This window comes from Pongo pygmaeus, chromosome 17 (genome assembly GCF_028885625.2).
Source record: "Pongo pygmaeus isolate AG05252 chromosome 17, NHGRI_mPonPyg2-v2.0_pri, whole genome shotgun sequence".
In the NCBI taxonomy this organism is placed as follows: domain Eukaryota; kingdom Metazoa; phylum Chordata; class Mammalia; order Primates; family Hominidae; genus Pongo; species Pongo pygmaeus.
In genome coordinates this window covers 78,453,423-78,504,116 of record NC_072390.2, presented here as the reverse complement: position 1 = coordinate 78,504,116, position 50,694 = coordinate 78,453,423, and the positions used below count along the sequence as shown (strand labels likewise).

The 50,694-nt window shown below is 38.2% G+C and overlaps 1 protein-coding gene across 1 annotated transcript; it reads right to left on the bottom strand.

Moving 5' to 3' along the window:
• Nucleotides 1-4,029: 4,029 nt before the first annotated feature.
• SERPINB12 (serpin family B member 12) lies at nt 4,030-40,529 on the bottom strand. Its single transcript, XM_054461074.1, has 8 exons — nt 40,488-40,529; nt 16,947-17,132; nt 14,657-14,791; nt 13,438-13,578; nt 11,941-12,058; nt 9,092-9,234; nt 7,595-7,762; nt 4,030-6,600 (listed from the first exon to the last, which is right to left on the bottom strand). Exons 2-8 carry the CDS (start codon nt 17,112-17,114, stop codon nt 6,196-6,198), a joined length of 1,278 nt encoding a protein of 425 aa, XP_054317049.1. The 5' UTR covers nt 17,115-17,132; nt 40,488-40,529; the 3' UTR covers nt 4,030-6,195.
• Nucleotides 40,530-50,694: the final 10,165 nt, after the last annotated feature.

The following is a 50,694-nucleotide window of genomic DNA, read 5'->3' as shown; positions in this document are numbered from 1 at the left end:
TAGGGCCTGGATGTGCTTTGGGGCAAGTGTATTAGTGGCTTATAAACCTTGTTGGGAACTTCTACTTCTTGATACTTTCATTGAGTGGTGGCGATATATCTTCTGTATAACATCCAGCCAGACAGCCTGGTTAAAAATCCTAGTTCAATCATTTGCTATCTAAGGGATGTTAGGCAAATTACTTAATCTCCTTGTGCCTCTGTTTCCTCATTTGTTAAGGGTGAATAAGAATAATAACCCACCTCTTAGGATGAGTAAGAGTGTTAAATGGGCACATAAAGGTCTTCGACCAAAGCTGGCACACAATAAGCACAAGAAGTATTAGTGTTATTACTGTCCCAGTTCAGATATTTCATGGTTGCAGTCTTATTCTGGATATTGAAACTCATTCCATGCCTGAACCCAACATTGTAAAAAAAAAAAAAAAAAACCAGTGCTAAGGGGAAAAGTCACAGCTGCTAACAATTATTGGGCGTAGTGAGAATTCTAAATGAGGAATTTCTCCTCTTCCATTGATTATCAATTGAGGTCATAGTTTTACTGAAGGAATTTTTTTACTTGCTGATATGATTTGGCTCTGTATCCCCACCCAAATTTCACCTTGAATTATAATAATCCCCAGGTGTCATGGGAGGGACGTGGTGGGAAGTAATTGAACCATGGGAGCAGATCTTTCCTGTGCTGTTCTCGTGATAGTGAACAAGTCTCATAAGATCTGATGGTTTTATAAAGGGGAGTTCCCCTGCACATGCCCTCTTGCCCACCAACATGTAAGACATGAGTTTGCTCCTCCTTTGCCTTCCTTCCTACCTCCTTCACCATGATTGTGAGGCCTCCCCAGCCATGCGGAATTGTGAGTTCTTTAAACCTCTTTTTCTTTATAAATCACCCAGTCTTAGGTATGTATTTATTAGTAGTATGAAATGGATTAATACACTAGCTTTTTGAGTCTTTGACTGCATTGGATGCCACTCAAAACAATATGCATTTAATTTTAATTCCTGTGATGTTTACAGCATGGTGTCAGGAGCTAAAGATAAAATATATCTGCACTCGCATACACCTAAATAGATCTGAGAATGGTTTTCTGTTCCATGTGTACACAAAAGCCAACCAGCCTAGATATGAAATTCTTTAATCATATTTTTCCCTCAGACCTGCACACTAAGTTTCGCTGTCTTCAGAAATTTTGTACAAAACAAAATTTGATGCTCATCTGATTTTTTTATCCTTTATACATTATAACTATTTCTTTTTTTGCCCAAATGCTGATAGGATTACTTTCTCAATCTTTTAAAGTTTTTTAGCATGGCTATTTTTGCTCTGCAGGGGGAGGGGGAATCATTCAGTATGATCCTGCGACTATCCAAGTTAAAAAGGTTTTCTTCCATCGTGTCTTGGATTGTTGACTTTATGCCAATTAGTCTTCTTTTTTCCTGAGAAACACCATAGTTGTTGGGTTTACTTTCTATTCTCTCTTTATATCTACCAACTTCTCTCTTATTATTTCCTATAAATTCTAAGAGACACACTCAAATACACCCTATTCATCACTAACTAAAGTTTCCAGCGTGTCAATTTTGCTTCTTTACTGCCTTTAAAGTCTATTTAAATCCTTCTATGGCATCTATTGCATTTTTTTGTTCCCTAGTGGTCTGTTTTCATCTCATTTAGCTTTTTCACATCTTATCAGAGTTTATCTTTGTGTCATTGCACTCCAATTCCATAGATTTTGTGTCTTCTTAAATCCTATTAATTATGCCCAAAAGTTTTCTAAAAGCTTCTTCCAGTTCTTGCTGTAAATCATTTTATGAAGTCAGTCTCTCTCTCTCTCTCTCTCTCTCTCTCTCATTTATAACATGATATATCTCTTCTTATTTGGCACTTATTTTTTTCATACCTTATACTTTTGTTTCTACTTATTTAATCTTGAACATGGAATGATATGTTCAGGACCTATGTGTATCAACAAGAGGTGTGCGAGTTTCTCAGCCCCACTGTTGCGCACTGGATTGCTTTTTAAATCCTTTTCACCTATCTGTAGCTAAAACTTTGTTGAGGCACATGAAGGAAAACAGTATTTAAATGGGAAATTTATTGCATTAGAATATGAGCATTTATAAATTAAATATTAAGTATACATTACACTTAATATAAATACTATGAATATATTATTATTTAATATGCTTAATAAGTATATTGATATGCTTAACATACTTAAGTATGCACATTTGGGGATATTTTCTGTTTTTATTGGGTAAAGAAAGGATTTGGATTATTTTAATTGAGTAAGAAGAAAATAAAATGGATTTGGGAAACTAAGAATGCAAGATGAGTGGTATGGATAAAGAACACATCTGTAATTGGCATTCAACTGTGAAGCAAAGAAATCCATTGAGACAACTGCACAAGCTTCCTCACCCTGTTGCTCCAATTGGACCTCCGCCTCAGGTTAATGACAGTGTAATTTTTAAAAATACCAGCATGCAAAAGCTGTAAACAGCAATTAGGAATGAAGCAACACGTGTTCTGGCTTGTCCCAGCTCAAGGAAAAAAACTACAGAAGAGTTTGAGGAGTATGCACTAGACAATGTATGAAGTCATAAGGAGGACTTGAATTGAAATGCAATTGAACATACAGATTCTGTATGTATTAGGGAGCCATGTTTCTCTTACCAGAATATTTACAGTCAGCATAAGTGAAACAATTGTTTTTGAATCTACATTATCTCATCTGTTCTACCTGTCAACGTTGCTGTATGGAGGAAACCTTAAACTGAGGAAGTGGGGAGCTCATTCTCTCCTTGATTTAAAATCATGCTCTGGTTGGCTTTCCAGCAATTGTATCAGCCTACGGACTTGTATGTTCTTTCTACCCCTGGGCACCATATTGCTGGGTCAATCTTGCTGGTGCAAGAAAAATGAAGAGTCAAGATCTCCCTGTTTGGAGCATAATTTCCAGTGTCTGAAAGGCTTCCATCTAGTGTAGTTCTGCTGGGCTCAGGTAAATATTCTCCTCTTCGTATGGCCTGGGTCTGGGACACTTTAAACAGACAGTGCAGATAAAATATCCAAGAACACTGCCACCAAGGCTCTTCCTGTCCTTGGCTTCACCAAAAGTATTTTATTTCTGATGACTAAACTGCCTAGGATGGAAGGAACAAATGCCTGTCCTCACTTTCTCCCAAGTCATAATTGGGAAGTCATTCAGTCTTCAAATGGCTGCAGAAAAAAAGAAACTAATAAGAAAGACAGAGGGTGAAGGACAGCAGCAAGTACAAAGTAAAGAGATAGACATCCAAAATTCAAGTTGAGAGACAGCGTGTGTTTCTGAACTCAGAGGAAGGCAGCAATGGGAGGAAACAGGCAGACTGACTCACTGGCAATGAGATGCAGGTGACCTCTCAACGATGCCTCACTGCCCAGCCTCGTTAACTTATAGTCAGCAGGGACCAGGCATGGTGGCTCAAGCCTGTAATCCCAGCACTTTGGGAGGCCAAGGCAGGTGGATCACTTGAAGTCAGGAGTTCGGGACCAGCCTAGCCAACATGGTGAAACCCCCTCTCTACTAAAAATACAAAAATTAGCTGGGTGTGGTGGCGGGCGCCTGTAATCCCAGCTACTCAGCAGGCTGAAGCTTAAGAATCGCTTGAACCCAGGAGGCAGAGGTTGCAGTAAGCCAAGATTGCACCACTGCACTCCAGCCTGGGCAACAGTGCAAGACTCCACCTCAAACAAAAAAAAAAGAAAAACTTGTAGTCAGCAGAAATTTCTTCTATATTCTGATGATCAGCTGGCTATCACTCTGGTTTTAGCATTGTCAGTTTTCATCCTTTTTATATGCCTTCATATGTAATTATGATGGAAAGCTGGGAGAAACTATTACTGGGGCAAGATGTATTTTTCCTGTGTAACTGAGATGAATTGTTAGTTTCATAGATTATGTATTTTTATATTTTTGGATGAAACAGTTTGAAGTTAAATTTATATCTCTAAAAAAATCAGTTGGCAACACATCGTACATATTTTAACTAATAACAAAAGTGCTTTATTCATTCAGAAGAAACATTAATAAATCAAAGGTTAGTAAAGAATGTTTACTGATTTACATAAAGATTTAAGATTCTTAATTTTCCTCATTATTGTAAATAGATACATTCTCCCTCTCATGCTTCAAAATCTGAGAAATCCCGATGTAAATGAAAAAAAAAATGTGTTTACCAAGTAAAAGAATAAGAACAAAAGAAATGCCGGGCAATGCAGGCCTATATATAGGTCATGATTTCCAGCTAGGTGTCTGGCAGTGGCGCCATGTCAGACATGGAAACAGCCCCCAAAACGTCAACCCCAAAAGGAACCACAGGGGACATGAAGTTTTTGGTTATCTGAAATTAATTTGACCCATGGGACATGCATTCTGGAAAAGGCACTGCCTCAAACTGCCTCACGTTACCAACGTCAAATTGTTTTAGGTCGTAAGTGAGCTTCAACAATGAGAAGGTTGTATGGAGAACGTGGAACTTGTCTCTCAGAGTACAGAGAAATCACTAGGGTAGGTGAGAAAAGGAAGAGGAGGCTAGCATGGGAGCAGGTGTGGTTCACCTGCCTTCCGCAAAATAACTGCTGTGGCCACACTGAACGACTGGTGGCAGCTGAAAGGACAGCCACAAGGCGGGCCAAGGAAACTGAGCCACAAGCAAGACCTGAAAGCCACCTTGAGAGACTGACTCCAAAGAGATGTGAGTCAGACGTGTCAGTGGTCACGGCAGAACATTCAGCTAAGACAGAAATTAGGAACTCAGATGACCACACCAGAGAACAGAGGCCCTGAGTCCACGAGTAGGAACACTCAGAGGTCAGGCCTTCAGTAGACTAGAGATTGAGATGAGCCCAATGGCCTTCTTGACAAGGGTTTCAGGTTTTGTTTTGGCTTTTTGGGTTTTTTTGTTTGTTTGTTTTTTGAGGCAGTGTTTCGCTCTGTCACCCAGGTTAGAGTGCAGTGGCACCATCTCAGCTTACTGCAGCCTCCATCCCCTGGGTTCAAGTGATCTTCCCACCTCAGCCTCCCGCGTAGCTGGGACTACAGGTGCACACCACCACGCCCGGCTAATTTCTGTATTTTTTGTAGAGTCAGGGTCTCAATACGTTGCCCAGGCTGGTCTCGAACTCCTGGACTCAAGTGATCCACCTGACTCGGCCTCCCAAGAAGTGCTGGGATTACAGGCATGAGCCATCATGCCCAGCCAACAAGCATTTCTATGGACACCATGCCCAGGCTCAAGCCTGTTCTCACCATGTGCGCTGGCATGAGACCTCTCAGAAGACACAAAAGTCCACGTGGCCAGAAGGCAGAGAGAGGGGCACATGGAGGCCAGCCGTCCACAATGCCAGCAGCACTTCTCTCAACACCTGCCTGTGCTGGGTGCATAAAAGGAACTAGCCACAGGTGGGAATTCTTGGAGCTAGGGGGAAGAGAGACAGAGGGAAGTGTTTGATGATAATGTTGGGGGACTCAATAAGGAAAACTGAGATAAACCTCCTCTAAATCCACTAGCCACTTTCCTGGGTCAGTGTCAAAATCACAAGACAAATATCTTTCCCCCGCTCTGTGCAAAATGAGTGCTGGTTGGGGCAGTCACACATCTTTGAGCTATCACTTAAATACACCCAAGCCCTGCCTTCTCCTGGGTGAAAAGACCTCACAGGACATCTTCCATGCCGTAGCTGTCAAAGGAAGAAACAGGGCATCTCGCCCAGTGATGACCACTATCATAACTACCCCAGAAACAGAGCTGAGTTTCCAAACACGTTCTGGTCAAACATGTTCTCTTGCCACCCATGTTAAAGTGGCTTCTGAGTTTGCCATCTCTTAGAAATGGTCTAATGACCTGAACTTTTAGGGTTCCTTCAAAAGGAGGTAGGTACTGTTCTGAATTGTGTTGACCTTCAGGTCACAAAGGGTGAATGTATATGCTTGAAAGTTTAGGGTAGAGAACAACAGCCCTTCAATACTAACAAACTCAGATGAAAATAAGCTACAGGGTGACAGAAAGATCAAGATAAGCACAAGCTGATGGCTGGAGGATGAAGGGGATGCTTTAGATATTACCAAAAACTCAAATGCCCATCTTATGCCAGGGGAAGATTGTATTGACATTTTCCTCCAGCTCCAAAGTACTAGACACTGCTCCCCTTTTAAGGAGAGCAGACCCTGCCATAAAATAGAATGGTTTGGGTTTTGTTGTGTCTAGTGAAAAAGAGAAAAGGGTGGTTGGCATTAAACTCCACCCAAGATCGTAGTGACCTTTCCGAGACAACAGCCCCAGTGGCTGCAGCTGCCTGGGTGCCGTTTTCATCCACCTCCACAAAGGTTTTGTGGATAATTTTTGACAAGTACAAATTGGGACTTGGAGAGATTCCAGTAAGGTCAGCCCTCGTTTCATCAAAGATATCCGTAATGCCCATGTCTTGTAAAATGGAATTGAGATCATAGCTGTCTTCCAGGGTGAACCGGGGGAAGGACAGGACCACTGATTCTTCTGACAAGTTTTCTGAGCTGCTCCAGGCCACCATTTTTTCATAGGTGATTTTCCTTTCAAGCTACAAGAGGAAGGAAATAATATTTGCCATCAGATTATGGGACCGCAAAGAGTGCCCCAATTACTTCAAGGTGCCTGAGTCCATTTCAGTGGGCAGTGATGACCTTCAAGGCCTTTCCCTAAGCTGGAGAATAGTCTGATTTCATTTAAAACTTCAAGCAAATATCTTTCCTCTTTAGAAGAAGTTAGGAGACAACTCAGGTTCCAGTGTGCTCTGGTGTTTGACAGACAAGTGTTCAAAGCACAGCAAAGCTCAGTCGATTAGTTGGGTGCTGTGGCCAAGCCCTAATTTTCTGAAGTTAAATTTCCTCTTCCATAAAACAGAGATAATACAATTAAGTTCTTGCAAGCATTAACAAAATCATATATATAAAGTACCTAACACAGTGATAGCACATAGCAAATTCTGAATAATGGTTGTTATTGATGTTGTAACTACTATACCTGCTATATTGGTATTTCTCTCTCACTTTCTCTCTCCTTCTATCTTTATCTCTTTACCCCCTTGGACAATCTGTAGCTGAGCTTCTCCAGCCTTTATGAATTCCTACCTCACAAGCAGTCAATTCTGTTGTCACTCTCTACACTTCTGTCAAGGTACATATTCCCCAAAACAGGATTCAGTTAATTCTTTAATTAACTGAGCTATAGAAAAATGGTATGAGTAAGAGGCCAGAAGTCAGGATATTCAGAGAAAAGGAAAAACTTAAAAACTTCTCAAGTTACTCAGAACCCAGATTCCTTGATTTGCTAAAACAGTGGCAGAGAGCTATGAGATTAAAGAAGAAACTCCAATCCCAATATTTTTGGCATTTGTTGTTACATTCTAAACAAATGAGGAATAAATATATAATCTAATTCAGATTCTTATACATTCCTTGATGTCTCTGACAGCTGAGATACTGTATTTCCTCGAGATGGTAGATAGTAGACAGTGTTGTTCTCTAAAGATCTATCATTCAATATTTTGTAGAGACGTGGAAATGAATACTTACCTCTTCCAGACCCTTCAGGTTATCTTTAGAGTGAGATGGCAGCAGAACGAACATGCTGAGCTTCCCCTTGGTGTACCTCATTTCCAGGATCTGTGCCTTAACCTCCTCTATGAAGCCGGTTCTGTAGAGGCCTTTTTGCATCATCATCTTCACACTCTTGTTTTCATTCTGTAGTAGTCAAGGTAGGAGGTCACAGGACAGCTATGGGAAGCTCCCAAATTCATATGGCCCCAGCTTCACTGAGGACAGGGGTTCCTAAAGATGAGAAGGTTCTGCAGGAGAAGTCCTGAGCCACACCAGGGATCCAGCCTGCAAGAGTCTGCCCACTCATCAGTGGCCCTTACTTTGCCAACACTTTATCTTTCTGTGTCTTTTTTTGTTGTGGCGTGATGGGGGTCGGGGCCAAGTGTTTGCTTGTTTGTTTCTGAGACAGGGTCTTGCTCTGTCACCTAGGCTGGAGTGCAATGGTGCCATCACAGCTCACTGCAGCCTCACCATCCCGGGCTCAGGCAGTCCTCCCACCTCAGCTTCCTGAGTAGCTGGGGCCACAGGCATGGACCACCACACCTGGCTAATTTTTTTATTTTTTGTAGAGACAGGGTCTCCCTGTGTTGCCCAGGCCAGTCTCAAACTCCTAGTCTCAAGTGATCCTCCCTTCTCAGCCTCCAAAAATGCTGGGTAAGCCACTTCACCTGGCCCTTTCCATGTTTTTTAATCAGTTCTTCAGCTCCCAAGGTGACTATTGGTAAACTTACTACAAAAGCATCTCCACTGTTAAGTCAGCAGAAACACACCCTGCCAGCTGTCCCACTGTAGGGCCTACCCCAGCCCAGCCTCTTGGCCTTATACCACCCCATGCCGGCTGGCCTAGATGACCTCACCACAGAACCAAGGGCAGCCATCGTTAAGTGAGAATCATCTCCATATTAAATAACAACACCTGCTCCTTCAGAGGGAAGGCACAACCCCAGGCACCTTAAATCTCATAATAACCTCAAGGTGGTGGGTGAGGGGTCATTAACCTGCAGATGGGGATATTCAGTGCTTGAGAGAAAAATGCATCTCCAGTAATAAGCTAGCTGGCCAACAAGTGGGTGGCTGGGACCCAACCCTTTCTGTTTCCTCCCATTCCAAATCTACTAGCTTAGAACACAAGTTTCTGGGGCAAACGCTCACAGATTGAATCCTAATGCATGAATCCAGCTAACTAACTTAGCCTTTCCGTTTTTTTGTCTCAAATCCTAAGTGGAAATCATAATAACACCCATCTCATAATGCTCTTTGGGGGAACAAATGAAATAACAAATGGAAAAATACTCAGTGCAGGAAGCACTTGGCACAAAAATACTCAATGAAATGCAGGTACTGGTTCTTATCAACGAAAAATGTTCTTATTGTAAATGTAAGCTGTAACTTTTTGAGTATACATATTGCAAATCATTCCTAGTGGAAATTATCAGTTGGCTAGCTAGAAAACCATGAGTTCTGATACACTACCGCATTTAGATAGAAAGGTGCATCCACTGTGTTTTCATGGTCAAAATATGTTTCCCATTTGGCCTTGAAGTAAACAGCATTCACCAGTACCAGCACAGTCTCAGCATTAATAGCGTCCTTGCTGAAGAGTTCCTTGATTTTACCTAAAAAAAGATCCCAGAGAATATCCTGAGTATGAACTGTATCAAAAGCATTTGTGTAGATAATTTTTTTTTTTTTGAGACAGAGTTTCGCTCTTGTCTCCCAGGCTGGAGTGCAATGGCGTGATCCCTGCTCACTGCAACCTCTGCCTTCTGGGTTCAAGTGATTCTCCTGCCTCAGCCTCCAGAGTAGCTGGGATTACAGGTGCCTGCCACCATCCCTGGCTAATTTTTTATTTTTAGTAGAGACAGGGTTTCGCCATGTTGCCAGGCTAGTCTTGAACTCCTGACCTCAGGTGATCTGCCTGCCTCGGCCTCCAAAAGTGCTGGGATTACAGGCGTGAGCCACCACGCCTGGCCAATAATTTTTTTTAATGCAGCTTATCACCCCCAAGACTAGGGAGTGTCTCATTCAAGAACTAACCCAGGAAGATTAATTCACAGTCCTGGCTGGAGGTAAGAGAGGGGGTGATGGGGCAGGGGAGAAACCCTCTCACTCCACCTCGCAGGGGGTCCAATCACAGCACTGTAACAGAAGGAATCTCCTTTGATTCCCTGTATTGCTTGTGTTTGGAACTTGTCAGTAGACATCTTATACTATGGTTTATCTTTCAAATTATATAGTTAGTCATCTGAAAATATGATAAGCTCCCTTGAGAACAAAGAACTACAATATAAACTTCCTGTCTCAAGCACTCAACATAGCATTAGATATATGCTTACATATAAACAAAAATATACATAAATGTGCTAGACCATGATATAAAACCTGTTTTATAGATACTTTTATATGCTCTTTCTCATTCCATCCCACCTTAATCAATTAATTGATCCATCCCACGATGAGATATCGCTATCCCTTCTTCATAGAAGAATCAATTGCATCCAGGGAGAGCTGAACTCACACAGCCAAGAAGCAGTAAGACCGGCGGGAATGGGTCCTCAGGCCTTCCACCCTTGGGCTCAGCTCTGGGGCTCCTTCCACAATAACACAGCCCTAAGCCCCACTTGAAAAGCCCCAGGCTAGCAGGCAATATCCCATCTTTAGGGTACACCCTTTCCTACCTCAAACTAACAAATCACCAGTTACTTTAATGTTTTCAGATGTCTTAAGAAGAAAAGATCTTCTATCTCAAGAAGAGCTCTACTTAAATCCCATAATAATAGATTAGGTTGACATCATCTACATGTAAAATACTCTGGAGGAGTTAACTCACTAAGGGGAAAGTACATATCCAGGCCTTAATATGAATTTCGTTAATGAATTGCTTTCCTTTTGACAGATGAGTAGAGCCTTGAAAGAATGGTCATTTTTGTGGCCTATGAAAGAAGGAAGAAGCAATAATTTTGGAATTTAGAGACTTCTCCCAAGGAAAGGCAGGCAGGGGTATCCCATCCCTAAGTCAGTGTGAGAAAAAGAGGAGACAGGGAGAGAAAGCCACCAAATGGAAGGGAGGAACCGAAAGTGTCACTCTGGTACCAAGGACAGCATAAAATAAGTCAACTCTCTTTTCCCAGCCTCTAGCCACTCAAAATGTATGCAAATGCCTGGGGTCGTGATCTCACTCTGAAGGCAGGAGACGTAATGCACTACCTGTGCTCTCTCATGCACTCCGAACTTTTCACTGTACACGAACATCTTTGCCAGCCCCACACGATGATCAAAAAGGGGCCTAGTCTGTGTCCAGCAGCCTGACCTGACCCTTCAGGCACTGGCAGAAGGGAGCATTCTCTAAGCCCCACGAAGAAGATCAGCACTAACGAGGCTGGTGTCCTCCTTTCCCACCCAGAGCCAGCAAGACCAGAGACCAAAACTGCAATAATAAATAACGGCAATATCTAAGCAGTTTAACTGTTTGATGCTGTTCAGACCATGCTTTTTTGTTTTGTTTTTTTTTTTAATTTCAACTTTTATTTTAGATACAGGGGCTACATGTGCAGGTTTGTTACGTGGCATGTTGCTCACAGACAGTAGGCATAGTACCCAATAGGTAGTTTTTCTACCCATTCCTCTCTCCCTCCCTGCCCCCAGTTAGTATCTGGAGGGTCCATTGTTCCTTGCCATATTTATGCCCATGTGTCCTCAATGTTTAGCTCCCACTTATAAGTGAGAACAATGTTTGCCTTTCTGTTCCTGTGTTAATTCATAGGATTATGGCCTCCATCATGTTACTGCAAAGGACATGATTTCATTCTTTTTGATGGCTGTGTAGTATTCCATGGTGTATATCTACCACATTTTCTTTATCCAACCCACTATTGACGGACACTTAGGTTAATTCCATGTCTTTGCTATTGTGAATAGTGTGGTGATGAACATATGAGTGCATATGTCTCTTTGGTAGAATGATCTCTATTTCTTTGGATATATACCCAGTAATGGGATTGCTGGGTCAAATGATAGCTCTGTTTTAACTTTGAGAAATTTCCAAACTGCTTTCCACAATGGCTAATTTACATTCCCACCAATAGTGTATAAGTGTTCCCCTTTATCTGAAGCCTTGACAGAATCTGTCATTTTTTAACTTTGTAATAATAGTCATTCTGACTGGTGTGAGATGGTATCTCATTCTCCAAACCATGCTTTGAACACAGTCCACATATGTGAACCTCTGGCCCCCAGTAGACCAGCAATCTGCAAAGCTAGGCAGACCAATTTTCCTTTAAATGGAAACTGATACCAGCTCCCATGCTTTTGGGCTTTCTTACCTTGGGATTGACATTCAACCCAGAAGTTAATCTCTTGTCTGGATTTTTCAGGGTTTTTTTGGAAATCAACACTTTCAATCGTCGTGTGGTAAAATTGAATCACACCATCTAAGTATTCCTGTTCCATTGGAATAAAAGGGAAATAATGCAATAAAGTCAGGCAGTGATGCTCGTAGTTAGGAGTGAGGCTCTCCTGAGAAGTCTCCCAAGAAAGATGAGCCTGGTCATTTCACATTGCAGGGACAGGCCTGACAGTTTCTAGCCATCCCCAGTCTTAAACTAGCTGGAGACATTTCGGTTTTTGTAGTGACAAATGAGGATATCGAACATTATTCATAGACAGTCTATAGTTACAACGGGACAAGTCTTTCCTACTGGATATCCTTTTATTTCAACAACCCATCTGTGGAGCCATCACAAGGTAAATATCAAGTAACCTGAGAGACTTGGCTGGAAAATGCTTCAGTTTTTAAGAATTAAACTCCCGCTTAATGGTTGCAGAGTTTCTGTTTAGAGTGATGAAAAAAAAGTTTTAGAAATAGATAAGGTGATGGTTACACAACATTGTGAATGTAAGTAATGCTACTGAAATGTACACATAAACATGGTTAAAATGGTAAATTTTATATGTATTTTACTATAATTTAAAAAAAAAATCAGTAATGTAATATACCAAACCCATTGGTTTGTGTACTTTTAACAGGTGAATTGTTTAATGTATGAATTTATAGCTCATAAAAAGGCTAGTTTTAAAAAATCCAGCATGAAAAATCTTACTTTCATTGCAAGAGAACACACTTATTTTGGCCAAAGGAGGCCACCCGACTCCTGGCTAGTCCCGCGCTAACCAGCCATGTCACGTCTTTGCCATTGGTCATATCCCCCACATTTATTGTTCAGCACGTGGCTCCTTCTAGTGATCCGAAAGGAAACTGAAGCCCAGATGGAGACACAGCTTGCTCTAAGTACAAAGCTGTTTAGTCACAGAGACAAGTCCTGTGCCTTTCAGCTCCAAATGCCAAAATGCACTCTCCTCCTGCTACACCACTCTCAAAAGAGCATAGTGAACACAATTGCATTGCGGGGGTAGCCTGATCCTGGCACAAAAGGAGATTCCACAGAAATGTCTTGGGGGCGCCTAACAGATAAGGGAGAGAGAAGTGCAGTAACCAGGCACCTTGACTGGGGAAGACAATCAGGAGAGGATGCCATTACCAAGCCCACACGTGCTCCAAAGGCTCCATTACTCACACAACCCTTTTCCACCCACTCTGCTCCACTCACAATGGGCCCCATAAACTGCTCACGTTGAACACTAGAAAGAGAAGAAAAGTGTGGGACTGAAAGAGGGAGGTCCTGGACACCTCACCAGTCCACAGCACATCATCCTGTCAAAGAGGTTTGTGTTCTAGATGGCAGGTGAGTAACCCAGCTACTCCCTGATTTTTAAATAGTATGCTATATGGTAGCTTTAGTCACCATTCGTGTGCAACTCACCTGACAGATTGGGAATTCCTGCTCTCCATAAAGCCTGTTGGCAATACTCAGTGTGTAATCAGTCTTGATCCTGTCTAATTTGGAGAGAAGCTGCCCAAAGTAGCAGCTGACCAGTCTGCTCTCATTGTTTAAGGACCCAGCCTAAGGAAAGAAGAAACAAAATGTGACCTTCACGGTGTCTATCGGAAGAGCTAAACACCACTAAAAGATGCATGTTTTGTACAGAAGCAAGATAGAGCTTCTTAGTAAGATGTCAGTTGTCTCTGTTACCATGCAGGGGGAAGTGAACTGGGAAGAACAGAGGAATGGAGGGTGCGAAGTGGTCCCAGTGGAAGATTATGGCTCCGGCATCTATATCAAGATCATATAGGAAAAATACATCTGGGGAACTCAGCAACGCTCACTATATTTCAGACTGACACACCCTGATTTTCTTTATATTTAAAAGAGGCCCGGCACGGTGGCTCGTGCCTGTAATCCCAGCTACTCTGGAGGCTGAGGCAGGAGAATCGCTTGAACCCGGGAGGCGGAGGTTGCAGTGAGCCGAGATCGCGCCACTGCACTCCAGCCTGGCGACACAGCGAAACTCCATCTCAGAAAAAAGAAAGAAAGAAAGAGAGAGAGAAAGAAAGAAAGAAAAGAAAGAAAGAAAGAAAGAGAGAGAGAGAGGGAGGGAGGGAGGGAGGGAGGAAGGAAGGAAGAAAGAAAGAAAGAAAGACAATCGTCTATCCACCCACCTCTTAAACTTTCTAATGTAGCGGGACGCATACCCTGGAGAATATCTTTCCTCCTCCTGGCATGAGGCAACCAATCAAAGTTTTGTCTGTCAGTGCAGATTTTAGCACGAAATGGAACAAGCAGAGATGGAGGGAGACAGTAAGAATTCCACAGCTGACCCTACCACTTACCACCTTTATCTTTGACCATACTCTATGTTGGGGCCCTGTGGCCTGTAGAAGCAGATGAGTGACAGAGTGATGATCTAGGTTTCTTTATCATAAGCAGAAGATACCAGATTCTACTCTTTAGGAAACTAGCTGATAGCCAAGGACATCTGAGATCCATACTCAGAAAGGAATCACAGATCACATGAGGTTATTGCTGTTGATGGTATCCAGAGTCTAATATTTGGGGATAAGCAACTATCACCAATATCCTACAGCCAGAATAAGCAGTTTGTAAAAAAGAAGGGCAAGAGTTTTCTACGGTGGCGGCTCACCTGCTGATCCAGAGGCTCTGTCGTTTTTTTCTGCCCCTCCAGAGAGCTGTCAGCCAGCACTTTTTGTTTGTTGCTTTTCAGACAAGGGTCAGGTTCTTTGCTTTCATTCTGGGAAAATTCGTTGAAGTGTACTACCTGCGTGATAACGGGATGGGGTTTTTCAGATAATATGAACAGAGGGAAGCCTGAATAACTTCAGAAATATCTCATAATGAGACAATGACAATGATTACATAGTGAAACAAAACAATCAACGACAGTTTAAAGGAAAGTGGATGCTTCTATCCTTGGGTCGGGAGGTGGAATGGAGGAGAAGAACCAACTGCTGCACTGGGAGAGCATTTATGAATAAATATAACCAAACTAAAAGAATATAGAGGTATCCACAAGCTAAATGTAGCTATGGAGCATTTCATAGATACACAATCTGAATTGACTGTAAGTGCAAAATACACACCAGATCTTGAATATAGTATAAAAAAAATAGCTCATTAAAATTTTTATATTGATGATACATGGATATGATATTTTGCATATACTAGGTTAAAAAATTATTATTAAAATTAGTCCCACCTGTTTCTTTTTACTTTTGTAATACAGTTACTAAAAATTTTTAAATTACTATGTGGTTCTCATTATGTTTGTGTCAGACAGTGCCAATCTAGAGTTTCACATGAATCAAGGGAGTGAGGACAGCAAAAGACAAGTTATCCAGAGCCTGGTAGAAAGGTAGGAGACAGGTGTCATATCCTGCACTACTCAGACCCATTTGGTCAGCAGGTGCCCTCAACTGCCTAAGAAAGAACATCTGAATTCTGCCCTGCAAGATGCAAACCATACTCTAAAGCTAAGTTTTGCTAATGGAATAAGAAAATAATACACCAAATCTTAGTAGATGAATAAAGAAGAATGACCCCAGAAACACATTCTGTCTTAATCCATAAATTCTACTGCTCCATATTCAGAGGAAACAGCCTGATTTGAGCATAACCCCTGCACTATGTGCTACATCCAAGGAAGTATAAGGCCAACCACGGGAACTTGTAGTTTATTTGGGGATTTGTTCTTATTACCTTCATTTATTTATTCTAGAAATGTTTATTAGGTGCCTACTGTAAGCCAAGCACTGTTCTAGGACAAAAATCCCTGCCCTCCAGGAGATTATATTCTAGTGGAGTAGGCATACAAAAATCAAGACACATAGTAATTAATTACTGTATGCAGTATGCTAGACAGTGGAAAATGCCACATGAAAAAAAAGTATCCCTTATGGGTTGGAGGTCAGGATGCAGCACTAGATTAGGAGGTCAAAGTAGGCACTGTATAGGAGACAAACACTGATCAAAGTCTTGAAGAAGAAAGTGAGCTGAGGTCAGCTACCAGGGGAAAGATCCATCAGGCAAAGGGACCCAGAGCAAAAGCCCCAAGATAGGATGGGCATGGCTTACCCAAGGAAGTCAGGAGGCCAGTGTGACAGGTACGGTGAGGAGGGATGAAAGTGAGAGATGGAGTCACAGGGCTTATCTGGGATTCAGTTCTCCAGATCCTTGTGGGCCATTGTAAGGACTTGAACTGCTATCACGAGTGAAATGAGAAATGCAGGTTTTTGAATAGATGAGAAATAGAATCTGGCTCAGGTTTTAAAACGGTCTCTTGGGCTGCTGTGCAAAGGATAGATTTCCAGTGAGAGCAGGAGAGCCCATCAGGAAGTTGCTGCAGTATCCAGGTGAGAAAAGATGGTAGTGGTTCAGACCTCAAGGAGACTGGGAGAAGTGCCTGGATTATGGATATCTTTCAAAAGAAAAGCCAACAGAATTTTCTAACAAATGTGGTGTAAAGTGAGAGAGAAAGAGTCCAAGAGGACACCAAACTCTCTAGCCACTGGAACCATATATGGTACTTAATGAATATTTATTTAATGAAATGAGTGAGAGAGAAGACATATACACATGCTAAAAATCGCTAGCAATATTGGTACTAGTAATCATAGAGTAAAAGAGTGACAGACATGCATACAGAGATAAAGATAGAGATGAATGAGAAAAGCTGCCAGACATGAAGTCGGGGAGCACCCTAAAGAACGTAGAAGTTTAAGTGAGACTTTAAGAATGGTAGGATCGAAGAGGAAGTAAGGTGGAGAAAATACAAATAAAGACTCAGAGACAGGGATGGGTTCTGACCAAGCCCAGGGTGCAATAAGCCCTTTGGCTTGCCTGAGTGGGATTAGCATCTGACTTTGAGTGTGGACCCAGAGTTTAGGACCCTGTGTAGCACCCTGGTGGACACGTACCTCATCAATCTGATGTGCACTGTCATTTCTAGCCCCCAAGCGGACCATACCAAGGGCAGCTGAGAGGCTCAGGGGAGAGAAAAATATGTTTTTATGACGATCATCTTTGCTTATCTCTTGAAAAAGATCAAAGCAAAATTTGGTGTTTGCTGCAACAAGAGAGTCCATTGTAAAACTTATAACGATCTAAAACCAAAAAAAGGAGAAGGAGAAAACGGTGATTGGAAGAAAATAAGTGAACAATTTTATTTTACATACCTGAAATACGATCATGCACAATTATTCAGTATGCTGTTAAGAACTGGAAAACTAAGGTCATTATCATCCCTGTATATAAATATTGGTGTTGATATTGGTATTGATAGACAGAGATCTATTTTCATTTAGTAGTGTGAATTCGTTTCCTGGGGCTGCCATAAGAAATTACCACAGACTGAGTGGTTTAAATAGCAGGAGTTTATTCTCCCATGGTTCTGGGGGGACAGATGTCCAAAATCAAGATGTCGGCAGATTTGGTTCATTTCAAGACTCTCAGGGAAAATCTGTTTCATGCCTCTCTCTCAGCTTCTGGTGGTTGCCAGCAAACTTTGACATTCCTTGACTTATAGACAAATCACTCAAGTCCCTGCCTCCATCTTCACATTCTTCTCTTTATTGTCCATGTATGTATCCAAATTTCCCTCTTCTTTTAAAGACAGCAGTCATTGAATTAGAGCCCATCCTAAGCCAGTACAACCTCGTCTTAATTTGACCACATCTGCAAAGACCCTATTTCCAAACAAGGTCACATTCACAGGTAGAAGGATTAGGACTTAAACTATATTTTTAGGGGACATAATCCTACCCACTTTGTGGTGGAACTCCCTTTATTCATGTAAAATGAAGCCAAAGGCTAACATTCTTTATTATCAAGTTAGCAGCCAAGCAAACATCATCCCATCTCATTCTTCTCCACAGGTTGTGGCTGGTTCTGCTTACACCTTTTGCCTGTACTCTCCCCTCATTGCTCTATGACTGAGGATATGCCCAGCAAATTCCCATGGGTCATGTCCCTTGTTAACATTCTCACCCCCTTTTGACTCATCCCACATGCAAGCTACAGAACTTGAGGCATTTTAGTCAGTCATTCATATTGTTCGAGAGACAATAAACCTTGAATGATGCTGGGGGTTTTGATGTCATCAGGTGTACTAGTCCATTTTCACACTGCTACAAAGAAACACCAGAGACTGTGCCATTTATAAAGGAAAGAGTTTTAATTGACTCACAGTTCCGTATGGCTGGGGAAGCCTCAGGAAACTTACAATCATGGCAGAAGGAGAAGGAGAAGCAAGTACCTTCTTCATTAGGCGGCAGAAGAGAGAGAGAGAAAAGGAGGAACTGCCAAACACTTATAAAACCATCAGATCTCGTGAGAATTCACTCACTATCACAAGAACAGCATGGGGGAAACTTCCCCCATGATCCAATCACCTCCCACCAGGTCCCTCCCTCAACACGTGGAGATTATGGGGATCACAATGTGAGATGAGATTTGAGTAGGGACACAGAGCCAGACCATATCAACAGGTTCAATGTCCTCTTTGACAGTGTAGAACCACAGATAATATAGAACCAAAGTAAGATGGTGACTTCCTAAGAACAGGTATCTTGCCTTCCCCACCCAATCTATTCCAGAGTATCATGAGAATATGTAGATCTCACCACTGACCTATGCCTCTCAAATGAAATGCCTTTTCTTTTGTCTCTTTGCGTATGGATATTGTGTATTTCCAAGATAGAAATGTAAATCCTCTTATTTGTGCTTTTATCATCAGATACAGCACACCATAAGCATGAAGAAATATTGCTGCATTGAATGGAATGGTGTAATTTGTTTTAACACTTTCCCAGTTAATATAGATTTTCTTAGCCTATAAAATCTAATTCAAAAAGATAACATTATGTAACTTTTTAAAAAATGTGTCTAACATGTGCCAAATATCTTACATGTGTTAGCTTTAATCCTACAGCTCTGCAAGGTAGACATGATCATTCCCTCTTTTTGAGAAAAGAAAACTGCAGAATCAAATAGCACATACATTTGGCCCCAAACTAAGTAATCTTTCTACTGTATCTATCATTTCTAAGTTGCCCCTCAACTGATGATAGGTGATCAAACACGTGCCTGCTATATGTGGGTACTTTCTCCCCTTATTCAGCTTATAGTCCATTTTATTCTTACATTTTCTTTCTGCCAAGTTTGTACCTAACTCACAGTTCTCATCTTGCATCTGGGAACTGGGTTTGAGACATACTTTGTATTTTCAAATGAATTTCAGGGTAATCACAGATCACCAGAGTGTTTTCAGGAGCATTATGCCTTAATTGGTGGGTGTTTTTTGAGTAATAGATGTCCTGGATGTATCTGGAAATTCAATAATGCCTCACATCTCAGAAAGCTACCCTTGCATATGTTGGTAAACATCTTGATGTCCAACAGGTTTTCTCTACACATAGCTCACATTACCCATCTAGTAACAAGTCTACTAACAAAAAAAAAAGAAAACCAACAAATTAAAGATGGTCTGAGTTGGGGGGATTTCACAGGCTTTCTATTAACGATAAAATTTTGTGTGAAATGTAGTCTAATCTTTTTTAAAACCTTTGTTGTATAACTTAGGTTAATGTTTGATCAAAATCTTCAGCATCGAAGGAGAAGAAGGTAAAGGGCATCCTGGCAATTTGGCCATCACTATTAAAAGAAGATGAGAGCCTGACTATATTGAAGGAAAAGAAGGGGTTGGATAGAAAGACTGAATGATCCCAACCTGGCTCTTCAAATGTTCCAGTTAATCACTTGGCTTCACCTCTTCTGCCTTCTAGCATGAGCACTCCCAGAACTGAATGATCAGAGTCTTGCCTGCTTTAGAAAGGACATGACTACTCATGCAGGCCAACTCCCTACTTCTCAAGATAAAAAAAACTGAGGCCAAATGAAGTGAAGTGACTTGCAACAATTATGCAGCTGTCCAGAAGCAAAGCAAGGCTAAGACCTCCTCATGCCTAGGGCTGCTTCCTCCTAGATCACACAGTTTTTCACATTCCATTCCATTCTAATTCTGGCACTACACTTACTCACTCTGTGGGCTACAGAACACTCCAAAACTCTCTCTGCCTGTTTCTACATCAAGCTTCTATAAACTTTGTGAACTACTTTCCAGGAGTACTGTGATGCTCTCACCCCAGCAACAATTCCCTTTTCTGAGTGTTACCTGGTTCTAAGCTTTCATTACAGTTGCGTGCAGTTTTAATGCTGCCTCACCTTCCAAGGGAGTTGAGAGAACAATAGTAACAGAAAACAAACAAAAAAAAAACAGTTGGACAGTTGCTGTTAAAGTTTTGTGACTATATGTAAGCGCTTATAATAGGAAGATCTTTCCTGGCTTTACATACAAGTCTAAAACATAGCAAATAATGAACATTTAGCGACTTGATTAAAATGTCATCTGCTAACCACCTTCTGAAGGGTTGCTTGGTTATTTTGGGGGGTGGAGGTGAGTCAGATTTTTTTAATTAGAAACTGCCTAAATCTGACACCAACCTAATTATGAAGTTCTCCCACTGGGTTAGTCACTATATATAAAAGATGAACTGAACAAGACACAATCTCTGCCTTTGAGAAATCTATGACCTAACAGAGCAGATAATGCATTCGCAGATTCAGGAGTAGAGTTTAAGAAGCATAGAAGAGTAAGATATTAATTTACAAAATGAAATAGAAAAGGGAAAAGAGTATTTTGTAGGAAGCACTCATTAAGATTTGATTATTCTAATAACACAGATTCAAATAGGAAATTTTAAAATATAACACTTTAAAAATACTTTAAAGCTTTTTAACATTGCTTTTATTTATTAAAAATAAGCTTAGACTGTTAGTAAAAATCATGTTATGTTATGTTGTTGCCAATAAAAAGAAAAGAAAAAGAAATTTAAGGTTAGTTGTCTTGTCCTCATCAAAAACCCCTTTGAAACCAGCCTAATTGTTCCATAGAAGTGAGTTTATGGTCTTTATGAATAAACATAGAAATTGACCCTCCTGGTCTTAAAGCTTGAAACTTAACATTTGTCTTATCTGAATTCCTTCCTAAGGAAACCCATTCGCAGGCCTCCCAGAGAGTATCAAGCAACCGAAATTCACATCATGGCATGCAGACAAAGAGATGGCAGAACCCTCACTCATCTTGATTATTTTCTTTCCCCTCCCTAATTCTTATTTTCCCATATGTAGCTACATTTCTTCCCCACTATATAAACTCCAATTTTAGTAAGTTGAGGGAGAATGATTTGAGATTTATCCCCCATCCCTTTGGCTGACATCATCTGATTAAAGCCTTCTTCCCTGGAAACACTTGTCTTGGTGATTGCCTCTCTGTGTGGTGAGCAATAGGACATAGACCAAATCCCTGGCATTTCAATAATGCCTTTTACATGGACACTAATTTGAAAACAGTAATGACTAAATCACAAATTCCAAATCAATTGGATTCAAAATAGGACCAATTTAGCAAGAAATAGAAGAAGCAGAAATCTAAATATTATAATACCAAAATGTAATTGTAAGAGAGATTTCTCAAAGGTATGTAGCAAAATCATCTTAAGAATTTTTTTAAAATATGTACAAATATATTCATAGCAACACTTTCATAACAGCCAAAACTTAGGAACAACACAAATGTCTATCATCAGCAGAATAAACACATAGTATGAATCTCACATCACATCAAAACATAATGTTGAGTAAAAGAAAACGTACATGCAGCCCGGCCAACATGGTGAAACCCTGTTTCTACTAAAACTACAAAATTAGCCAGGCATGGTGGCATGCACCTATAATCCCAGCCACTTGGGATGCTGAGGCAGAAGAATCGCTTGAACCTGGGAGGCAGAGGTTGCAGTGAGCTGAAATCGTGCCATTGCGCTCCAGCCTGGGCAACAAGAGCGAAATTCCATCTCAAAAAAAAAAAAAAAGAAATCATACATGAAAACTTTATCTTTTGTTTGTTTGTTTGTTTGTTTGTTTGTTTGAGATGGAGTCTCGCTCTGTCACCCAGGCTGGAGTGCAGTGGCCTGATCTCGGCTCACTGCAAGCTCTGCCTCCCAGGTTCAAGCCATTCTCCTGTCTCAGCCTCCTGAGTAGCTGGGACTACAGGCACCCGCCACCACGCCCGGCTAATTTTTTGTATTTTTAGTAGAGACAGGGTTTCACCGTGTTAGGCAGGATGTTCTCGATCTCCTGACCTCGTGATCTGCCTGCCTCGGCCTCCCAAAGTGCTGGGATTACAGGTGTGAACCACCATGCCCGGCTGAAAACTTTCATGCTGTATGATTCCATTTACATAAAGTTCCAAAACTGGCAAAACTAACCTGCAGTTTTAGAGGTCAAGAGAGTGGCTACCCTTAGGAATGGGTGGGGAGAACTGTGGTTAGCCACAGGTAGGGACAGTGGCAGACTGTCTCCCAAAACACAGAAGTCAACAAAAATCCATGATTCACAATGTTTGCTGATTTCTATGGTGTAAATACTCCCATTAAGGTTAATTTCAAACGGCCAACAAGACACCATTGTACCCAGAGTTGGGAAAAGATGCACAGAATCAGCTCTTGTGAGCTAGTATGAGCCGGCCTGGACACCATGTAAACTAGGCATGAAGGACACTTCTAGGAAGCTGGTACTGGTTCCTTTTTTGATTGGAGTGTTGGTTACACATTAAGCTTACACTTATTTCTTATGCACTTATGTATTAATGTGTGTGGGGGTGTTCATGCAGGTATATATGTATAAAGTTTAATTTTAAAATGTATTGTAGATGTATTACTAAACATGGCATTTAATTTTAAGACATTGCAAGTTAGTGCCTAACACAATAGCTAAGAATACTGTGTATGGAAAATTGAAGAGAAATTTTTCAGAATGAAATTTTGGCTCCAGATGCATTTAGGGAATGCTCCCCAAGCATTCACAGGCCGTACTTGGTGTTTACTCTGGAAAATATCCACCACACAAAGAAGTTATTGTTTGATTGAGTCTAAAGGCAATTGCTCACACAGGCTGCCTCTTAGTGAGATACAACTTGAAAAACTTGTATGCAATTTACTTCAGTCATCATTATTTTCAAACAGACTTGAAATAATCTTTTAAAATAGTAAGGTCCCCCAAAAGTCATTCAGCTTAAGTAATTGGTGCTACCTCTATCCACAATGACATTGTACTACTAATAGCTACTGTTCAATTTGAGCTTGTGGTATGTCTGGCATTTCACAAATATTGTCTCTATTTTTCAAAAAATCCTGTAAGTTAGAAATAATTTTCATTGTACTTCCAACCACTACGTGGCATAAGTGGTGTGCAAATCAGTTCTTTCAGTCTGATTTCAAAGCTACCTCTTTCCTCCTACACCAGGCCACCCTCTGGAGCAGACAACACTTGTGCTCACAAAGGCCATGTCCTGAGTGACCACCATGTGGCTCTATGGGATGCAGATGCCACCAGCAGGTCCATGTCTTGTTTGTGTCTCTTACCAAGATCACTGGTTGTAGAAAGGACCTCCTAGCACTGAGAGTCCATCTCAGGACGGCCATGAACTCTCTCTCTGGAAGGCACATCTCAAGCTCCAGTTTGTCCTCCAAAGATTCCAACAGTCTCTATGGGGGTTGCTTCTCTAGACTGAAAATTTACTCAGAAAATCCTTCTCAAATTGCATTGAAATCTGTGCAAATGTATCATAAATATAGATTGAGATTTCAAGATTGCAAACAACCTTAGCCTAATTGGGAGTGACTTACATGATATCTCCCATGTACTATCCGCAATGTCACCTCCTACTGACCATAGCTATATAGGAAAGAGACGATAAGCAATTCTTAGAAGTAAAAGAAAAAAATTCATTTTATATCAATACAAATACTATCATATTTTTGCCTATAATATTTTCCAAGTAAGTGATTCACGATTTAACCTCTAATGAAGTAGAAGAAGGAATTTCATTCTCAAGGTCTAATTTGTTATACAGATGGCAGAATAATAGTAATGAGGAATTTTGCCCTCACAATACTGAAAAATAAATTGCCTTTATTTTTCCGTGTGCTTTCCAATCTCTCAATCACTGCACTCCTGTGTGTACGTGTCTGTTTATATGAACATTTTATGTTCATTTGTTTTCACTTCAAATTGCATCTTAAGTGTTTATCCTCACTAACACTGTCTTCATACATGTTCTTTTAATGGCCTTATAATATCTCATTATATTGACATATCTAAATGTTTAAACTAACATCATATTGCTAGATATTTAAATTAGCTTCCCAGTTTTTATTAATATGAATAATTCTACAATAAACATTGTCATAAATATAGCTTTTATCTCCCTTCATATTATTTCTTCAGAGTATCTTCTTCAACATGGGATTTCTAGGTCAAATATTATAAAGATTTTTAACTTTCATACTGTCAACCAAAAGTTACAGATGAAACAGCTATGTCATAATCACCTTTTTCAGATATTATTGCCATTCTTAATAACTTAAAAAAATAAAGAAAATTGTATTATTTTTAAATTTACATGGCATTGATACTTGCTAACATTTGAATGTTTCTCCAGGTGTTCTTTTCTCTTTATAAATTCTCACATATTAACTGTCTCTTGTTCATTTGTCAATTATCTATTGGAGTCTTGATCATTTATTTATTGATCATTATGAACTCTTCATGTTATATAAACATTTTATGTTTTTCAAACTTGTTCTTTAAAAAAATTTCCCCTAGCTGTTTTACCTTCCTTTGTTTATTTTCTTTATTGTTATTATAGAATTGTTTTTACTCTTATTTACTGAAAATTGTCAATATTTTCTGGCACTCTCTTCTATCACTTCAAAACCTTGAAAGTAATGTATTTTCAACTTAATTTTAAAACTTCATCTACTTTCAATTTTTTACAAGAAAGAAAATATTTCCTGTAAGATTTTAACTTATGTTGTTAGCTTTGAAGATACATTTTTAAATATTGATTATCTGAAATGTGTAACATTTTTAATTTTTTAAAGGTTTTTTTTTTCCATTTTTATGGTGTTTGAGGTATCAACAAATGATCTATTTTGCTTGTTTTCTTTCCTTCTGGCTTTATTACACACGTAAAACCTTCTTTCACTTTCCTCCAACCTCTCCCTCTAAAGAGTTAATTAGTCACCACTGTATACAATAACCATACAGCATTTGTTTCCCTTAACTCCTCTATCATACCGTAAGGTAATTATTTTTTATACTGATGTCTTTACTTCCAAATCATAATTGTCTGGAAGGTAGTTTCAGTGTTTTTAATTCATCCTTGTACCCATCCGTGAAGAACACAATGGCAGCACATGAGAGCCCTTCATAATATTTATGGATTGATTTGTTGTCATCTGCCCATTTTTCATTGTAGATAATCCTAATGTTTGAAATGTTAGAAGATTATTTAGCATTTCATATTAACTTTATATATTCTGCAGGCAGCTGTAATTAACAGAGATTCTGCATAAGAGAATCAGCTTTTTATTAATTTTTTACTATATAAGAAAAAGTTCACTTACTACAATATAAAAAAATTCATTTACTATATAAGAAACAGTTCGTTTATTACAATTTTCCCTTATAGTAGAAATGTAAAGGTTTAGACAAGATGGACATTCTAGCAACCCAAAATATTCTGAGTAAAACTGTTTTTTCCTGTATATAGTAGGAAGAAAAATATTTATACTCCAAAAATATTTCATGTCTTACAATTTCTGTAATTCCCACAAAGCTACTAACAACTCAAGAATGAAATTCAAACTTTACACAAATAGATGCTATTCTGCTGGAACAAATATTCAAACCAGGTTATAGCAAACTAAATAATAACCAATATCTAAAAACAAAGAAATACTTGTGAACGATACCATCGAAAGTGTTTTCCAACTTATGGTGCAAAAAAAAAAAATCTAACGCACATTGTTTAAAATATAGATATTCCAAATATTATACCATCTTATGTTTCAGAAATAATTCATTAAAAGATAAAATACAATATGTCAAGTATGTGAAAGTTTAAAAAGTTATTCAAACATCTACATTTTTAAAAAATCAATCATATACATCAGGCATCTGACCAGGTGGTTGGGGCTGAGCGAGGTGACAAGCATTTTTAATATCTCCCAGTGATGACTGCCATATCTGCAGAAAATCCAAAACATCATAAAACTCTCTTTTTTTAAGTATTTGACTTAATAAAAACAAGTATATCCTTCTATTTCAATCACATCTCCTTTGGGTTTCTATCCTTTAAAATGGTTTTCCAATTCAGTGTTCATTGTTAAAAATTATATCAGGCAATTCGAGCATTTACCTTCTTGCCTTCAGAGTTGCTGCTAACAGCTGGTCAGGTAAGCTTCCATCCACACCCTGTCAGGAATGGAAATATATCAACTTTGCCCCTCCCTCTGTGGAACTTTTCCAATGCCATTTTGGAATCCAGAGTAAAATCATCATTGATAGATTAAAGGGAAAAGAAAAGAGTGGCATATACTTTTTAAAACAAATGCTATGCTTTTAACTACATTGACTATTTAACTTAATATGCTTATATTTTCTTTGCTCTTTCCAATTTTATAGAGCCCTCAAAACAATACTTGGCTCATATTTTTCAATTCATATTTCTATACTAGAAGACCATGAAGCAGAAATGTATTTTACTTCATATACACATTGTCTTGGATGATCTCTTATATTTGAATTCTTGCATTATTCTAAAATCTTTCTAAGTTATTACATAGGATTTGCAAAATGTGCTCTAAGCTACTTCAAAGTTTTTGCTTTCCTGCAGTAGTGTGTGGTAGAGATGAGAATTATTATTTGATTATTGACACACATATTTTACAACTGAAAACACAAAACTTTTTAAACTTAGCCAAAGCATGTTCTGATGTTACTTTTGGTTCTAGCACTCTACAATCCTGTTATGTTACTGACTGTAAACATGAGAGTCAGTGGATAGGGCAAAAAGTGTGGAGCAACTAGGAGAAAGCTAGGAAGAGTCAAACTCCAGGAACTGACATGTCTTAAGGACAAACGAGGACTCCTCTCTGACCTGGTTCTCCTACTGAGCCCTTTATCTTCCTTTTCTAACTTGTTGTCAGACAACAATATTATCTGAACCATGACCCTACAAATATACTAGGCGTAGAGAAATTCAAAAGAAAACTTTTTAAAATAGAGAGATGGCCTTTACGGAAAATATAAACTACTTATGTAGCTAGTGTATAAATAAAACAAGTTTTATAAGATATTGACCAGTGGAAATTAATGGCTAAGCATCCAGAGTTTTTCTGAATTCTCAATAGTAAGCATAGAAAAGAAACATGCTGTTAGTTTTCTTTACTCCATGATCATTTGAAAATAATTTTTTTTTCTAAATTCTTCCACAAAATTCTAAAAACCAGTCTAGTCATTGGTTATGATTTACAAGAGTTTGGAAAATTTTAACACGTGAATTATTTAATATTTTATGTCATTGATTACTACTTCATGTTGCCCGCCATAGCCTTTCCAAAAGGGTACACCATTCACATTCAGAACAGGACGAGTTCTTGCCTGGCTTCCTGGAAGAAGGTGTCACATCTGTTACTGTTGGGGGATAATATTCAAATTTCACTGGGCTTCTGGGTACCTGAGAAGAGTATAAACTTGTTTGAATGTCTTTAATCTAGGTTTGCATCTGTTTATCCTCTTAAATAATTCAACAAACATCTAACTACAGATGACTGTGCCCTACAAGCCTAAAAATTTGGTGTGGTGCGATTGCTCAATGAGCGATGATGAAATCTGACACTAAATGTAGCTAAACATTAAGGTGGCTTGATAAATCACTAACAAGGGGTTGAGAATTTCTTGAGCATTTACTAAATGCCAAGCTGCATTTGGTACTTTACACATGTAATATATCATTGAATGACTGAAGAAAGTGAGCCTCTCTAGTATCCGTGACTTCAAGTGCCAGAGAATTACACTAGGGTTTGAAAGAATTTTGGAGGTCAACTAGCCTGACAGTGCTATTCAAGGCAAGCTAAAAAAAAAAAAAAAAAATAGTTCTATGTCAACAGGCCGTAAAAATAATGTTTACTTCATCAAGTATAGAGCTGGATGATTCCTCCTAGGTATGTTACAACTCAGCATGAATTATGAGCCAATCAATAAATCTTTCAGCAATTAGCCTCTTTCTGCCTAGAATTAAAAATTTAAGGAGGCCAGAATGATTCAACAATCAAAGTCTTTGCCAGTTTATGATGCAAAATGATATGATTAATATTCCCCTACCGATAAAGGCAGTATTTTTGAAATATTACAAAGGAGCTCTTTGTCATTTAATTTTACAACCCAATATTAAGAAAAGAAAACATGTTTATAGGAAAAATATCAGCATAGACACTTTCAACCTAATGAAAAAAAATGCATCTTTTATCTAAAGCAGACAGTTTTCCTGATGTTTATCTTGTATCCTCCAAATTTAAGAGTCTTATAACACATAAAAAGATGAAAAAATCTATTAAAACAACAATAAAGACTAAAACACAAACTCATTTCAAAATTTGCAATCACTCTTAAGATATCAAAAGCCCTTAGTTCTTTCAGCTTCAAAACTGACATCTCCAGGATTGAAAAAATGTCAACTGTCCACCCCAATATGATAGAGACACAGAGATCAAAGACAGGCAAAGCTATGAGACAGCAAAGAACACATAGAAAAAGCAGTAAACTGGCAGTGAGAAGAAGCAGGCCCTAGGCTGAATCTTACTAGCCTGAGACCTCAGGCAACTACATCATGAAAACTTCAATTTTCTCACCCATAAAAAAATAAGAATAATAATATGGTTTTCCAAGCTCTTATGTGTTTACAACTATTCATGTTTTTAATATAATTACATAGAATTAGTATTGCACAAAGCTGTATTTCTTAGCCAAATCTTTATAACATTATCTATTTCTTCCAAAACTGTAAATGAGGACTTCATCCTTCAAATCATGGCTTACAAACTACAGCCTGCGGGCCAAATCCAGCCCTCTGCCTGTTTTTGTAAATAAAGTTTTATTGGAACGAAACACACCCATTCATTTATTACTGTCTGTGGCTGCTTTTGCTCTACAATGACAGAGTTGAACAGCGGTAGTGGAGAAGAAATCACATGGCCTGCAAAGCTGCAAATATTTACTATCTATTCCCTTACTGAAAAGTTTGCTGATCCCTGCTTTAAATGACGAAATACCATGGTTTTTAAAACCTTTGAAGTTTTTATATCCTTAGATATATAACCTCTATTTACATAGAATAAATATTGTAATATGCTAACAAGAAACATATTTTCTTAAATCTAAAATGTACATTTTGCCTGGGCACAGTGGCTCACACCTGTAAACCCAGCACATTAGGAGGCTGACACCAGCAGATCACTTGAGGTCAGGAGTTCAAACCAGCCTGGCCAACATGGCAAAACCTCATCTCTATTAAAAATACAAAAATTAGCCTGGTGTCATGGCGCATGCCTGTAATCCCAGCTACAGGAGGCTATAATCCCTGCCTCAGGAGCCTGAGGCAGGAGAATCACTTGACGGAGGTGTTGCAGTAAGCCAAGATCACGCCACTGCACTCCAGCCTGGGCAACAGAGTGAGACTCTGTCTCAATAAAAAAAAAAATGAATAAAAATAAAAATAAATAAATAAAATGTATGTTTTGATTAGATCTTAACCCCAAGCAAAACCCTAATGCCCCCCAGTATTATAGTAAAATAACAGCCTAGACATTCATTTGTTGAACAATTATTTATCAAGTGCCTACAATGTGTCAGGCACTGAGTATACATCAACTCAATGAACTTTAAATTAAAGTGATTATCTCTACATTATCACTCCTTCAGAATGAAGCATTCCACCATGAGGGTCTCTCCTTTCAAAGGGATCAGTGGGAAAGGCACAGGTTAGGGTTAGAGCCTTTAGTAAAGGGGACTGCCATTGTCCCTGCACTTATGATGCCTCATGCAATAGGAGCTTACAGTCCAACTAGATGACCTGCATTTAGATACAATAAACATTTTTCAAGGACCTAATATGTAACAGACTCTTACATACCCATTATCTCATTCATTCCTAATAAGTCAGGAAGAGAGACATTATTATCCCAATATGACGAATAAGAAAACAAGGACTCGGAGAAGGCCTTAAGTTCCTCATAATCATAATGCTAGAAAACAGCAGCATGATCTAAATAAAGAAAATGTGGTACATACACAGCATGGGATACTATGCAGCCATTAAAAAGAACAAGATCATGTCCTTTGCAGCAACATGGATGGAGCTGGAGGCTATTATCCTAAGGGAACTAACACAGGAACAGAAAAACAAATACCACATATTCTAACTTATAAGTGGGATAAGTGGGGTAAACATTGAGACCATATGGACACAAAAAAGGAATAACAGATACTAGGACCTACTTGAGGGTAAAGGATGAGAGAAGGGTAATAATCAAAAAACTACCTATTGGGTACTGTGCTTATTACCTGGGTGACAAAATAATCTGTACACCAAACCCCACTGGCATGCAATTTACCTATATAACAAACCTGCACACATACACCCGGACCTAAAATAAAAGTTTTAAAAAAAGAAAGTAGCAGAATAACTTTAGCACCTCCCTAACTCTCTGATCCCAAGAATGAAGACCTGCAACACATATAGCTTCACTACCAGGACAACTAGCCCCCAGAGGCATCTCTACCAACAATAGCTTGTCCACTTCCCAGCACACACCTGGAAGCCAGTGAGGGCCGTCCCCAGCTAAGGTCTGTGCTCTGATAAAGTCAATTCAAAAATCAATCGAGCAGAGGAGGAACCAGGCAAGTCCTACAGCCTGTGAAAACTTATAAGGAGAGGCATTGAGCAAGCTATTCTGTCACTTTAAATACAGGTTTGTGAATCAGGACAATTAACATATGAGGGGGAAAACAAGACATGCATTTATGGCCATCAATTCAATGAATTTTAAGTTAAAGTGATTATCTCTACATTATCACTCCTTTAGAACAAACCGTTCCACCATGAGGGCCTCTCCTTTAGAGGGGAACAGTGGGAAAAACACAGGTTAGGGGTTAGAGCCTTAGTAAAGAGGAAGTGTCATATCTCTGTCCCTTATTCTCCCTAAACAACTTATAGAGCCCTCCAGTCACTGTGTAACACATGAGTTCATAATTTATAACAGAATACACAAAATCCAAGCGGAATATTTTTTATCACCCATCCCAATGCACACCATCGAATGAACTGAGTATTGACAGAACTGTGAGGTTCTCAGTCAAGTGTGAAGCTAGACTTTTCAGGTATTATCAACTATTATTAGCTACTCTATCATGACTGCAACTCCACAGCTGTCTAGGATAATTTCCTGAGCATCTTCACCAGTTATTATTTTTTCTTCTGGCATCTCAGACTGTACCTAGCAAATGAACAAAAGATGTCTCTCCCCTCTTCCCTTCTGTCTCTGTTCCTTCTCCATCTCTGTCTTCCTCATCTCCTCCATCCCCATCCACCTCTGTCCCACCCCATCCCATTTCCTTGTCTCTTTCTCCCTCTCCTTCTCTCAGTACAAATACCTCAGAAGACTTCATTCACCTGCAAAACTCACTAGATATTACCTATCATCATAGAACAACATCAGCTCTTTTTCAAAACGTGGTTCATATTCGGTTAAGAAACATAATGCATCCTTGGAGGTTTTCTGAGATATTTTGAGGGAATTTAGTTCAATTTACAGTCTTAAAGCAAAGCCAGGCCCTTGGATTTCCACAAAAAGACTCCTCCTCTTGAGGCTCCTGTCACAAAGTGTAACTTTAGGACAGTACACTCAAGATCTACAAAAGCCCATCCTGCGTCATGATTGAGTGAGGATCATAACTTGGGGAGCACGCACTTTCTGTAATTATATTAAAAATGAAGACTCTACCCCACTACATGAGAAGGTCCTATGGTGCTGCGGGTGTTAAAGTTGTGATGTGAACTATATAAACCTATGTAGTTGTGTGAACCTATAAACCAGGTAATAAGAGAATGTGAGGGAACGAGTGGCATGCAACTTGCAAACATGAAATTGGGTTCCCATGAACCAGCTTTAACCCACAGAATAATCGTATAACTGAGAATATAATTGTCAAAGCAATAAAAGTTTCGAATTAGGGAGATGGTAGAAAATTTGGGGTAGTCTACTGCAAATGAATTTTCAATAATACATGTCATTTGAGAAAATGTTTCAATATTAAAAATACTGAAAACATAAAGAGAAGTAAAGATAATTTGTAAGCCCATCAAAATCCACAATTTCCTTTTCTCTATACACACTTTATACATAGCTGAGCTCATACGAATTTGTAATTTTGTGTCCTTTTAACATTTAATACTTAAACCTAGATATTTCTTCATATTTTAAAATTCTGATCATAAGAATTATTTTAGTGACTATGTTAATGACATCCATTCTCCTATCAGTTAAACATTTAAGTGATTTCTAATTTATATACATAGTTTTATTAAAAATATCTCGTTTTAACACGTTTATCTGAATATCAGATGATCTCCTGAGCATAGAATATCAAGGTGTTAAACTACTGGATAAAAATGCATTAACATTTTTAAGTTTGAATGCATCATGTTGAATTTTACTCCAGAGAAATCCCACCAGTAGTGGGATTTTAACAGTTTGGCTGAATCTCAGATTACTTCCTTAGCATAGAATATCTAGGTCCTGAATTACTGGAGAAAATGCATGAGCATTTTTAAGTTGGAATGCATTGTGTCGAATTATACTTCAGGGAGATCCCATCAGCAGCAGGATTTTAAGAGTTTATCTGACTCTCAGATGATTTCCTTAGCATAGAATATCTAGGTGTTGAATTACGGGATAAAAATACATGAACATTTTTAAGCTGGAATGCGTCGTGTTGAATTGTACTCCAGGGAGATCCCATCAGCAATGCATGGAATGTACTGCCTTTGCACTATTTTGTTTTTCATCCCATTTTCCTCTCCTAAAACCTAGTAACCAACCTCCACTCTCTTCAGGAGAGGAAAGAAAAAGATCAGCATTTTGTACAACTCCTGTAACATAAATCACTCATTTGCACAATCAGACAAGTGACTATTTAGACATGCTACAATTCTTTTGAGCCAGGTTTTAAGCATCCTTCAAGCTAGTCTCTCACCAAGAAGTGGAAACAGGGTGTAACCACCTAATTTTCTGAGTATTCTTAGGGGAACACCAAAGACAAGTTGGAGCCTACCTTTTTTGTGTTATTTTCCCTGTGACTCTATCACCCAATTGCAATTCTCTGTGTCAATGTACTAAGTGTCTCCAGTGGCACCCAGCAATGACTTCTATAGGATGCACCATTGAAAAACTTGGAAAGAAGACCACCCTCAAAAACTTAATTTATTTGGTAAAAGTTGTGCACAAAATGGAAGCTAAAAGAAACAGCATACATGGAAATAATGCGCAGCGGTTCTCCCTTCTATCAGGAGGGTTTCTGGGAGAGTGATGGCCCCATACCATACCTCCCAGTGTGCTTGGGGAATATAACTCATTTTAGACAAACCCCACCATGCCAGATATTGGTGTGCACACCCACAAAGAATGACAAGATTTTGCTGTTGTTTTTGTTTTGTTTTGTTTTGCTTTGTTTTGTTTTGAAAGCAGGAAGGATGGGGTGGGGGGCACCTGATGAGTGGAGGGAATAGATTGATAAATTGAGAGAACAGACGTTAATTCCTTGACCCAGACCCAGGAAACAATCCTCCCACATCCCTATCTCATATATCTAGAACCCTTCTTTCCTACTTCTGGAGAAATGGGGATAAAATCACTGGGACATGCAGCACCTTCTGGTGCTCATTCAGCTATGCTGAAAAAGTATGGAAATTTTGTGCATTTTGCTTCTGTTTTTTCAGGGGACATGGGGAAGTGGAATAGACTTTACTTTCTTTAGCACACTTTTAGAATTACTGAAAGTTGGACAGGAATATAGAGACCATGCTTTCTTTTTTCACACCCCCTATCCATTCTGACTGAGCCTTTGGGAGGGCCTTGGCTATGGTTGCCGATGATAGCTACTGGAGACCTCGAGAACAGTCATGGTCATAAAGAGAAAACAGTGTTGGAGAGAGGAAATAACCCTGGTCAGGGAGCAACCTTCATTCTCTTCTCATAGAGAGAAAGGTTGGTGGTCTCAGCCATCCCAGGTGGATCCCCATCATTTAAATATTGGCCAGAAACAAATGGGAAATTTTCAAGAAGAATTCACTACAGGCATGAGCCACCACTCCCAGCCACCATTTTTTAAATGCCCAATATTATTAGTTGTTAGGGAAATGCAAAATAAAACTACAGTGAGATACCATTTTATACACACTAGGATGGTTATAATTTAAAAACCGACAATAACAAGTCTTGGTAAAGATGTGGAAAGATTGGAACCATCATATATAGCTGGTGGAAATGTAAAATAATGCAGACGCCTTAGAAAACAAAATGATGCAGCCACTTTGGAAAACTGTCTGGCAGTTCCTGAAAATGCTAAACATTGAGTTACTATATGATCCAGCAATTCCACTCATAGGTATAAACCTAAGAAAAATGAAAACCTATGTCCACACAAAAGTTTGTACACAAATGTTCATAGCAATATTAATCATAATAGCCAAAAAGAAAAAACAATTCAAATGTCCGTCAACTGTCAAATGGATAAACAAAATGTAGTATATTCACACAATGGAATATTATTTGGCCTTTAAAAATATGAAGTATTAATACATGCTACAACATACATGAACCTTGAAAACATTATGCTAAGTGAAAGAAGCAAGTCACAAAAGACCACATATTTTACAATCTCATTTACATGAATATTCAGCATAGGCAAATCCATAGAGCGAGAAAGTAGATTCTTGTGGTTGCCAGGATTAGAGGGAAGGGTAAGGAGGACTGCTAATATATACAGTTTTGTTTAGGGATGATAAAAATGTTCTAAAATTTATTGTGGTTATGGCTGTACAACTCTGTAAACTTATTTAAAATCACTGAGTTACACACTTTAAAAGGGTGAATTTTATTGCATGTGAATTATATTTTAATAAAGTAGTTTTCTAGGAAAAGTGCTAGACACGTTGCTTTCAACAGATCAAGGCTTCCAGCAGAAGTCCTGGTGCCTAAAGTTCTTCCATACTTTCATATCTTATTTCCATGTTATTTTTACACTCAGTTATCATTCAACAAATAATCATTGAGCACCTATTAAATACTATGGTAGATGCATCTAGAAGTGAATAAGACAGATCCGAAATTATCATCTGGTGGAATTTCTCCTATATATTAGAAAAGCCTCATCCATAGCCTTCATCCCACCACAGTCTCATAACTGTCCCACCTACTCTCAACTGATCCAAATGTGCTCCCTCAGGCTCTAAACCTCATCTCTAAGTGCAAAGACTTAATGCTATTTTTGAATAATAGTAATTAAATGGTTTCTGAAGATTAGTCATTAAGTGTAAATTAATAAATGTGACAACCTTTATGAGTTTTTTCAAACCATGCATAAGAAGGATTCCATATGGTAAGATTTCATTCAGATAGTGTTAAAACTCGGGCTTGATTGTTTGTAGTTGCCTCCCTAGAAAGTCAGAGTTCTACTGATTTGTTTTCATCTCCCAAGCTTCCAATAACAATTTATTGGGCATGAAAGAATATTCATATAATTTATCCACACTCCTAACAAATGTAGAAATATGGGTGTAGAATTAAATCAAATATCTTTCAAGCATAAAACTGTTCCAACTCTGTCATTACCCCTGGTATGTCGTCAGTCTAGGAACATGCCTTTGTGCTTTTCTATCATTCTCCTCTGGCCATACCTGAATACATTCTTTCCTTTACTCGATTTACCAAAACAGAAAACACAATGCACAAGGTGTACTAGGTGCAGCGCAAGAAACTAGGAACACGCAGGTCAGAAGAACACAGTAGCTTCCCTGGAGGAACATGTAGCTTATTAGGAGAGACACAGAGTGCACCTTGTGCAAACCTGCAATCTCTGCAGGCCACTTCTTTACAGGGCCCTAGCTGTCTCCAAACAAACCATCACTGGCAATCAGTCCATGATGTAGATATGTACTAGTTGATTCTGATAAACATAGGTTTTCATGTGATAAATTTAATCTTTTCTTGATAACGTATTTAATTATTTTATATTTACATGGTTGTTCCACTCCCAGAGAGCAGATAGTTATTCATCTTCAGTTTCTTCTAGGTTTTATTTTTAACTTTTTATTTTTAGTCTACCAAGAATTTATTTTGGTCTGTGATGTGAGGTAGGGATTTAAATAAATTGTTTCCCCTAAATACCCAGCCAATGTTCCCAGCACTATATGAATTACCAACTCCTCCTTTGATTGGTATTGTTTCTCTTACCATCTAATTAGTTTACATACATGATAAAGTTAAAACATTTATAAAATAATACTATTATTTGTAAAACAAATTATTGTGATAGGTGAATGAAATAATTTATGTATATAAAATACACCATGTAGTACCTAGCACACATATGCTCTCAACAAAGAGATTAGTTATTTTAGACCAATGGAGATCATCGTTCTGTCCAATCTAACCAATCCTCATTGGGTGAAATGGACGCGGAATGGAAAGAGAGGAATTTTTAGTCAATCTGTGCTTCTTTCATGAGAATAGAAAAAAGGAAGTCCTCTTCTCTCTATAAGAAAGACAATTTCTTCTAATATCAATTCCTATAAATTTACCAAAAATGGCAAAAAGTGGAATCACCTTGTTTTATTTTGCATTTTTTGATTAGTTGTAAGTTAAGCATCTAATCATATTCATTGACAATTGTAGGTTATTTCCTTTTCTGTGTCTTTCTATCCATTAATAATTTTTAAAATTGAGTAATTCATATTTTCTTATTGATTCATACATCCTCTTTTGCTGTTATAAATATTAACTGTACCTATTGTAAATGTTCTTCCATTTTTGTCATTTTGACATTTAAATATGGTTATTTCTTTCAAGACATATGATTTTAATTTTTATTAAATCAAGTCTGTCTTTTTCTTTATGACTTTTTTGAAAGAACTGTTTCTTTTTTATTTTTGCTTGTAATTAATTTCAAATGTATAGAATGTTGTGGGAATACTTAAAAAAACTATATATACCATTTATCCAGATTTACCAATTATTAACATTTTGTCTCATTTGTTTTACAATTCTCTCTATATATACAATATTTATACGTTCTGAATACATATAAATATTATACATAGAGAGAATATATATATATACATACATACATACATAGCAACTTATTCATCAATAGTTCTGAATACATATATATACACACACATCTATGTAACTTATTCATCAATAGTCGTGAATACATATATATATATGCATGTGTATGTGTGTATATATGTGTGTGTTTATTTATATATGTATTCAGAACTATTGATGAATAAGTTGCATACATCATGTCCTATTAGCTCTAAATATTTTGTCATTCATTTCCTAAGGAAAACGGCATGCTCTTACCTAACAATAGCACAAGTACTGAAATCTGGAAATGTAACATAATCCACAGTCCATAGTTCATATTCCAATGTCACCAGTTATCCCAAAAATGTCTTTTATGTCCAGTTTTCTCAGTCCAGGATCCAACCCAGGATTGCACATTGCATTTACTTGTCATATCTTTTTTGTCTTCTAATCTAGGGAAGTTTCTGTGCCTTTCTTTGACTTTCATGGAATTAACATTTTTACGGGTAAGGGCCAGTTATTTTATAAAATGTCCCTCAGTTTGGGGTATTATTTTTAAGTTTCCTCATGATTAGATTCGAGTTACGCATTTTTGGCAAGCACAATGCCTAAGCTATCTCGGGGAATCACCTCGGGAGGCACATCATGTTCCTTTTTCCCTTTGATCATTCTTTGATCTATCTTTGATCTACCTTTGATCATTCTACTTTTGATCATTTGGTTGGGTGATGTCCTGTAGATTTCTCCATTGTAAAGTTATTACTGCCCCTTTTATTGGATAAATACAAAGGAGGGAGATATTTTGAGACTGTAACTATGCTTGCCCTCATCAAACATTTTCATATTTTAGCATCCACTAATGATTTTTGCTTGAATCAATGACTACTATAATGTTTTAAAAGTTATTTTCTAACCAGTATTCTCTCTATATTTATTAGTTGGTAACCTGGAAAATTGTTCTGAAAAATCCATAAACCATTAGCAATATTCTGACTGAGCATAGTTTGTCTATATTTTGCTTTCCATCTCTCATCTAAAATATTTTAAGAAAAATATTCTTCCTTTGAGACATATACTCTGCTCATGGTAAATCTAAGGGTGTTCCACATGCATACGTGCCTGTGGTCTGCACTCTTTTGTTGGTCATAATGTGTTGTGAATGAGACCATGTTCTGCAGTTTCAGTTTCCAAATAGGTTCGATCACAGGCAAACAGCTTCCTCCACCACCCAATCATTATATCAGAAGCCACAAAGACAAATGTATTATTGCAAAGTGTCACCACTACTGGAAAAGCAACTCATAAAACAAGAACTGACGACTACAGGGAAACTATATTAGAATGGAAATGAGTACAAATTACCAGGGATTCTGCTTGATCCGGTTTCTCCTAAACATCTATTCTTTCTACCGGGAAAAAAGAAAAAAAAGTTTGTGAATTTCAGGTTATTTCCACGTTCCACTAGATTAAAACCTCAGAAATCAAGTTTACAATCTGTATCAGCAGAGTCTAGCTTTTCTATGCTGGCCAATATCATGCCGGTTCATGAAAAGTTCATAAAACAATTGTATGAGTTCTAAGTAATTCAGATTCAGAAAATCTGGTCCTTTTGTATGATAAATAATACAATAAGGCAGCAAGGACATAGCTGACAAATTCAGGGCCCTTGAACTTTAGTAACTCCCCACAAGAACCCACAGATAATTTTTTAAGTGTTTTTTTGTTTTATTTGGTTTTGTTTTTGTTTTCGTTTTTAATGTGTTGTCTCCTTATAAAACAGACTATCAATTGCTACTAGTCTTACAATTGCTTTTGATGAGTGCGTTCTTTATTTTTAGATTCTAAGACTGTCAGTGAAGCCACATTAATTTAAAAATATTGGTGAGGAATTTTTCAACAAGGCCTGTGAGTTGAGTGACAGGGATCAATTTTTAAAATCATGCCATAAAACAAGACAGAATCAAGTCTAGAACAAGTAAGACTGGAATCAGTAGGATGTGTCATTGTGATTTCAGACTCTGCCCAGAACAGTGTCTGTGCATCCCAAAACTACCTCACAAAACAGATTTGTTCTCTGGAGATGATACACATTCTTGAAGAATTCAACCTATTCCCATTTAGTCAGTAATTCTCTTTATCTATGCCTATATCTCAGCCCCAAAATTTCAAAAAGTTTACATCTAGGAAAATATGAGGGATGGAAAAAAATCACCCCTTCTCCAAATATGTTTATTTCCCACACGCACATGTGGATTTCTGTAATTCTAAGCTTGTAGATGTATTCTTTTGGCAATGAATGTTCAAGAAGTGGGAGGGTACACATAAAGGGAGGTGGGAAAATGCCAGAGTTACAAATATTCTATTATAGATAGTGTTGTGCAAACTAATCTCTAAAATCCTGGCTCTGGGTCAGCAGTGAAAGAGATCAGCACCTATTCATTACAGCCAGGAGGGAATCTGGATTAACATGTTTTCAAAAGGATTAAAACTATGCCTCTGTTTCATTATCTGTAAAATTAAGGGGTTGGATAAATGAAACTCTTAAGACTGCTCTCAGCTCTGCTCTTCTACAATTTCAGACTCGGCATTAGGTGTAATTGGATGCCATATGTGTTCACATGAGAATTGTATGGGAGGACAGTGGACTAACTGGTAATCATATTAAACTGTCAAGATTGAAAGATCTGATTAAATATCATACTCAGGATTCAACCTTCTTACACATTCCCAACCACCATAACTTAAGTTCAATTCATTCATTAAGAAACATGAGGCCGGGCGCAGGTGGCTCATGCCTGTAATCCCAACATTTCGGGAGGCCAAGGCAGGCAGATCACGAGGTCAGGGGTTCCAGACCAGCCTGGCCAACATGGTGAAACCCCGTCTCTGCTAAAAATACAAGAATTAGCCAGGCATGGTGGTGGGTGCCTGTAATCCCAGCTATTCAGGAGGATGAGGCAGGAGAATCCCTTGAACCCGGGAGGTGGAGTTGCTGTGAGCCGAGATCGTGCCACTGCACTCCAGCCTGGATGACAGAGCGAGATTCTGTCTCAAAAAAAAAAAAAGAAAAAGAAACATGAACAGAGTACTTACTAGGTACCAAAGATTTACATAATAAAAAGCTTCTCTTACCTGCTAGGTCAACTTTTTCAGGCTCTGAAAGGTATAGGGACCCATTACAAACATATTCTGGTCTAAAAACAAGAATGGCGATGGAGTTTGCTTCTGCTGCTGTTGTTGTTTTCTTTATTTTTCAATTATATTCATCAAACATCACTCAGAAGCCAGAATTAGTACCGCCTGATCTGTGGACACACCCTGAGAGGTTAGCAACCCCTCAGCAAACTCCTACTGAACTTCAAGAATCATTTGCATCTACCATAGAGACAACCTCTTTAATCTCAAACAACCTGCTCTTGAAGATGAGTCAGAGCAAGTAAGACAAAACCGTAGAGTAGGTAAAATCTGTCCGAAACTTTCATCTCCTCCTCCAAAATCCCCACTGCTCCTATAGACATACAGTCCAGGGCTATATCACGTAATACCCACTTCCTTAATCAGCATTCTCTTGCTGTACCCCAAACCCCCAACATTCAGGCCCCAACCAGAAACTGACCTCTGCCTCACTCCCACAGAAGTGGAAGATGTCAACTAGCTGGTGTGATAAACTAGTGATAAGTGAAAACTTACTATAACCTATGTGGCCTTCTCTAGATGTCCCTGGCTTTGACAGACAACCATTAAAATATTGATGGGGAGTATTTTCAACCATGTGAAAGAGGACATCAGGGTCTTAGCAACTGTAAGCACAAGGCTGGAGATAAGCAACCCCTGAGTCTCTTGAACTAAGATGTATGATTGTGTCCTATATCTGTGTAGGGTGTCTACCACTGAAAGGATGTCTTCAGTCTTCCCTAGTAAAAAATAAGGTACAAGGAGGCAAAAGTATGAGCTAGAGTCCAAGTGGCCTTGAAATCCATCTGATAGGTTTGTATTAATACAATGATACTATTCCCAAGATCTTGGAAATAACTATTTAAATCAGTGGGAATTATGTGATTACATGGTTACCTTATTATGGGAAGTAACAGTCATCCCTAAACCATACCGGCTAGAGGGGCTAAAGCCATGATTTCACAATGCCCTGGGTGCCACAGTTTGGATTAAAATTTTCCTCGACCATATTTAAATAATAGCATTTCCCCAAATCACAGAAATGAAATGTTAATAAATACAATTATTTCATTGAAATGCCTTAAACCTTTGGCATTTGTTGCAAGTTATCTATATTAGGACTAGGTATAAAATGATATTTAATTTAGGAGAATGGAAAAAGAAGTAACAAATATTTGTTGAAAATTTACTGTTGCCAGGCACTAAACTGGGTATTTTATTAGTTTATGTCACTTAACCCTCAGTAGGAGACAGGGAATATTATCTCAATTTTACAGATCAGGAAATGGAAACAGAGAGGTGAACGACTTGCTGAGGCCTCTGAACTCTAAATAGAGTAACTCAAACCCATATCTTTTCTACTCTTAAATCTTTACTGCCTCAAAAACAATTTGCCTGTATTTACATCCAAAGAACAATGCTATTTGAGTTTGATAGTAAAAATTGCTCAGTGGTCCATCCCTGAATGTTTGAGAAACACAGATGTGGCCCAGGTCTTTGACGTTTCTTGTCCCTCCCTGTGAAGTTGGCACAAATTAGTAATCCAAATGTTGACTACAATTTAAGAAAGGCCACAGCAACTCAAGCTTAGTGATCTCAGGATCTATAAAGAAAGAGAAAATTAAATGACCCAAGGGAACTCTTCATCCATTTTTGTGTACGGATTCATAATTATCAACAATTGCTCATTGAACTCTCTTGAGCATCTGGGGTTTGGCAAACTCCTGCACATTTGAGCAAGCAGGCTACACTCTTTAGGCTACAATGTTGTAATGAAAGATTTAGGTCTATTGGGCCTTGAAGAACTCTATGATTTTAAAGAATTGTTTTTTTCGAGCCATGCAGCATACACTTGAGGATGAATTATATTTCTTAGAGCAAAAATAATTATGTGGAAGTGCCTGGCACTTAGTAGCTGGTCAGTAAGTGTTTATTAAATATGAAACTGAGTTTCTGAACGGTTCAAAGTCGGCCACCTTGGTTAGGTTTTCCCAATTAGTTCTCCCCATCTCTAACCTTCCCCTCCCATTTAAAGATACGGTTGGAATTACTGCCTTTCTGTGACATACTTCTCTTAAGTATGTACTTATCACTTATAAATCCTTGAAGGAGGGCCTGAGTGTGTGAGCACCATGTATTACACCATCTGTGGGCATCTGATAAGTACTCACGGCCTGATTATGTTGTCTAGTATAACTTGACACCGGGCATTGAGGCAACTCTGAAAGTAAGACATCTCTTGAAGGCAGCAGTGGGACAGCTGCCTGACTCTCATCTATCGTTTTGATTGACTCTAACAAGTTGTTTAAGAAGTATCATTCTAGGGCAAGAAGTAGAAGCAAGCCCTGAATCCAATGGAAGGAAGTTCTTCCTCTGCTTCAAAAGCTGAAATATGGAAGTTTGGGGGGAAGGTGGGTCTAGACCTGGGCATCGTGTGGCATTCCTTAGAAAAATGGCTGCAAGTGTGTATACATTAACAAACAAACATCAGCACCAAAATGGCAGTGTAACTGTAGAGAGTCCAGGCCTACGGTGGTGTGGTCTTTTTGTAATTGAGAATACTAATCAGGGCAAAGACATCTCCCACCCTATCCTCAAAACACTATCCTTGTGCCAGCAATACTGGCTTCAGCCTTAGGTCACCAAAGAGCTTTGCTTCAGTAGACAGGGATGCCCTACCACTGAAGAGCAACCTGGCTGGGACATTACATACCCAGGTCACCCAGATCATTTACCAGTGAAGGAAGTCATGTACCTCGTGCCTGTGTTTGAACAAGGACAGTGACCACAGCAATAGAATGAGACCCCTCCATAGACTTAGATAGCTTTTTTTCCTCAATATTATAGTATTCTAGTAATCACAGTGATTCCTGGGAGCAAGTATGCATCCTGTAGGTTTTTTAATTGTCATGGGAAGGAGTTCCTGAAAAAGGGAAGAAAAACATTACATAACAAGTAAGATGACTAATAAGAGTTCTTTAATTCGAACAGAGTGGAAAAAAGGAACCTAATCTTGTGCCCCAATCAATAAACAAAACATCAGTTTTTAAATGATAAATTATTTTATTTTTTAATTGGCATAATTATATTTCACTGGTTTAAACACCTCTTCCCACCCCAAACTATACACACAGGTACACACACACACACACACACACACACACACATACACAGCACTCCGCCAGTTTATGCAGTAAAGTTATGAAAGAATATTCCAATACATGATTTTAAATCAAGTGCTGACATCTGGGCCAGTAGAAAACTGTCAACACATCAAACCTAGCACATCCAAACTGAATTCAATCTATTTCCTCCAAGCTGGCTTTCATCTGTGAAAGTTGTCAGAATCAAAATGGAGTCACCTGTACCAATCCCTGACAAAACGCAGCCTGGGAAAGCCATGAAGGGAGGTTCTCACATACATATGCCTGATAACAAGAACTATCACCAAAGACTCTGCAAAACCACAGCTGTGCATACAGGCCATCAAAACCTTAGAAAATACTTCGCTGGGGGCATCTGTCCAGCAACCGCCTGACCAACCTTGGACTGATGCCATCCTTGCTATTGATTCTTGCAGCCAAAGATAACGAATTCAAAGCAACTTACATAATCCTCCTTGTTTTGCCTTCAAAAACTTCCTCTTGCCTGAACCTCTTTGAATACACATATAATTTACTAAGACACATGTATTCCCATTGCAATGCTACTCCTGAATAAATATTTTCTATTTAGAGAATTTTCCTGTCTGTTTGTTATTTAGTTTGACATAATAGTGTCCAGAAGCAGAATAGAGTGAGCTCGCCTCAGATGGATCAATGGCCCCTGGAACTGAGTGTGGTCCCAGCAGAGCCCTTTGCACTATCTACTTCCAGGAGTCGCCTTTTCTACCCTGATGAATCTCCTCTCTGATTCTTGCACTCCCTCCTTTTGATGAGTTCTTTTGACTTTATTTGGGATCTTCTCTTTTGGTATAAGACTGCCTTAAATTAAGGACGCTGCATCCCTCTTGAGACTATAGAGTCTTTTTTGGCAAGCCCTTTCTGATATAAAGACAAGTGTCCTTTTGGAGAGTACTCTAGGTTCTACTGAATTTACTTTCCGTTTGTGAGGACCTCATTTTTTTCCAGTGAATTCAGTTTGGGATCTTTTTACATGCCTAATTTAAGTTATTTTTGTTTGGTCTGCTTGCCTGGCCTAAAATTTTTGCGAACACTCTTTGATTTCATCTTAGTTTGGGTGCACAAGTCTGTAAATTATCTGGCTATTTTCCTTTTTTCCCCTTACCTCATTTCTGAACATCTCCCAAGAGTAAAAATGAACATCCCATATGGTAGGCACAAGATGGCCAAAATTAAAAGACACTAGGGCAGTATCCACCAACTAAAACATTAGTCCAAACCCCTGTCATGGCCTGATAGGATTTATAGGATTTATTTATTTATTTATTTATTTATTTATTGCTCTCAAAGATTAAGAAATGAAATGGGATTCTCAAATCTTGAGGCACGCCAACCTTTCTGTGACTCCAGCCAGCTATCTGTTCAAAATTTATGGTCCATTCTTGTATATATTTTTAATCAATGGACAAATTACACCAAGGATAATTTGTGGCTATTAAACAGATCATTCAAACTCCCTAAACTTATTTTTCTTAGAAGTTTCCTAGCTAATTCTTGATTACTGTATTAGTCCATTTTCATGGTGCTAATAAAGACATACCCAAGACTGGGTAATTTATAAAGAAAAAGAGGTTTAATAGACTTAAAGTTCCATATGGCTGGGAAGGCCTCACAATCATGGTGGAAGGCAAGAAGGAGAAAGTCACGTCTTACATGGCAACAGGCAAAGAATGAGATTGTGCAGGGAAACTCCCACATATAAAACCATCAGATCGCATGAGACTTATTCACTATCATGAGAACAGCATGGGAAAGACCTGCCCCCATGATTCAATTACTTCTCACCAGATCCCTCCCACAACACATGGGAATTCAAGATGAGATTTGAGTGGGGACACAGCCAAACCATATCAATTACCTGTTGATGTTGATTCTACTTGAGTAATTTTAATTCTATGTTTGTGAATTGCCTTTCTTAAAAACTTTCCCAGTTTGTTAAAGGAGTTCACACAGAATGGGAAACTATGCCCACTCCCAATCTAATTAATTTAGCAAACCAACTTGCCTACACTCTTGAGGACACTACTACAAAGAAAACCACTAAAACCCTTAAACTTCAATTACAACAGATAGAATCTCCCAGTATAAAAACTAGTATAAAAAAGCAGCTCACTGGAAAAAAAATATTGCCACGAAAGAAAAGGGACCGTGAAATATTTCTCTTAACTTCCACTTCGCCCACCAGAAGACCATTCTCAATGACAGCCTCTTAAGGAGTCATCCCTTTTAATGTAAATTTGGATTTGACTGTCTAATAATCACTTAGAGTAATGGAACTGTTATTTGAAGGATTGATAGTCTGAAAGGAAATAACTAGATAAATGTTCTTATGAAAGGCTTCCAGGTCAAACAGGTCAATATCTTGAGCTCAGAGCTATAATATGTCTCTGTCCAGCATAAAATTTACTTGGTCTGCCATAAAAAAAAAGCAAATACATTTTTCTAAAATGCTTCCCTGCCTGCATTGACTAGTCAAGCAAACCAGACCAACAAACAAAGGAAAATTTGTTACTAAAATTTAAGACCACTTGGAGATGGTCTTGCACAATTCAGCCAATTCTAACTATAGTCATATACTGCATAACAACATTTCAGTCATCAACCGACCACATACAGGACTGAGGTTTCATGTGATTATAACACATACTTTTACTCTACCTTTTATATGCTTAGGTATGTTTAGATACACAAAAATATGCCACTGTGTTACAATTGCCTACAATATTCAGTACAGTTACATGCAGCACAGGTTTGTAGCAACAGGCAATACGATATGACCTAGGTGTGTAGAGGCTATGCCATCTAGGTTCATGTAAATACACTCTATGATGTTCCTACAATGAGGAAATCATCTAATGACATATTTGTCAGAATGTACCCTCATCATTAAACAACACATGACTGTAAAAGGTAAACATGGAAAGAATTAATCCCTCAACTCACTTGAAATTGAAAAGAGAGGGGAAAATATGGTAAAATACTTTTTTACACCAAACTGTTTTATCGCAAGTGTGGTCCACAGCCTTCATAAGATTATCAGGCAATATAAATCATAAAGCTAAGCTATCAAGCGGGATAGATTTGTCCCATTTTGTCAGAAACACAATTTGGATAAAAATATAAAACAGTTAATGTCATGAGTTTATTTTACTATATTTTACTGTCTCGTGACTAAAATTCTAAAATGAAAGCTGCAGGAAGGTGGGCACCCTGACTCACATTTGTAATTCCAACTACTCAGGATGCTGAGGTGGGAGGATCAGTACAGTCCAGTAATTCAAGGCTGCAGTGAACTATGATCACACCACTGCATTCCAGCCTAGGCAACAGAGAAAGACCCCATCTCTAAAAATAAGTAAATAAGTACTAGTAAATAAATAAATAAATAAAAAGGAAACTAGGGAATCTGCTTCTGTATTTATGTTGTTTGTGTGTTTTCATGTTGTGTGTATGTTATAGCTTTCAACCAAAATTCACGAAAGAGCTCTAGTTAATTAACTTAAAAGGGAAAAAATCAGTGTTTAAATCAAATATGTTATCAAAAATATAGGAACTAACTCAAATGTTTTTAAGTTCCCATGATTTTTAAATTATTGATCATATAAAACTAGAAATATCTTCAGAATTATCAGCATACATTTTGCCTGGGTTTATTGGTCAGACGGGATTATGTTTGTCTCCCCTAGATGTTTTAAAGTCATGAAAGTATAAATCCAGCTTAAAAACAAAATGATCTTTGTGTAAGTCTTTGATGAATAAGACTAGTTTAATATTGTTAATTTAATGAAAATAGCTGTACCTTCTGAATTATTGGCAAAATACACACATATTTACTTTAAAGTTCTTACTTGGGTGATAAATGCCTGATATTTAAAGGTTATAAAAGCACTTAACGAAGAAATCACTTGAAATAATGACTAGACCTGTAGAATATTGCAGTTTTCATAAGTAACCTAGGTATAATTGTTTAAAAACATAAATAAACTTGGTAAATATAAGTGGGATAAATATTTATAAATGAACTTTTCATGTAATTTGAAATGTTAAAGTAATATTATGTTGGATTAAGTAATAGATACTCATTAAGTGTCCGGGTCATTTCCAATATGAAAAATAAATTGCTGAACACAAGTACAAGTTTGTTCTTGACTTCTTAAATTTTATAGAACAATTAAATATATTTGACACCATTAATAAAATTGTTAACTATTAAAAATTGTTCTATGAGAAGCTATGTCCCTAAAAATTATAAAATATGTATTTATAAGCTGTTGGTATAAGAATAAGAGTTCAAAACTGCTCACTTCTAAAGTTTCACTAGAAATTAAGGTTACTATGAGTAGAATTCCTAATTAGTATATACAATTCTGTACACAAAGTGTACCAGAAAACTAAGATGTATTTTTGATGGGCAAAATTATAAGAAAGGCATAGAAAATGAGTCTTTATTGTCTAAGTCAGAGGTCATTTAATGGTTGTTTCAAAATACAGACTTAGAAAGGAAATACAAGCAACACAGAAAGAAACCAGTAAGCACGTGAGACAGAAATCAAAAAAAAATTATAGGTATGAAAATACATTTTTGGTAAGGAAGGTTAAAAACCAAAGAACTTTTCAAAATGGGAAGGGGAACGGGCACAGTAGCTCATGCCTGTAATCCAGCACTTTGGGAGGCCAAGGCTGGTAGATCACCTGAGGTCAGGAGTTCAAGACCAGCCTGGCCAACATGGCAAAACCCTGTCTCTACTAAAAATACAAAAATCAGCTAGGCATGGTGGCACATGCCTGTAATCCCAGATACTGGGGTGGCTGAGACAGGAGAATCACTTGAACCCAGGAGGCTGAGGGTGCAGTGAGCCAAGATCACGCCACTGCACTCCAGCCTGGGTGACAGAGCAAGACTCTGTCTCAAAAAAAAAAAAAAAAAAAAAGGAAAGGGAAAAAAAAGAAAGCAAATCTTTTGTCCTAAAATAAAATGACTGGTAAAAGGAAGTATAGCACAAAACTACAAAACTAAAGGTCCAAGCATGTTGTAGAAGCTCTGAGCACATTGTAAACATTTTATAAATAATAAATTTATAAAAGAAATTTTGGCCAGGCACAGTGGCTTATGCTGGTAATCTCAGCAATTTTAGGAGGCCGAAGCGGGTGGATCACTTGAGGTCAGGAGTTCAAGATCAGCCGCCTGGCCAGCGTGGTGAAACCCCATCTCTACTAAAAATGAAAAATTAGCCAGGCATAGTGGCATGCACCTGTAATCCCAGCTATTCGGGAGGCTGAGGCAGGAGAATCACTTGACTCCAGGAGGCAGAGGTTGCAGTGAGCCGAGATCATGCCACTGCACTCCAGCCTGGGCAACAGAGCGAAACTGTCTCAAAAAATAATAATAATAAAGAAAGAAAGAAAAGGAAAGAAAGAAAGAAATTTTGTGTGTAATCAATTTGGCTATAATTAAAAGGGAATTATTTAGAAGTTTTTCCAAAAATCGAGCATTAATATACTAATACAAAACTAGAATATTTTGGTCCCCTATGTTGGAATAACAAAATTTACTTAAAGTGTTGATCTTTTCTAGCAAAAAAAAAAAAAAAAAAAGTTTTTCTTTTAATTCTGAATTTTTTTTCAACCATTTGCTGAACTGCAACTTCTTGTTTTACAGTTTTTATTTCTGCCGTATTTCTTCCTGAGATCCATTTAATTTCCCTATTTAAGGTTGAGAATGCTGTCTTCTTCACTTACAATGGCAATTTTATTTCTCAAGGTAGAATTTTCCTCTTGAAGCTTTTCAGATTCAATATCTTGGAAGTTCAACTTCTGCTGTATCCACAGCTCGTGATTTGCAAGTCATGCATCACTGCCTCCTGCTGTTTCTGTCCTTGAGAAAGTACAGCTTTTTGCTTGGCTGGGATGGTAATTCTCTCCTTCAACCTTCTCATCAGTTCCTATAACATTTTTTCCCTTTATTAATCTGCTGCTGTGACCTGATGCTGAAATGTTTGTCCTGAAGGCTTAGAAAACCAATGTTTTCTTCCAGTATAACTTGATTCTGTACTCTTGGCTTTTCTTGATCTGTCTGAATTGTGCTTGCATCCAGGCAATTTCAGGTGCCTTTACTTTTTCTAAAAGCCATACATTCCCCTGTTCAAGGTACTGGCTTTCTTGTTTATTTCTTCTGTCATATGGTGTACATTCACAACTTGGGCACAGACTCTTCCTGTGCTTGACTGAATTCAAGTACCTTTTCATCAGGTTTGACTTCCAGATTAACTAAACAAACTTCCCATATGCAGAAACAATCACACTGAAGGAGGTTTGTTTCTTTACCTTTTAGTAATTGGCCTAGGAAACAAATATTTTGTCATTTGTTGTGCTTCATGTTGTCTTCATTAGTTTACTACTCAGGAAAACTGAACTTTGAAAGGGTTAAGGATTTTTCTTCTTACAACCATGTGACTGTCTATATTTGCTTCTAAAGTCTTTTGATTATCGCTTTGTCTAAATGAATGACTATTATTTCACAGTGATATGTTATCCCATTTTGACAAAGTGTTTTGGAGCTTTGACATTTTTGGCAGGCTTCCCCACAATCAAGTTCTAAATTAAATCTTTTTTTTATCTCAAACTAACTTTGGGATGTTCCAGAGGACCCTGGAACATCCCGAAGTTTTATGAAAATGACATATTAAACTAAATTAGGCTGAATTAATATGTTGAATTATATGGGAAACATTATCAAATGATATCTGATGCTAGATTTTTATCTCAGTTACATTTATGAGTATGTTATTGATATGAATGTTCCAAAGTGATACAAAATTCCTTAAAATCTAATATGTCATCAGTTCTAATTCTGGCTATCTTGTTGTATGCCACAAAAAAAACAAATTTTCTTAGCAATTTCTGGATTTTTAACCATGGTTTTTCTAAATTTTTGTCATCCACAGTTATTGTTTTGATTCTTCTCTAAAGGCATCTGCAGTCAG

Excerpts from the sequence above, each read along its gene's own strand:
- SERPINB12 (XM_054461074.1), bottom strand. The coding sequence starts at position 17,114 with ATGGACTCTCTTGTTGCAGCAAACACCAAATTTTGCTTTGATCTTTTT. Across the intron at positions 14,792-16,946 it reads GTGCACATCAGATTGATGAG|GTAGTACACTTCAACGAATT; the intron begins GTACGTGTCCAC and ends GTTATCACGCAG. Across the intron at positions 12,059-13,437 it reads AGGAATTCCCAATCTGTCAG|GAATACTTAGATGGTGTGAT; the intron begins GTGAGTTGCACA and ends CCAATGGAACAG.